At 38.9% G+C, this 72,089-nt stretch overlaps 2 long non-coding RNA genes across 2 annotated transcripts; one reads left to right on the plus strand and one right to left on the minus strand.

The window, feature by feature from the left end:
- Positions 1-17,966: 17,966 nt before the first annotated feature.
- On the minus strand, positions 17,967-20,699 carry LOC128095963 (uncharacterized). The gene is made up of 3 exons (XR_008213495.1): positions 20,463-20,699; positions 19,625-19,678; positions 17,967-18,122 (listed from the first exon to the last, which is right to left on the minus strand). It is a non-coding gene; the product is annotated as an uncharacterized LOC128095963 (long non-coding RNA).
- Positions 20,700-24,607: 3,908 nt separating this feature from the next.
- LOC128097338 (uncharacterized) lies at positions 24,608-45,215 on the plus strand. Its single transcript, XR_008213840.1, has 5 exons — positions 24,608-24,907; positions 26,950-27,133; positions 28,039-28,197; positions 28,320-28,476; positions 43,435-45,215. It is a non-coding gene; the product is annotated as an uncharacterized LOC128097338 (long non-coding RNA).
- Positions 45,216-72,089: the final 26,874 nt, after the last annotated feature.

The raw sequence follows: 72,089 nt of genomic DNA on the forward strand, positions 1-72,089 counted from the left end.
GTGCATGCAAATAAAGAAACAGTGCCCTGTGCCCAGCACTACAGCAAGAATCCTGTGAAGGATGAGAAGTAGCAGTGCCTGTGTTCATACAGAGCTCGAACCCTGGCTGTTCTTATGGGCCAAATGCAAGACTTCAGGATTTGCAGGACCCTTGTCAGAGAACTGAAGCATCACATCACAGAAGTATGGAACCACTGGCCCTAAACTTGGCTCTGCTCCAGCTTATTAAAACTTTGAAGAATACACAAACACAGAAGCAAAAAACAGAGAGGGAGGGATAGAGGGAGGAGAGAGATTTGATATTTTTTGAGTAACTTAACTACATATTAGGAAAAATAATTCTGAAATATTCCAAAATTTCTAACACAAAACAAGCTAAAATCCACAAGTGAAATTTAATTAATAACTTCTAAGTGTGCAAAGAAAATAGAATGTGTGGTCAATAATTAGTGGATAAATCAATCACTTGAAAAGGACTCAGGATCTTTCTAGGAGGAGGAAATAGAATAGATTTTATGGGTGGAAAAGGGTGGGGGAAGGGAACAGGAGGGTCAGGTGAAGAGGGGGAGGGGAGAGTGGGTTAAGGCAGTGAATGCAAGGAGAGACAAATAGAATTGAGGGATACTTGAAGGATGGTATGGAAACTTAGTGCAGTGGAAACTTCCTAAAATACATGAAGATGATTCTAATGAGGTCACCTAATAATGGGGAAGGTGGAGTCCCAATTGGCCATCTCTTGTAGCCAGGCACGGCTTCCAGTTGAGTTGTTGGCCAAGGGGGTCCCATGGAAATCCCCAGACAACTCAGGCTGTTCTGAGACAACGGAAACTGACATTTCCATTGTCCAACTGTCTTTGCGAACTGACAGTGGGGCCCCACTTGCTGAAGACAGCACCCATGCAACATATTGAACATGAAGTCCAGCTAATTCCTACGTGGAGCCCTCACTCTTCCCTTCTAGTGTCTTTGATGAGGGAAGGTACTCTGTAGACTACCAGAAAAGGAACATAAACATCAACTCAGCCACAAAACATTTGACCTACAATCTGTCCTGCCTGCAAAATACACTAGGGCAATGATGGCACAGATCTTGTGGGAGTAGCCAAACAAAGTATGACTTGACTTAAGGCCCACTCCATGAAATGGAACCTATACCTACACTGCTTGGGTGTCCAAGAACCAGAGACTAGCTAGCCCAGAGACCTAGGGTAAAACCAAACACCACTTGTCTAAAATGATTAAAATAAAAGTATCAATAAAATGACTCCTGACAATATTCTGCTGTACTCAGATTAGTGCCTTATTCAGTCATCATCAGAGAAGTTTCTTCCCGCAGTAGAAGGGAACAAACATAGAGACCTACAGCCAGATATTATGGAGAGAGAGAGAGAGAGAGAGAGAGAGAGAGAGAGAGAGAGAGAGAGAGAGAGAGAGAGAGAGAGAGAGAGAGAGTCAGTCCTTGGAATGCACAGCTCTAAATTGGATGTCTCCATCAAATCCATCCCCTCAGAGCTCAGTGACCCCAGCAGAAGAGGGGGTGAAAAGAGTGTAGGAGACAGAGGAGATGGAGGCCACCAGGAGAACAAGGCCCTTGTTCAATTGAAAAAGGCTCCTGTGAACTCACAGAGACTGAAGCAGCAAGAACAGGGCCTACATGGTCTGCACCAGGCCCTCTGTGTATATGTTATAGCTTTCAGCTTAGTATTTTTATGGGACTCCTAGTGTGTAAACAGTTAGGTCTCTGATTTTTGTGCCTGCTCATGCCACTCCTTTTCTTCTGTTGGTTTGCCTTGTCCAGCCTTGGTGTGTTGGTTTTAAATATAATATAATATAATACAATACAATATAATATAATAATATAGTATAATATCTTATATTTTATTTTGTGTTTTTGTTTTGTAATATTATATTTATGTTTGGTTGTTATCTCTTAAAAGCCTGTTCTTTTCTTTCTTTTTTTTTTTTTTTTTTTGGTTTTTTCGAGACAGGGTTTCTCTGTGTAGCTTTGCGCCTTTCCTGGGACTCACTTGGTAGCCCAGGCTGGCCTCGAACTCAGAGATCTGCCTGGCTCTGCCTCCCGAGTGCTGGGATTAAAGGCGTGCGCCACCACCGCCCGGCTTAGCCTGTTCTTTTCTTTCTTTTTTTTTTTTTTTTTTTTTTTTTTTTTTTGGTTTTTCGAGACAGGGTTTCTCTGTGTAGCTTTGCGCCTTTCCTGGAACTCACTTGGTAGCCCAGGCTGGCCTCGAACTCACAGCGATCCGCCTGGCTCTGCCTCCCGAGTGCTGGGATTAAAGGCGTGCGCCACCACCGCCCGGCACCTGTTCTTTTCTAATGAGAGACAGAAAGGGAGTGGATCTGGAAGGGAAGGGAGGTTGGAAGGAAATGGGAGGAGTAGCTAACAAGCTGACAAAAGAGAGATTAAATAATAAAGACAACAGCTTCTTCCTCACAAGAGCCAGTAACGAAGCTAGTGAATGTCTTCACTAGCCTGTTCTGTGGAGACAACCACGTGACTATGGGAATAGACCTGCATCAGAGTAAAAATGAAGGGTATTTCGAAAACTGGACACGGTGTTCTACTACAACTGGAAGGCTTTTATTTTCTTTTTCTATAAAGGCCCATAAAATAAATTCTTTCAGCTTCTCAGGCTGCATGATCTCTCTGTTTCACTTACTACTTATAGTTCCTTCAAAGTATAGAAACCATACTTGTCCCAGCACATGCATGCTACAAATCATATGTGCTCCACTGTCTGGCCACATTACAACTTCAAAGGCAATGACTCGATTGTTGAAATATATGAAAAGGGAGACAAAAATAAGCACAATGCATTCATAAGAAATACAAAGCAAGGTAAGGAAAGAGGGAGACAGCAATTGGACAAACAAAAACAAATAACATAATCAATGGTAAGCTCAAAACTACTGATCCAGATGGATTTTATATGAAGCCATTTCCATGCACCCGTATAAAAAGCTATCCTCCTCCCCACAATGTTACCTGGAGGAAATATACTTAAAAGGAACCAAAAAGGCATAATGTACTGTAATCAAAGGGGAGTATAGATTTAATGCAATCCTGATCAAAATGGGAGAAAACTATATTTCTTTCTAACAACTAGCTAAATCTAATTTTTTTTTTTACCCAAGACAAAGGCTCTAGAATGGCTGGCAGGACACCAAAGAGAGGATAAAGTCAGAGCACCCACACTAACAGAATCTAAGACATGCACAATGCTACACTAATTATGACGACTCGGGGCTGTGAAGGATCAATACAATGATCAATGGAACAGGATGGGGCCTCAGAAACACACTCTGGCTTTTTATATAGGAAGAAAGGAATTCAAACAGGGGAAGGCTAGTTAGTATTTTAGGTTTAAATTTAAAATGCAAAACTAGCTGGGTGCAGTGGTTAGTGCCTGTAACTCCAGCACAGAGGAGGCTAAAGCAGAAGAAACGCTGTGAGTACCGGGCCAGCCAGGGCTGTGCAGTGAGTACCAGGGCAGCCGGGGCTGCACAGTGAGAACCAGTGCAGCCGGGGTTGTGCAGTGAGTATCAGGCCAGTCAGGGCTGTGCAGTGAGTACCAGGCCAGTCAGGGCTGTGCAGTGAGTACCAGGCCAGTCAGGGCTGTGCAGTGAGAACCAGGGCAGCCGGGGCTGTGCAGTGAGTACCAGGCCAGTCAAGGTTGTGCAGTGAGAACAGGCCAGCCAGGGCTACATAGTAATACCTTGTTGAAAAACAAAAAGAAAACAGCAAAGCCCAAGGAATGTTCAGGAAAAGGTCTACATGCCTTTTACACACACAATCCCCAAGGTACAGTAGACAAAATGGAAAATGACAAAGCACACTGTGAAATGAAAAAGTGTTCTATGAAAGACGTTGGTAGAGGATGAAAAGACAAGACAAGCTGGGAGAAAATATTTGCAAGCATGCATCTAAAAATAGACTTGGGTCTTATATGTATAGAAAATACTTAGAACTCAGCAATACAAAATAAAGTATCCAATTAAACGTGAGCAAAAGAACTGAGCAGACCCCTTATCAAAAAAAGTATCATATGCAAATAAAAATACAAAAAGTGCTTATCGTCATAGATGATTAGAGTACTAAAAATTAAAACAATGAAATATCCTACCTACATATAAGAATGGCTAACATACAAACCAGAAGATATTCATGGGCCTGGAGGAATGGCTCAGTGGTTACTCCTCTTGGAGAGGACCCAGGTTCAGTTCCCAGCACCCACATGATAGCACACAACCATTTGTAACTCCAGTTCCAGAGAATCCAATACACTTTTCTGGCTCTGAGGGCACCAGGCATGAATGTGATGCACTTAAATTGATATAGGGAAGTTCTCATACACTAAGCAAAAATAAGTAAATCTTTATAAAAACATCAATTACTGACATGAATAAAATATAGGCACAGTTGGGTTGGTGGATGGTTCAGTAGGTAAAACTCAGTGAAGATAACCTGCATCATACAAGGAAGGAAGGTTAGAGCAGACACCAGAATGCATTTTCCATCCTCTACTGGTGAGCACCCCGCAAACACAAAAACAAGCTCTCTGTCTCTGTCTCTGTCTCTGTCTCTGTCTCTCTCTTTCTCTCTCTCTCTCTCTCTCTCTCTCTCTCTCTCTCTCTCTCTCTCTCTCTCTCTCTCTCTCTGTCTCTCCCAAAGAAGGCTTGGATACTTTACTTTGGGAAATCTTATAAAAATAGACATGGCTTTAACATTCTGTCCAATAACAACTTACTCAAATATTTACCCAAATTGTTTGAAAACATATCCATATAAAACCCATATGCAAATATATATAGAAGATTTATTAATATTTGCCAGAATTAGAGGCAATCAAGATATTTTCAATAGATGAATGACTAAACAGAATGTGAAGCATACAATGGGTTATGTTTTTCAGTATAAGAGGAAACAAACAACCAAGCCATAGCAAAACTGCAGTTTTAAATGCATATTGCTGTGAAAAGCTCCAGTCTAAGAAGACTGTACTATGAGTCCATCTAAATTATGTTTTCCAAACAGCAAAACCACAAGAACAACTAAACAGTGCCTTGGGGGTTGTGGAGACAGCTCTGTTGGTGAAGCAGTTACTATGCAAGCATGGGGACTTGGCTTCAGATGTTTAGAACACATGCTTTTAAAAAAAAAGCAGGTATTAATGATCTTATGTAGCAGCAAACCTTATTATCCTGGCTAGGTTTCTATCCACATGATATGAGCTAGAGTCATTTGAAAAGAAGAAATTTCAATTGAGAAAATGCCTCACCATATTGACCTGTCGACAAGCCTGTGACAGTATTTTCTTGATTTGTGATTTATGGGGGAAGGTCCAGCCCATGGCGAGTGGTGCCATCCCTGGGCAGGGGGTCCTTGGGTGTTTAGCAAAGGAGGCTGAGCAAGCTATAAAGATATATATATATATATATAAACATAAAACATGGTTGGCCAGCAAACCAATAAGCAGCAGTCCTTGGTTGTTTCTTCTTCAGTCCCTGACTGTAAGTTCCCCTCTTGTGTTCTTGACCTGATTTCCCTACATGATGGACTACAAACTGAAGAGGAAGTAAACCCTTCCTCCCCAATTTGTGTTTGGTCATCATGTTTTGGCACAAGAGACACCCTAAGATACCTATGAACTACAGTGTAGCCTTCCAAGCATAGTGTGTTCACTGGTGCAATATTGGCAAGAGTGTTGTGGGACTAATCAACAATTCTCTGCTTGGATTTCTGGACTGCTCCACTGGAGGGATTCTTGCCTGGTACTAGTAGCTCAGTCAAAAATCCATGGCTAAGGAAGTCTTGGGCCCTAGGGAGGAATTTATTACTGTTGCATAGCTAAATCGACACAGTGCCTTCTACATACTGTGTTTATACATTAATTAAAAATTAGAGTAGACAAATGCTACTCTCAGCCTTAAACAGGGAAGTTCCCCTTGCAGCAAATGGAGGTGAGTACAAAGACTCACAGCTGGCCCAGATACTGAGAATAAATGACAACTGAGTTCATAATTCTAAATAGGACATTTATAATTCTCCTCTAAGGTTCTGGGAATATCAGAAAAGAAGAGGCAGAGAGAATGTAAAAGTTAGAAGACAGGGAGACAGGATGTGACAAGCCATTTTCCGGGCCTGACACAGACCTGGAGTGGCCAACTTACTGCAGCTTTGCTTGTCTGTCTGCACTGAACTGAGCAAGACCAGGCCTGTTATCAGTCGGTCGCAGATCGTGGAAGAGCTCATGGGGCCCTACCGCTTTCTACTGAATTATTGGCTACGGATAAAGTGCAGGGAAGGACAGTTATTATGTCTTCAGTTGTGTAGCAACTGATGAGCCCACCAGGATGCAATAAATCCAAAACCATGATCACATAGACATCTTGTGTTAGGCTCAGTGGATCACAGAACAAAAACAAAAACAAACAAACAAACAAAAAGACATGAATGTGTCAATGGACTTGAAGGGAGAGGAGATGTTTGCAGGGTAGAAAGGGAGATAAGAAGTAGTTGGTAAGAGTAATCAGAATGCACCATAAATTATCAGATAATAAATATAATAAAAGCTATTTTTAAAAAACAAAAGCAAAATGGAATTAGTCTATTTAATAACAATATCTGACAGTTACTGTACCGAGTGCTTTACATACCTTATTATAATTAATCTTTAAAACATCTTATTTTACAAATAAGGGAAACAAAGACTTGGATGCTTAGATAAAAACATAAAAAATGCCAGGCACAACAGCTCGCATCTATAACCACAATGTTGGAGAGGTGGAGACAGGTAGATTTCCCTCTAGTGAGCTCCAGGTTCAGCGAAAAAAAACTTATCTCAAAAACAACATGAAAAGCAATTGAGTAAGACAACCAGAATTGACCTCTGACCTACACATGCACACATATGCATGTACACACATCCATATGAAGATATATATATATATATATATATATATATATATATATATATATATATATATATATATATCCACTGCCACAACCACAGTCACACATACACACACACACACACACACACACACACAAACATACGCACACACACAAACACACGCATCATGCATGCACACACACATGTTAATGGTTCCCATCGGATTAAGGATAAAGAGAAGAGAGATGAAAGGGATGGAGGACAGGAGAATCTTAGGACAGCTAATTGACAGCAGTCTGTATAAAAACGACAAAGAACATGTCATTATATACTTGACAAAATCCTTAGAAGTGTAAAACACAAGTGGCCAACAATCATGTAAACTGTGGGAGAAAGTTTTAAAATAGTGCAATAATAATAATTCTTCAGTTTTAACAAATCTGCCATGCTAAGGAAAGATGTTAACTGTACAAGAGGATAGTGTAAAGATGATCATGAAGCTCTGGTACTGCAATTCAGATGTATTTATTTTTCTTACAAGGGAGAAGTGTGGATACACATTTATGTTCCTATAGCAGGAACTGTTCCCAACATGCAGAGTTGAGCTCTGGAAACCCAGTGTGGGCTGGGAACGTACTTCTCACGATAAATCTTTATTGAGTAATTTATCTTTTTAAAAAAATCCCATCTCTTTTTTTTCCAATTAAAAGGGAATTTATCAGGATATTTTCCACTAATAAAGAGATTGACCAAAACCATTGGGGGAAATGGGAGTGTTTTATAACTCAGCAAATTTGAGAAAAGAGAACCAATACTCTGTACTTAACAAAGCATGCAAGTGAGTGCCAAGCAGTTCAGAACTCCAGTTAGCATTTGAGCTCCCCTTAGGGGCAGTTAGGTGCACAGCTACTTAGCCCTAGAATCAAGCAATAGCACCCTCCCCTTAGGGGCTTGTAGGTACAAGTCTGGGTAGACATAGATTTAGGCTATAGAGCCTTCACGGCAGAGCCATGCATGTATCTTTCCCAGCCTTCCTACCATGGCACTGTACTCAACTATATAAGGTTGCTTGTGGTCAGTACACTCTCAGCACGTGGCTGTGCACCCCAGCAATGCTCTAAAAAAAACTTGATGGTTCCTGAAAACAATTGCAACACTGTCATCAATTCTGAACCTGCTGAGCTTTTAAGATCCCAAACAAAAGAATGAATGAATCAGAAATGATGGATGCCTATAAAGCTTCCTGGCTCAAGAGAAATCTAAGAAGCTGAGTTGATTGAACCTGAAGAAACAAGATGACTCAGTGCTTATTTTAGAATCCCAGAGTTAATACATGTTCTGTATTTGGATCCATTTGGTAAGGGTGAAAAGATCAGAACAGGATGAAAAATGGACTTCTTTGGTTCTGTAAAATGCTTGCTCCATACAAGAACATGATGTTTCTTGACAGTCCATGCCCTTTTGGTCTCAGTGTTATGAATATTGTCCTCTGAGTACATCCTATTCACCACGATTCTAGTTGGTAGAGCTCAGGGTTTGAATAATAACATATTAATCCTAAAAGATTCTCCTCTGCTTACATTATTAAGCCTGCATGTTTATGGTTTCCGGTGACTTTCAGTTCAGTATATTTGTTGTTAAAATCCTGCCAAGAATATTTTCTCAACTGAAAAAAATATATTCTCTTGATTTTATAAAAAGCAGAAAACTTTATCACCCCAAGTAATTTTCTGTTTCTCTTTTAATTAACTAGAACAATGTATAATCATCTAAAAATTTGTAAAAAAAAAAAAAAGGGGTGTGTGTGTGTGTGTGTGTGTGTGTGTGTGTGTGTGTGTGTGTGTGCAGATTATGCCGAGTGCATGTTTAGCATGTGCTTGGCCCTGGCTTCAATCTCCCCAATACCCAAATTAAAACAATAGTTCTGACTTTTCTATAGGTCATCAACAATATGTCTAGGTTATTCCTATTTTAACATCATAGCATAGTATGTCTAGGTTATTCCTATTTTAACATCATAGCATAGTATTTTAAGTCCTCTCATGAATTGTTTTTTAGCTTTACTAGTAATAAAAACATTGTAAACAACAGTCGAAGGTTTTAATAAAATAAATGCCTTTCCTTCTTCACCCATAGATTACCTGATCCTGATTCTTAGGAATTTTTCATAGGATCCTGAGTCTATGCAGTCACAGATTCCATCCCAGAACACAGGTTTTCTTACAGTTCTTCAAAGTGTGCAAGTTCCCCCGTGAGGCACCTCCTTTGTTCTTTAAATATCCCTTTCTCACTTATTGCCACGTATTCAAGGATCATGCCCCAGATTTTCCCTGGCTAGCTCTTTCTCAAAGTATGAATTCTATTTCATTTATTTCCTTCATAACTGTTTGCTATCTTGCCATCTTCACTAATTGCATGCACCGTGCACATCCACCCCAGAAAGTCTGTCTCTGGGGAGAGGCCCCCCCCCAGCTTTCTCAAAGGTGCTCTGGTAAGCAGGGACTGCCCCCCACTCCCCTGAAGACATTTGCAGTCACAGAGGTCACAGATGAGCACTGCTCCTTCTGTCTCATTCTTTCCACATACCCCCCCATCCCCATCTTGATTTGCTCTAACCTAGTTTAAACGACCCACTTATTTCTAGATTGTAAATGAGAACACTGTTGTCTAGCAGTTAATAGTCCACTTGGAGCAAACCTGGCTTTATGAATGTTTTCAATATGTGCTGATGCTTTTGCATGGTGCCTAAATCTGTCTTCTGAGGTTTCCACACCATAACCTCTGAAGATATATACAGGGATCCCACATCAGGAGCACATGATCCCCCAATCATAAAGTTTCATTTCTGAGATTAAAAGTGGACTTTTATTAGATTCAGTGCTAACTCAGCCAAAATTGCAACAGGTAAGGGAAGATTGCATTCCCCTGCAAAAAAAAAAAAAATGAGAACACACACACAGAGACACAAACACACACATATATGTTCTTTGTTCTGCATATAAGTAAATCTATATTTGATGCAATTCAAATTCTATGATAAATCAATACCTTACATTTTTAGAGTAAATCCTAGGACAGGACAAGAGTAATTTAACTAGGTTAAATGAAATTTCATGTTATAATCAAAGTACTTAAAATATTGGGCCAACTATGGAGATTCCTTAAGCTTTTCAGGTATACCCATTGTAAAAGAAAGCATGGGAATTGTAGACAAATGTTTTCATATGTAGTCTTGGCAAAAGAACTTCTTAGAACTGGGACTATAGCTCAGTTATTGAATGTATTTGCTTACAACGCATGAGGCCCTAGTTCAATCACCAGCCCTGCCAAAAATGAAAATAGAATTTAATGCTAAAGTCATAGTTCATAAAAATTAGAAAAGTATAAGAGTATGAAACTATTCTCTGTAACCTATGTGATGGTCCAGGCTTCTGAGCTTAAATGTAATTCTTACTGAAGAGTTCAGGGGGAAGATTACTATTGGGGGCTCTCCTCAATATCTCCCCCCCAGGGGACTAAGCTGATACTGGTGGAACACTCTGCTCTCCTACCCCCTGTGAACACTCTCAGCCACCCCTCCCAGCCTATCCCTTTTCCTAAATGTCAGATCCCCATACCTAGAAATACATTTTACCAGGAAACACACAGACATCACACTCTCCTAACAAAGAGGGCATCAGAAACAAGGAACAAAACACCCACACAACTAAGAAAAGACCAGATATGAGCACCTAGAATTATAATCTTCCCAAACTAGATGCCTAAATGTCAGCATAAAACCACAAACAATGACGAACAAGACAGTATGTCTCCACTAGGACCCAGCAGCCCTGAGTAATGCAAAATAGCTGAAGCACAAGACAAAGACTGGAAAGCAGCCTTTGTGACTGTGATAGAGGTCCTCAAAGAGGAACGAAGGAACCCCTACAAGGAATCTATAAAAGAACAAACTAATAGTGGAAAGAATGAGTAAAACAGTTCAAGACACAAAAGTGAAAATAGACTCAATAAAGAAAACCAAAACTGAGAGAATCTGAAAATGAAAAATTTAGGACCTCATAGGCAAGATGCACCAATAGAATATCAGAGATGGAAGACAGATTCTCAGATATTGAAGATATGATAGAAGGAATGGACATCTCAGTCAAAGAAAATGTTGACTCTAAAAAACTTGTGACACAAAACATGCAGGATTTCTGAGACACTATACAAAGAACAAATTTAAGAATATTTTAAATAGAGGAAGGAGAATAAATCCAGGTCAAACACATAAAAAAATCTTTTCAACAAAATAATAGAAGAAAATTACCCTAACCTAAAGAAGGAGATGCCTATCAAAATATATGAAGCATACATATTCCCAAATATAATGGACCAGAAAAGAAAGTTCCCTTGGTGCATAATAATCAAAATATTAAATGTGCAAAACAAAGAAAGAACATTAAAAAGCTTCAAGGAAAATAGATCAAGTAACATATATTGGCAGATCTATTAGAATACCAGTTGACTTCTCAATGATAGACTATAAAAGCCAGAATGACCTGAATAGATATCCTACAGATTCTAAGAGACCACAGATGTCAGCACAGAGTACTATATCTAGCAAAACTTTCAATGGCAATAGATGGAGAAAATACAATATTCCATGAAAAAACAATTGTAAGAAATTATCTACTTACAAACTATCCCTAAAGAAGTTACTAAAAGGAAAACTCCAATGTACATAGATTAACTACATACAAGAAAACATAATGAATAAATAATCCCAGACAATCCAAAGAGAGGCAACACACACACACACACACACACACACACACACACACACACACACACACATACACACACACACACACACACACACACACACACACACACACACACACACACCAAACAACAAAATAACAAGAATCATTAAACACTGTTCATTGATATTTCTCATCATCATAGTCTGAAATTGGAAACAACCTAGACATCCCTCGAAAGAAAAATGGATAAAGAAAATGTGGTACATTTACACAATGGAGTATTACTCAGGTGTTAAAAAACTGAAGTTCACAGGTAAATGAATGGAAATAGAAAAAAATCATTCTGAGTGATGTATCCCAGACCCAGAAAGACAAATACGGTATGTAACTACTTACATGTGGATATTAACTGTTAAGTAATGATAGCCAAGCTACAATCCATAGAATCACATAGGTTATGTATAGAGTAAGGGACAAGAAGGGAAAGATAAATCTCATTGCAAAGAGGAAACAGTACACATAGTATGGACAGATGGGGGTTTGTGGGAATGGGAAGATCAAGTGGAGAGAAGGGAGAATGGGACAAGGGAAGGACGACAAGGAGGGATAACTAAAATTAAGTGCCATTTGAGGGATAGTATGGAAACCTAATACAGTAGAGCTTCATAAAATTACATATATGAAAGTGATCTAAGTGAAATTACCTAATAATGGGTGAAACAGAGCCCCACTTGGTAATCACTTGTCACCAATTGAAGTTTCTAGTACCAGGACTGGGTTACATCTAATTGGGTTGTTGGACAAAGGGGTTCCATGGGAATCTCCAATTTTGGCTGTTTTCAAGACTATAGCTTGCACTCCACCAACCAGTGGCAAGGCTCCATTGCTGAAAATAACACCTACACAACTCATTGGATATGAGAGGTCAAACCAGTGCCTACACAGAGCCTTCACTCCTACATTCTAGTGTCCTCGATTTAGGAACGTACCCCACATATTACCAAAGGAGAAATATAAACACCAACCCCAAATACAAAACCTTTGATGCACAATATAATGTCCTGCTTATAAGATATACTAGTGTAATAGTGGCACAAAGTTTGTGGGAATAACCATCTAAATATCTAATTTGACTGCAGGCCCACTCCATGAGATAAAACCCATACTCCATAGTGGTTAGGTAACCAAGAACCTGAGACTAGATAGCCTAGGGACCTAGGAGAAAACAAAATACTACTGTTCCAAACAAAACCCAACCTAGGAATAAAATGGCTCCCAATGACATTCTGCTACACTCACTGATCAATGCCTTGCTCATTGTCAGAGAAACTTCCTCCTGCAAGAGATGGGAACAAATATAGAGATGCACAGCCAGATGTTAGGCAGAGAATGAGATTAGAACACTCGGCTCTAAACAGAATGTCTCTATAATATGCCTCCCAGAGTATAAGAGCCAGAGGGGATAGAGGACAGCAAGAAAACAAGGCTCTCTAAATCAACATGATTGACATACATATGAACTCACAGATATTGCAGTAGCGTGCACAGGTCTGCACCAGTTGGGGTCCTAGAACTGAAGGAAAAGCAGACACATGCCCCTATTCTTAACAGAGAAATAATCTCCAGTTGATAGTCACTTGCAAATTAAAATTTAGTTTTCTTCAAGGGTGTCTCACTTGAGAGACAAACTACTCTTAAGAGTAGGCCATCTCCCTTATATTTGTAGATGATCAGCAGAATGTGAACTCAAAGGTATCTTTCGAGGTTCCTTGTCTCATAATGTCATGTCAGGGCTCTTCCTTTTTTGTAAATTTTATCTTACTATTTTTTTATTTTCATGTTATCTTATTTATATATTTTTCTTCCTCTTTTTCCTGCAGGTTCTTTGCATATATACTATGTCTTGCAGTTTACTGTTTTTATGGGATTCCTGAGTATGCGAACAAGTGGATCTCTGATTCTTGTGCCTTGTCCTGGGCTCTTCTCCTTCTTTTGTTTTGTCCAGTTCTGATGTGTTAGCTTTTGATTTATCTTACTATACCATATTTTATTTTATTATTATCCCATCGAAGTCAGAAAGAGAATGGCTCTGGATTGGAGGGAAGGAGTAACGGGAAGGGAAACCGTAATCAGGATATATTATGTAAGAAAAACATGTTTTCAATGAAAGGGAAAAGAAGTTCAGGGAACCAGAGAGATGGCTCAGCAGTTACCACTGGCTGTTCTTTCAGAGGGTCTGGGTTTGATTCCCAGCACCCACATGGCAGCTTACAATTGAGTGTATCTCAAGTCCTAGGAGATCCAATACCCTCTTTTGGCCTCTGTGAATATCAGGCATTCACATGGTACACAGATATACATGCCAGAAAAATACCCATACACAACAAAAATAAATATTGTTTTAGACAAAAAAGTTCAGTTTAAATTAACATTATTAATATTGGTCTTGTTACTTGGAATCATAATAAATACAAATGGAGTTGCTTCCTCCCTCCTTCTGTAGGGAAAATGAGATAGGGGAGCCTCTTTAGGGCGGGTGGAGAGGGCAAATAAAGAAGAAGGGAGGTGGGTGAAACAGCAACAAGGATGTCTGAAAAGGCCACAAGGAATCCTACTAACTATCTAAGAAACAAAATACACATTATGTAGGGTGTGTGTGTGCGTGTGTGTGCGTGTGTGCGTGCGTGCGTGCGTGCGTGCGTGTGTGTGTGTGTGTGTGTGTGTGTGTGTGTGTGTGTGTTGTGTGTACACATATATAGCTTTAATGAACTTTTCTCACCTGGGTTGGATGGGTGCTCCATCCAAAATACAAAGACCACCTAACAAAAACAGCTATTCTAGACACAGAAAGTCCCCCTTTGAGTTGTTGGCTAGGGCTGTTCTAGAGACTCACAAAACATACAGAGTGATTTATCAATGAAAAATTATATTGTCTTTCTTCATCAAAACATTAGAGCACATGGTAATTGTGTATGTCATAATAGATGCAACCAGTTCACAGCCCTTATAGTGCAAAGGACGCCTCCTAAGAACCAAGAGATTTTAAGAGCTGCTTGAGGAAAAGGGACATCATCCAAGAGCCAATTTGTAAATAACTTTGGAATCAGAAAAATCTGCTGTAAATCCTGAGCCCACCTCAATTAGTAGCATAGCTTTAGGAAACAGTTTTAGTCCTTAATTGTCTTTCTATGCAAAACTGAAATTATACTACCTACCAATAAAAGTGTGCATATTAAATTAGAGAAAAAATTAAATTAGGTAACATATGTTACCTAATTTAATTTTTAATTGTTTATCATTTCTAGCACATAGTAAATGTTGAGTAGGGGAAAGCTATATATCATTATGTTTTTCCTACAGGGTTTGATGTGTGATTTTGAAGAACATACTCTGAAGTGTATAGACATTGACTACACTTCAATGCCAAGTAGACACTAGATATTCAGTATCAGGAAGTTCCTGATCAGCAGAAAACACTCCTGCTGCTACCATCAAGCCTATTGCAGATTTCATTACATGAGCATGATGATCTTTCCCATCAAGTCTTAAAAGCTTGCCAGCCAATGCTTTTGAGAAAAATGGATCAGTTTCCTGGGGTTGAAGTCCTAGGTATCAGAAAATGGGACTGAAAGCTGATTTGGGGGTGGCTCATACCTGTATTCCTAGCACTTAGGAAGAGTCGGGAGGATCTCAAGTTAGAGGTTAGCCTGGGCTAAGTAAGTTTAAGCTAGCCTCTCTGAACTGCCAACCTGACTGGACTAAGATGCCGAGGATTGTTGAAGTGTGGCTGTGTGTGGTGGGTGCATGTCCAGAGGGGAATGGCATCTGGGACCTTGACTAGAGGGAAAAGACATACCCCGAATACAAGGAAGCACACTGCATGGATGAAGAAGAGAAGAAGAAGGGAAAGCCGCTGCTGGTGAGTAGCTGTCTTCACTGGGTGATTATGTCTATCACTGCTGCTGCCCACAGGCATAGATTCCAGTTTCCTCAGTCTTCAACGTGATCTCACTCACAGTCACTCTCCAGAATCTTCAATCTTTCGGTGTTGGATTTGAACTGTTGAGTCATTTCATTTTCTGGATTGGAAACTTCATTCTATGCCTCTCCAGTGTGTAGTTGACCATTGTTTAATGACCCAGCTCTATCATGTAAGATAAGCCAATAAATAAATTCCCCTTTAATAAGCCTCTCTCTCTCTCTCTCTCTCTCTCTCTCTCTCTCTCTCTCTCTCTCTCTCTCTCTCATGCTATTAGTTCTGTTCCTCTAGAGAACTCTGCCTAATAAACCTGGACCACATAGTGAAACCCTGTCTTAAAAACAATTAATGGAGGGGGCTAGAGAGATGGTTCAGCAGGTAAGAGCACTTGCTGCTCTTCCAAAGGACCCAGGTTTCATTCCCAGCACCCACATAGCAGCTCATAACTAGTTCTGACTGCAGGTGTAGGGGCTCTGACACCTTTTAGCCTCAGGAACCACTAGTACTCAAATGTTACACAAACATAAATGCAAGCAAAGCGTCTGTACACATAAGGTAAAGTAATTTAAAAAACAAATAAACAAAAAAGAGAGCCTAAACTCTGAAACTAGAAAAGTTCATTAAAAATACGTGATAGTCTCTAAAGGAGAATAGCAGTAAAATCATTTTTATAAGAGACATGACTGCAGTTTGGGACCAGGAAAGCATTGTGAAGGGCATCAATCTTTCATGATTTAGAGTGGGAAGAAAGTTAAATGCCTGAAAATGTAAAAACAACTCCATGAAATATAAGATGCAATATTACACAGATTTTTTTCTTGGTTAATGTTATAGGATAAATTTATTTCCTAAGGAAAAAAAATAAAGTTTGAAGTCCTAATCCCACAAACCCTAGAATGACCTTATTCATTATAGAGTGTACTTCATTAAGATAGGTCATACTGGAGCAGAATGGGCTTCAAATCCAGTGTAACAGGCATTCTGGAAAACATACAGCTTATGAGAAGACGCAAAAATACCTACTGAAGAGGAGGGCAGAAGTTAGAATCATATTATCACAATTTAAGAACCCAGGAGGCACCAGATGAAAGTCAAGGAAGAACTGTCTCTGGAGACTGTAAAGAAGGCTCTATCTACTGGCCCTTGATATCTGACTTACAGTCTCCAGGATCACGAGCGAATGAACAGCTGCTGTATTAAGCCACTCAGGTGGTGGCACTTTATTATGTCTTCTCTCAGAACGTGATGGAGGGACTAAGCAAACAAGATTGTTCCACACAGAACCGAAATTAGCAGTTTCCATCCTCGTAATCAATTTCAGAAAATGCAGCCTCAAGTTCACCATCACCTGAGCCCTTTGTTGGGGAACCCAGGAAGGCAAGAGACGCTTCCTCTCACCAAATGGACTTACTGCACTTTCCTGGGAGCTGCAGTGCACCTGTCCTTGGGAGATCGGGGCAGAAGTCCATTGTCCTTTCTCTAGCAGATAAAATATCCAGACAAGGACCTCCCTTCATGCTCACAGAAGTGAAGGTAGGAAGTTTGAAGTGGGTGAGCACTTTCTGGTGGCTCATGCAGGCTGGATAAACCATGCCATCTGTGATGAAAAGAATGACAGTTCCTCAAAATATCCATATCCCAAACCCTAAAACCTGTGCGTGTAACAAAGGGGGCTTTGCAAGTATGACAAAACTCAGGGCCTCGGGAGACAGCAAGGAGAGTGTATGAGCCAGGTGAGCCCAGTCTCTTCACATGTGCTCTCAGAGCAGAGAACTCTTCCCTCCTGTGGTCAGAAGGATGGATGATAGGCAGAAGGTATAAGCGCTGTGGTAACACCGCCTTTGAAACCCAAGGAGTTAGTAAGGAAGCTAGGAACAAGGGCAGCCCCTACGAGCTAGGAGAAGCAAGGGACAGACTCACCTCAAGACTTCAGAAAGAACGCAGCTCTGCCCCCTCCTTGATTTTGGTCCAACCAGCCCTGTACTGGAGTCATGTAAAAATGTGAAGATAGCAAATATGTATTATTCAAGATGCTAAGTTTGTGACGTTTTGGCATCTGGGGAATATCTGTCCATCAACTCTGATCACAGATATCATGTCAGGACCTGGACTTTGTGCCATTCTCATTGACCCCAAGTTTCCTACCTTGTGGCCAGTGATCCAAATTCTCCATCCCTCTCATCTCTAAATTTCCTACCTTGTGGTCAGTGATCCAAATTCTCCATCCCTCTCATCTCTAAATTTCCTACCTTGTGGTCAGTGATCCAAATTCTCCATCCCTCTCATCTCTAAATTTCCTACCTTGTGGTCAGTGATCCAAATTCTCCATCCCTCTCATCTCTAAATTTCCTACCTTGTGGTCAGTGATCCAAATTCCCCATCCCTCTCATCTCTAAATTTCCTACCTTGTGGTCAGGGATCCAAATTCTCCATCCCTCTCATCTCTAAATTTCTGCCTGTTGTGCGTTCTTAGGATATCGCCATATGCACCTGGACAAAGAAAACATTTCCTTCATGGCTGGCTTCTTTCTCCACCCATTTCCATATTGAGAGAGGACATTTTCCTCTCCTGATAGGTAGAAAAAACACTCTTAAAATGAGTTTTTACAACATTCATAAATTCTAACTTTGGAAATAAAGAAGTCCCAATTACTCTTCTCTGGATAGGGTGCCATTTGTGCATCTGATATGTTCATGAAGTTGATGCAGTGAACTGGCTCCTGGGTTCAGTGTTAGAGAAGCAACCCCACTTGTGAGTCCTACTTAAATAAAAAATAACTATTCTGAGGCCCTTCTGCAGCCAGGATCTGAGTTGATGTCCACGGATCTTGTCACTACTGAGGACTATGTGGATGTGAGGGGTCTGGTCAGCCACTTGAGCCCATGTTGGTGTCCAAGGGCCATGCCACTGCTGAGGCCATACTGATCTGAGTGACTTATGCTGCCACCTGGGGCCATGGTGACGCCTGGGCCCAAGCTGCTGCCAAAGGCCATGTCTGGGCCCGTGGTCCTGCTGCAGCTGGGGTCTGTGTAGATATCCATGGCCCATGTTACCACAGGGGGGCATGGGAACCATGTATGTTGAAATCTGGAGACCTGTGCTGAGCTGGCCCAGCTTTTCACTGGTCCTGGGATAGCTGGCCCTACCTCTCCATGGACACTGCAGTGAGAAACCTGGCCTGACTCCCATGGGAGAACTGTGCCACCCCCAACTCCTTGCCACCATTGGGCATAGGAGAGCTGGCTCTGCCCCTCACTTAAATGGGGGCAGTCCCAGTGCCTGGGAATGACCAGATTAGCTACCACCCAGACCCACGTTCTGGGCTTTGGGTTGGCCCACCCTAACAGCTGCCCCATGTATGACCTGTGGGAGCACATGAAGGGACTGGTCCTGTAGAATAATAGCTGCAGTATATCCAAGAGGCATTCTGGTAAGGGTCCAGTGATGATGGTGTGCCAGAGGCCAGAGGCCTTGAACCAGACCAATGACTAATTGCAATTAACGTTTGCAGGAGAGGCTGTTTGGATAAAGGGGTACACTGTGTGACACACTGCATCTCCCAGTGCCGATAGGATAAATGAAGAGGTGTTGGAGAGATGGGTAAGACTCAGGAGTGAGGTGGTTTATTTGTTTCACTTTGTTTTTAATTAATTGGGGAAGTTCTTCTGGTGGGGGAAGGATGTAGGGGTGAGGGGTGGATGTAGAGAGACTGGGAGGTGAGTGGATTAGGGTGTATGATGTGAAATTCTCAAAGAATATATATATATATTGTTCAAAGTATTTAACCTAATAATCTAAGTAGTACAAAAACACATAGATTTTAGGAAATGTTGGAGAAAGCTATCTTCTAACGGGAAAGTGTCAGAGACCATATTATACCATAGAGAAAAAGATGGATAATAATACAGAATTTGAGTGATTTTCTTAACTTTCTAAATACACTGCATTTTCGGCTGGCAGAGACAAAGCACCTTTTCGGTGTTCCTCTTACCTGTTTGGAGTGTGGGCCCCAGAAAGGTGATTCCAATCTTCACTTCCAGGGAATCTGGTGGATTTTAAAGGTGGACACAATTATTTCATTTTCTTTCCAGTTGATCATATACTTGAGACAAGTGGCTCATCTTGGTTAATAATCATGACAGGAAGTCTCCTACAGAAGCTTTGGGGAAGGATTCTGGGTAACAAACAGATGGAAACCATTTCTTCCTGCCATGTATTCCATGTTGTAGTAAGAGCTCATGACATTAGGAACTGTGTCATACTATAATGACCATGAGAGATCATGACCACGTTGTAGTAAAGGCTCATGACATTAGGAACTGCGTCATTCCTCTCATGACTTTGGCAAGCAGAGACTGTCAGAGAAGAAATGTGGAAAAATCCTGGGGCCTTAAAATTTACATTTGAGTCTCTGAAATCCCAATCTGCACCTACAATTGCTATACTTCCAGCTTTGTGAGAGATCAGCTGTAGCCTAAACTGCAATCTGTTTTTTTGTCCCTTGCAGCTAAGAACAACCTCATTAAAATTAGAATTATCAAATCCTAGAATAAACTTCTTAAAGAACTTTCAATTGAACACAAGTTAAGGGATTCTCAAAAACTAATTTCAATGTTAAACATGGAGAATCAATGAAAACTAGTAACTAAAATACAGGCCACAGTATGACACACACTGTAATGAGTCCTTACCTAGTAATACAGACAGGGCTAGTGAGAGATGGAAGTGAAGCATAAACTTTGATAAATCTGTTACACACACATACATATGTATTCATAAATACAGCCTGCTTAGCCGTTGTTATTCATATGTATATTCTCGGGGCTAACCTCTTGGTATTGGATAACCAGTGGGAAGACTTTTTTTCTACCCTCAGAATTCCTTAGCTGCCTTTAGCTCTTTATGTAGGGATGAGGCCTCCTGAGCTTCCCCGTCCACAACAATATGTCCATTGGTGCTGGACTTGTTCTGGTCATGTTTTGGCCGTCATGCTGATGAGACTTTTGGGTATGACTTCTGGCACTCATAAGAAGTGGTCTTACAGCCAATTCCCTGTTCTTTTTGGACTGGAGGAAGAAAAGGAAAGGGAAAAAATATGTAATTATATTATAATCTCAAAAAATAAAATTGAGAAATTGATAAATTTGGGTGAATTCTTTTTTAGGCATATCTACCTCATACATAGATATATGCTTCCATAAAAGTGTAGAGAACATTAAAATATCTTTGCACACATTGAAAACAAATATCTCTTGGAATATTAGTAAGCAAAAGAAAACATTTTGAATGAACTTTACAGAATTTATCCTGACCCAAAAAATGAAAAATACTTCCTGCTATTGAAAAAAAAAACCCTATTGTTTCAGGAGCTGATGAACCATGGGTTATTATGAGGTTCTGTCCTATTGAAACCTAAAATGTTAAGGGAAGAAATCAATAGTCTGTAACTACTGAATTACATTTTTTTAAAAAAAGAATGTCTCAGGCTAAGAAACTTCACCATATTTCAATTATAATTTCACTTAAATTCCCATACTTCATCACCAGAGACTCACACTACTTTTTCTGTTTGATCCTATGTGAGGTGTTACCTTTGACATCTGATGAGCACAGGAATATTATCTGTCATATGGAGCAAATATAAAAAAACTAATGGAAAAATAAATTAGGTTAAATATGAAAAATTAGTAAAGAATGAAAATCCAGTGGCAGAGAAAGATGCAAATCCTATTCAACTCATGTCTCTTCCAAGATGCATTTTTCTGAAATGGCTCCACCTTGATCATTTAACACCATTAGTGTACCATATAAGTTAAAATTCAATCAAACTAAATCCTATGAACTTTGTGTATTAGACAAATAACTCATGTACGAGTTGGCATTGACATATGTTAATTTGACACAATCTAGAGTCACCTGAAAAGTAGGTCCGTATTGATTAGTTGCCTTTGTCACTGTGGTCCTTGGGCATGTCTGTGACAGTCTTGATTGTCTATTGATGGAGGAGGGCCTAGCCCACTGTGGGAGGCACCATTCCCTGCACAGGTGGTCCAGGGCTTTATAAGAAGGCTAGTTAAGCATTAGCTTACAAGTGACTGTGACAGCAAACAGTGTTTCCTCATGTTTCTGTCTTCGAGTTCCTACTTGAATTCTTGTCTGACTTCCTTCAATGATGGATTGTAATGTAAAGAGAAATAAATCCTTTCCTCTGCTAAGTAGCTTTTGGTCCAAATATATTATCAGCAACAGAAAGGAATCTGTAACATCTCACATGTAATCATTCCTATATATAGAAAATGATTAGTGTCATAATAGTTAGGAATATCTTAAATATTCTCCATATACAGAATTCTTGGCTTACTAAATAGGCTAGGGATTCACAGGGAAAGGATAATTTTGAAAATTTATTTTTGTTAAATCATGTGTGGTGGCACATGCCTTTAATCCTAGCATGTAGGAGGCAGAAGCAAGCATCTCTCTGTAAATCCAAGGCCAAGATTCCTTAATGAAACCTTGTCTAAAAATTATATTCAACTTCTTTTCCTTTCCAGCAACCTAGTGTTAGATGCATGAAGTATCTAAATAAATACTTTACCATTGGCTTCCATAGTGGTAAGGACATAATCTTAGAAACTTGCCAAACAAAATTCTAAATGTGCTTCTGGCACTTATTTCTACTAAAAGATGACCCATTGAACTTTTCTAGGCATCATGTTCCTTATTGCAAGTGATAAACAAAATTTTATAAAGCTGCTAGCAGGAGTAAGTAATCTTCCCCAAAAGCTTGTTTTTATTATTAATATAATAAAAGGAAGACATAAGCAATTAAACAAGGCAAAAGAGGTCAAAGTTAATACAGAGCAACAAAAAACAACATCTATGAAACGAGTTAAAAATGTAGCCTCATAGTAAATAATTATGGAAAACTAATGCTCTATGATCATTACTACTTCAAAGATGGTACCCTGCTCTTAGAGTTCATACCACAGAAGTGGAGGCAAGTGTAGGGCCTGTAAAAGTTTGGCTAGATCTAAAGAAGATCTTTCAAAAGGTTGTTATAATATTAAAGTGAAATTTGGATAAAGCATAAGATACCTTGAGATAAGTTGAACATATTTGTGAAGAATAAGACTAGAGAAAGAAAACAGGTTTGTGCCAACTTTTATGTTTAAATGAAGCGATTAAAAGTGAAAATGTAAAAAAATGAGATTCATCAAATATGATACTATAGTTAGAAATAATGTCACAGTTGAGAAAAAGAAATAAGATCTAGTTAAAGCAACTCACTGTCAGTTGTGATGAAGAAAATGTGACTGTGGCATATACAAGAAGAGTGATGGCTTAAATATAGAGCTCATTAAGGCACAATCGACACCGCATCATCCCTAAACTGCTGCTATTTCAGTAAGCTTCAGCGCTAGGCTGGGGGAAGCTACCATCCACTGGTTTTTTTTAATATTTTTTTGATTTAGTTAGACTATAATTCAAGCATGTCACTTGAACACTTACCCTTAACAAGTTGAATTACTAAACTTGGTTATGTGTGTGTCTTTCTGTCTTGGACTGTATGGTTTTGTCTGGGTAAGTAATCTACACTTTTTTAACCCACCTCAAGGTCTCTCTCCTTGGGGAAATATTCCTTACCTTTCAGGAACAGTGGACAATTCCATTGCTTCATGTATCTGACTCATAAAGAGATCTTTTTAACTGCTTGCAGTCCAACATTTTAAAATGAAGGTCAATAATTTAGGACAAAACCATTAAGGTGACTCTGTTGATTATAGGACAGAAATACCTAAAAGGATGACTCTTGGGTTCCATTTGTCAATAAACAAAATGAATTATCATCCAAATTTTGTTCTGAAACATTTCATAATGTGGGGTAATGATCTTTTCAAGCAGAAAGACTCTTATTATGTAGAAACCCTGAAGAATTCTCTTGACAGAAGCTTGCATTCATCCCTAGTCAGTAAAATTTCAATGAGCCCAAGTCATGACAAGTACTATCAACACCCTCCCTGCACATATATTGCAGTGAAGTAGCAATACTTGAAACCATAAAGGAAGCTTATTCTGTGACTCAAACAGGAAACTAATAATTGCCTTTTTCTATCTAAAAAATTCTAATTACAGACTCATTGGCATCATGATACAACAATAATTTCTGTCTTAGTATTTCTAATGAACAGAAGGAAGTAATAAAAGTTATGGCAGTGCTGAAATTTTTAGTGCCTCAAAGGCAGTTTCAAGTCCAAAGCAACCAGAAAAATGACTTCTTAGAAGAAAATTTTGTAGAAAAAGCTGTGCAGTTCTACTTTAACTTTTGAAAGCTAGAAATCATTTGAAAAGGGAATTTGATAGAAAATTAAGAATACAGGTATCTCAGAACGAGAACGACAGTAGACAGGCTAAAGTGGACAAGGGAGAGCCCAGGAAGCCTCAGCCCTTCACTGAGAACTACAGGAAACGAAGGAATGCTGAGAAACAGTCTTCCCTAGGGAAGAGCTCACCAATTGACTGATATCAAATGGTCAGCCCTGAATCATGTATACGATTAACACATATAGACTGAGCTAATTATATTTAGGAATATATATCTATATATATACACATATATATGTGTGAAATATATATAAATGAAATTTATATCATTATAAATGTGTAAGAAATATATACATATAATTTACATATGTATGTATACTTATATACATGTACATATATGAGAAAAGGCAATGAAATTGAAAGATAGGAGGAGAGGTGTATGGGAGGGTTTTGAAAGATGAAAGAGAAATAATGCAATTATATTGTAATCTCAAAAAAAAGAATTTATATAAAACAAAGAAAAGTACAAGTAGTTGGAAAGAATTATTTTAATTATGCTTTAGATATTTGGTTATATTAGTTATGAATCCTAACATCTAAGGAGGAGAGAGTTATTTTTGTCCCTACATGAGCCTTTTTATTTTTCTGCAGTTTAAGACTTTTGTTATTCAATTGATATCACACCCTCTCCTCCTAAGACTCATTACTATTTCAGAAGAGGAGCTGAAAAGACTGTAAGAGCCAGAAGCAGCAGAGGACAAGGAAAGAGAGTTCACTGAACACAGCAAGGGGCTGCTCATGTGAGCTGGCAGCAGTTGAGAGACCCAGGGAGAACTGTGCAGGCCCAAGCCAGACAAGGGTCCGGCATGGAGAAGGAAGGTGGCCACGAAGTCCCAGTCCTGTCTAGGAGTTATTGGTGACTGACAGCTGCTGGGAGGAGATGTGGCCTCTGGTAGGTCAATCATGCTGCAGCAGAAGGTGACATATTCAAAAATATATGGGTGGCACAAACTGAATTTGATGGGTTTTCTTTTCTTTTCTTTTTTTTTTTTTTTTTTTTTTTTTGGTTTTTCGAGACAGGGTTTCTCTGTGTAGTTTTGATGCCTGTCCTGGATCTCGCTCTGTAGCCCAGGTTGGCCTCGAACTCACATAGATCCGCCTGGCTCTGCCTCCTCAGTGCTGGGATTAAAAGCGTGTGCCACCACCACGGCTTGATGGATTTTTCTTTTTAAAGAGGACAGAATTGGGTGGGCAAGAGGTAGATCTGGGAAGAGTTGGGGAGGAGGGTGAATATGATTAAAACATATTCTATGAAATTCTCAAAGAATTAATAAAAATGAGAAAAAAGAAACCAGTACAAGAAAAAATATTTAAAATTGATAAACATTTCTGATTGTGAAAATTTTGGTAGAATAAAAGGAACTTATTTGAAACTTATTTTAAAGAAAAATACCTCTTCACATTTCCTATCTTATATTGGGGTCACATAATGTGATAAATGCATAGCTCTACTGTAGGTAAAATGCTGATTGATAAACTACATTAAAATTAAGAAGGGTGTCTTAGCTACTGTTCTATTGTTGTGATGAAGTGCATGATCAAGGTAACAGAGAAGGAAGCATTTAATTGGGGATTTGCTTACAGTTCCACAAAAGTAATCCATGAGCATCGCAGTGGGAATAAGGCAGCAAACAGACGGGCAGGCCTGATGTCGGAGCAGGAGCTGAGAGCTCATATCTGAACTATAAGTTGCAGACAGAAGGAGAGACTGGGCCTGGCATGGATGTGTGAAACCTTGAAGCCCACCCCCCAGTGACATACCTTCTCCAACAAGAACACCCCTTCTAATCCTTCCTAAACAATCCACCAAATAGGAACTAAGCATCTAAACATACGGCCTAGAGGGGCCATTCTTGAATAAACTATCACAAAGACCAGTAAAAGTAGACTATAATTAGGTAAAATACTTATATTCTTGCCCTGAAAATGGAAAAACTGCAGTGTTTCCCCAAGTCACTACAGAAAACAGACAATTCAGTAGGAAAAGGGGCAAAAAGACATGAACTGATATTCTACACAAAACATATGGGTCTAAATATATAGAAAGCTGCTAAGCCCCATTAAGTATCAGAGAAATTAAATGATGCACAGAGCTATAAATCTACAAGAGTAGCTCAGTTAAAGCACTGAAGACTGGAGCTGAAGAGAGATGGTTCAGCTATTAGGATTGTGCACTGCTCTTGCGGAGGACCTGAGTTCTGTTCCTAGTACCAATCTCATGAGGCTCACAGCAGCACCTGTGGCTGCAGCTCCAGGGGATCCTGCTGCCTCTTGTGGCCTCCTTTGGTTCCTGCACTCACATATTCACATGCACAGAACTACACACACACACACACACACACACACACACACGCGCACACACACACACACACACACACACACAACACCAAAGACTTCTAACATCAGGTAGCAATATTAACAGAACATCTAGAATGCCCATTTATTATTGGAATATAAATTTGTATAGCCACTTTGGGAAACCCATTGGTAATATTGGGTGTAGCTGTAGTTTTCTTTTTATAATTTCTTAAATTCTTTATTTTTATGGTTACGGGTGTTTTGCCTGCACATGTGTCTATACACCTTGTGTATGTAGTGCCCCCAGAAGCCAGAAGAGGGCTATGAGGGCATGAGTGCTGAGAATCAAACTCTGGTTCTCTGGATGAGCAGATAGTGTTCGTAACAGCTGAGCTGTTTCTCCAGTCCATAGTTTTCTTTTTAAGCACTTCGGTGTCGATAAAGGTGAATCATCTATAGCCCAGGTGTGGTTAATCGTTATTTCAAGGTTTCCAACCAGGAGCTTACACTAAAACAGCAGTAAGTTCAAGTTTGAAAGGTACTCACTGGAATTCTCCTCTCCAAAGGCAGCAAGCACTTCAAAAAGTGAAACGCTTCCTGACAAAAAGGAATAGTGGAATTATTTTTCATTGACAGGATGGGTGATGGTTGAGAAACGTGGCTGCCTGGATGTGTTCCTTAGCCACCTCCCCTCATCACTGTGGCACGGAATAGATGAGTCCGGCAGCTCAACAGCATGAAGCACTGCCTTAGAAGAAGAGCGGGGGTCCCATTTCTCTTCCTGATGGAGAACGTTAGAACGTTAGAATGGATCCAGGAGGTCAGTTTTTATGTCACTGTACTTCATTTTTGAGGTATTGTAGATGCCCAAAATGACAGAGAAAGATATCTCAGTATCCAGCAGAGTGGGTTTTACCATTTGTAGCACAGACTGACAAGCCCTGCTTTCACTGTAGTGTGCTACCCACCACTGCTCTGTACTTCAGAATATAATGTGAAGTGTGGTTAGCTCCAATCCCCATGAGCTCAGAAAGTGAGACAGACACCTTGATTACAATCAGTTACAGCCAACACAGGGATTGCCATGCAATGAAATTGGCCCACAAAGAAGGAGACTGTTGATCTGAGCCACAGTGTAGGTCCAAGAATATACGAGGACTAGCACTGCTTATGAACAAGGAGAGTGACATCTTGTTCAAACCAAGAATGCAGGATGTCAGGAGCATCCCAGCTCTGAAATGTATAAAGGAGTTCTGCAGTCATCACAAACTGTATTCAATCCTGTCACAGCTACAAATCACAGTCCCTCCAGTTTCTAGCTATTCTATTCAATAACATTAACTAGCTTGTCCATACTGGAGCCTGTTCACCCACACAACAGAGGTATAAATAGTACCCTTTTGCAGCTATTCTAAAGATTAAATAAGTTAAATATATACAAACCACATAGAACAAAGTGTGATACATGGTAATAAATCAAAACATCATACCAGGCAGTGTTTATAGATTGTATGAATTTGCTAGAACTGCTGTGATGAAGCGCTGTGCACTCAGTGGTTATCACCATAGAAACCTATGTCCTTACACTGCCAGAGTCAGAGATTAATGTATTGGCATGCTTAGCTTCTTCTTGGACTCTCCTCTCTTGTTCTGGTTGGAAGACAGCCTCTTTCTCTCTTAGTCCTCATGTAATTATCCTTCTGTCTAATTTTCTCTTCCTATAAGGATTCATCCTGTTGATCTCATTCTCCTTGAATCCCCTCATCAGAGACCCCAGCTCCAAACATAGTCACATTCAGAGACTTGAGAGAATAGAATTTCTGCATGTGAATTTTGACAGAACATGATTCAGCTGATCCAAAACACACTGGAGACATTGGCAGGGTACGTTGCTTGGCAGTATGAAAGGTTTATATTTTTTGCTTTATTTTGGTTAGATTTGTTTTAAGCAATCCATCTAAAATCAGAACCTGATGACTTGTTCCTCCTGGCATGCTCTCTTGCAGCACCACTCCTTCAAGGCTGAATCCAAGAAGAGGGAGTAGATGGCGGCAGTGTGGGGGTGTAAGAATTGGATCAGCCCAGGATGATGAAGAGGGCAAAAAGAAAGAGCTTTCAAATAAAAGATACTGTCTTCTTCAGCTGCAGTCTGCACTTTCAAAGGTGACTTGCTGATTTTGACTCTGTAAATGGGGTTTCTGGATTACTCAGGTGTGTCAGCAGGACATAGATAAAGCCACAATAATTTCATTTTAATTAAATACTATAGTTTTGGGAGATGGATCATCAGTAACATGTATGCTGTGAAAGCATGAGGATCTGAATACAGACCTCCAGCACCTACATCAAAATCCAGGCACGGCAACATATACCTGTAATCATAGCAGTGAGATGGATCTGTGGGGTTTGCTGACCAGCCAAATCAGTGATCTCCTTTGATTTTGGTTCAAAGAGAGACTCAAAACAATAAGGTAACCAATGATTGAGGAAGACATCCAACACCAACCTCTAGCCTCCACAGATGCACTGTATGCACACAAAGTACACCCACACACCCGTGTGTATACACACACCATTCTACGTACGAATATATTATATTGCTATATTTGTAAAAAGCTTTCCAATTGCTTCAAGTTTGGGTTTTTGTCTTGGAAATGATAGAGAGATGGCAGATGTTTCTAAATTAAACTCTAACTTTTGAGAATTATAGTCTTAGAAATACAGGGCCAGAAGTAACAGGCAAAGAAAACGATGACAAAAAAAGCATAGCATGGCCCAGTACACTCACAGTAGAGCAAAGAAACATGGAAGATAAAAGAACAGCTCGATTAAGGGTTGAGGCAGGGTTGAGGGTTGTTGCTCATGGAATGAAAGTTAGGAAATGACATCATTGTCCAAGATGGAGAACTTGGGCAGAGAAGCACACTTGTAAACACAGCCTATCTAACAGACCTGGAGTCATTTTTAGACAAGATCGTCTTTAGTGACCTATGAGACAACCCCGTGCTGACAGTCAAGGCTTCATTGGACATGGGATTGGAGCTCAATGCATGTGGGGGGGCATATTTGGAAGATCATTACCTTTTTATTATTAATCTAGGAAGTGGTCATTCAAACCAGGAGAATTAAAAAAAAAAAAACAAAAAGGACAAGACCAGAAACTCAAACTGAAGTAAAGCGGTGAGTAAAGCAGGGGGCAGGGCAGTGATGGCGCATGGTGAGGGGAAAGGCTGTGGATGTTGTCAAGGTGACAGACGAGGCGCAGCTTAGACCCATCAAGAGAAGCTAGGTGACTCCTACCAGGCACACCTGTTGTCCTTCCTTGTCGATTTCTGAATGAGCACCAAGGATTATTTTCTTTCAGGCTTTTGATGCAGTTTTGGTGTTTTGGTGGTGGTACTTAAGCCATGTGGGATCTGCAGCCTGACTACTGAACTTCAATATCCATCCTACTACCTACTAGACAAGTTACCTTGTACTAATAATGAAACTCCCACTTGCTTCCATTTTCACATTCATGAAATGGGAATGATAGTGCCAGGAAGATGAGTTTGTTTGTAGAAAACAAAAGACGACATGTACACCACCCAGTAAGTTAGTTGTCACTAATATGGAACTGAGGCACTGTTTTAGTCTAAAGTATACCTCACAAGGAGGGCCCAGGGAGACTCCACTGAATTATTATAATCAACTGAGTAGATGTATCTTATTTCTTTTTTAAGTGTTTTCTATATGAAATCTATCTCAAGAGTTTTATTTGGCATCATCTATCTCTCAAGAGTTTTATTTGGCATCATCTATCATATTTCTATCACTCAATTAAGCCAGTAGAGAAAGATAACTAAATAAAAATAAAACCAAGGAAGAATAATCTAATACAAAAGTCTCTGCATATATATCTCTTAATAATTAGGAGCAAAGGGACCTTTCCAGGTACCAGATTAGACATCTTGCATGGCTTCATCTCTGAAGAAACACTAGTATTATAGAAACTTGTTTCTGTATTACTGTGGAATGTTCTCATTATAAATCAATCACTGATGTCCAAAGCAAACATTGTAAATTATTTATTTCACATGAATTTCCCGCTCCTACAAAATAAAAAGTAAGAATCTCAGTCCACATGGAAACAGTGGCTCATTGATGCACCTAAGAGACCCTGCATTCATCCACATCCAGCTTTTTGACTGGATTTCAGCATTGCCAAACAGACATATCAGGTGAAATAAAGGACTTGTATATTTTGTCCCCTTCTACATATACAAAGCAAGAGCATGGATAGTTGGGGATGATCGAATCAGGACACAGGAGGGTGAGAATAGAACCCAGCTGGCTTTAACCCTCATTCTTCTCCCCTGAGCATGGTTGACCAGGATGTCATTGCAGAGTGAGAAGATCCTGTGTTCTTTTAGCAGCTTATTTCCTCAGTCTTTCGGCAGTGGGAATTGGTAGTTTTAACCCTCTGCCTGCACCTGTCACTTAACCCACCTTTCATGTTTGCTTTGTATCCTCTTTACATTTTCTCTTGCTGATAATTACGGTTTATTTGACGAGTAACTGGAATATGGAATTGTTTGTAGGAACAAACAACATTAAACTCTCATACTAATAGATCACATTTCTCAAATTTTATCTGAATTCTACAAGAAATTCAACCTGCTCCAGAGTTCTAGAGAACGGGATGAAGCAAAGCAGGCTGAATATGGATCCAACAACCTTTAAGGAGTTGACTGCTGTCACATATCTGAGTCAGTTCCAAGTAGGGATAATGATGATCCCTGATCAGGAAGGATGAAAGGTGCATATAAGAATGAGTGAAATTATCTGAGTCTGGTAAATGTCAGGACAAGACTGAGTCATAACATTCTCACAGAAGCCATTGTGTCAGCTCGGCAGGGCTCAGGTGCAAAGAATATTTCAGCTAACTGGCAGCAGCTGTTTGTCTCAAGCTCCTCTTTCCTAACCAGTTTAAGCATCTTTTAGAGAGGATTAAAATTCATGAACTGAATCTATGGGATCATATTGCTAATGACATTAAATTCAGAGGTCATTATTTATTTCAGATTCTTGGTGTTGGTGATGGGCCAGCCTGACACCATCTTAAGATTAGAAGCCATCGCCGGGCGGTGGTGGCGCACGCCTTTAATCCCAGCACTCGGGAGGCAGAGCCAGGCAGATTTCTGTGAGTTCGAGGCCAGCCTGGGCTACCAAGTGAGTCCCAGGAAAGGCGCAAAGCTACACAGAGAAACCCTGTCTCGAAAAACCAAAAAAAAAAAAAAAAAAAAAAAAAAAAAGATTAGAAGCCATCATATTACAAGGTCAAAATAGTTCATTCCTGTTTTCTGCAAAATTCAGGTTTGACCATGTCTTGGCCCATTTTCTGGAATTTGACATGTTCCACATCCTATACTCTGATGACACCCTGACTTCTGCCCTGATAAAATGTTCTGCCAAATAATTTTGAGATGTACAACCCAGTTCCTAGGTAACCAAAAATCCCCCAACCCTTGGAAATTCCCTATTCTTGTGGGTGTTTTTTAAAGCTATATAAACCTCACGTTTCCTGTGTTTATGGCTGTTGTCTCAAACCCTGCTTTAAGGAGACAGCACTGTCTGACAAACACCAATGCTTGCTTAATTTGTCTAAAAATTTGAATGATATTCTTTACCCTCATTTGGTGGAATTAACAGTTGGATGTAAAGCTATTCAAGTCTTCTGTGGTCTATAGTTTAATGATGATCTTTAATTCATAAGACAATCTGATTAAAAAGTCACATTTTTTCAATTAAAACCGTGAAAGCATTAATTTAGCAAAGATTATATATTTTTTGTTTCATCTAGTGGTTTTAGGAAAGATTTATTTTTGAGAAGTATTTTTATTGAAAAATTAATAGTTTGCCCTTTACATCTAAAAGATGAGAAAAGACAATCAAACCCTATAATAAACATCTGAGTTTTTTCTCTGCCTAGTCTTATTATTTGTTATAACTAAATATGGCAAAAAAATTCTTAGAATTAAGAAACATGTGTTTATAATCCTCCCTGTACTACAAATAGGTAAATCCATAAAAGTAGAACATTGATAGAGCAAATAATTATCATTGCTGGGATGGATCAAACATAGAAGATATACAAGTAAAAAGGCTGTAAAAAAATTACTCATTAATTTGAGTGTGTGTAAGACAGGGAAGGCACATGAGAACAGAATGAATGGGAGAGTCGGTAAGCCCTTCCCTTGTTGTTAAAGATAGAACATTTAGTTAGTCCCTACAATGTTACCTGAGTCCAACTAAGACCGTATGAACTAAATTATATTGTTAGCCAGCCTGGCTTGTGTAGAATGATTCATAGTTGACAAAACCAATTTAGAATGGGAGAGCAACAAATGAGCCATAAATGCCAGATGAAGGAGACCTAGCTTTGAGCTTCCTTGCATACAAGTCTCATGGAAGCCAAGCCTAACAGTAGTTTTGTAACATTCTAGGGTCCTGTGAGACAGATGGCATCTCACATGCAGGAACAGCAGCTGGATTTGCCTAATTGTGGGTAGCACCATGCACTGGACTGTACTTTCATGAGATATTGTCTCCTGCAAGCTGTGTAGGTTGCAGCATCAACTGCTGTGTGGGTTTTTTTATATATAACACATCACTTGGTGGTGCCCTCCCACAAAACTGTGGCTTGTAGATGATTTGAGAGTAAACTGATTCCCACTGGAGTGTTGGGCAGCCTTTTATGTATGGATATTTGGTAAAACTTCAGAAGACACTTTGTCTCTCCCTGTGTCCCCTCCCACAACCTGCTCCTACCTTCCCCTCCCAACTTAATGCTCCCATTAGAGCTCACTCCTTCCAACCATATCTGTCTATTCTATTTCCCTTTCCTAACATGAACTCTCTATTTCCCCTAGTGCCCTAGTCTGTACCTACCCTCTGTGGTTCTATGGATTGTAGCTTGCTTATTGTTGACTTAACAGCTAATATCTACAAATAAGAGATTACATACCATATTTGCCTTTCTGGATCTGAGATACCTCACTCTTTTCTAGTTCTATTCATTTACCTGTTGTGGTGGTTTGAGAAAGTGGCTCCCAATGTGGCACTATTGGAGATGTGATCTTGTGGAGTAGGTGTGGGCTTGTTGTAGGAAGTGTGTCACTGTGGAGGCTGGCTTTGAAGTCTCATATACGCTCACGCCATCCCAGAGTCTCAGTTAACTTTTGTTGCCTTTGGATCAAATTGTAAGGACTCCTAGCTCTAGCACCATGTCTGCCTACATACTGCTTTGCTTCCCACCATGATGGTAATGAACTAAAGGTCTGAATTGAAAGTGAGCCACCACACTTGAATGTTTTCCTTTATAAGAGTTGCCATGGTCATGGTGTCTCTTCACAGCAATAGAAACCCACACTAAGACAAAAGTTGGTACCAGGAGTTGGGCATTGCTATGAGAGTCCTGACCATGCTTTTGTTTAGAGGAGTTTGGACTTTCAGGGTTTGGGTTAGGAAAGCAGTGGAACGATCTAAGCACTGCTTAGGGGGACATCCTAGTAGAAGCATACAGGACGGTGGTGCTATGAGTGATTCGAACTGTGGAAGGGCTGGCTCAAGAGGTTTCAGAGGAGAACTGTAGTTTGTTGTCTAGAAATCATTCTTGTGATGTTTTAGTGAAGAAAGTGGCTGTGTTTTGTCAGTGTCTGAAAAGTGTGCCTAAGGCTAAAGTAAAGAGTTTTGGATTAATTTCATTGGCAGAGGAAATCTCAAAACAGCCTAGTACAGACTCTGCTGTGTGGTTACTGGTGTTCACTCTAATGAAGACATATAATAAAAAGGAGCAAGCTGAGCAAGGAAAAATATTTGAGGAGAAAAAGAGTACCAGGAAGTGGAATGGAGCTAAGACTTCTGTTCAAGAAGATAAACAGATTAAGAATTGGAATAAAAGGAGTGATGACCAGAGGGCAAGATCCTACCCAGCTAAGTTTCCAACTTGTGGAAAGGAATTTAAAAAATCTTAGAGCCAGGTGTGGTGGTACACCCCTTTCATCTCAGCACTCCAGAGGCAGAGGATGGTGGACCTCTGAGTTTGAGGCCAGCCTTGTCTACAGAGCAAATCCAGAATAGCCAAGCTCACGCAGTTAAGGAAATCATAGAAAACAGAAAGCTAGTGAAGATGTAATTGAACAATGGAGTCATGTTTCAGCTCCAGAAAGCAGCAGAATTTGGCAGCTTTGGCCACATGGTTCTAGCTTTAGAATCAAGGATAGAAAAAGAAGGGGCTATGAAATTTGCCTCCTCAACTAGGGAAAGCCACTGAGATCAGGCATATGTCAGGGGTGTCCCTCAATGGAGGCCTAGAGAGGACATTGTGTGAAGCTGTGAAGTTGAAGCCCAGATTGCCTTGGAGAACCCAAGATGTTGGAGATGCCAGAGTCATGGGATACCAGCTGAGGAAAGCTGCTAACAAGGAGAAAGAGAAAGAAGTTTGTTGCAGTCAACAAAGCTGAATGGAATTGGAAATCTGAAGAGTGTTTTGATATCAGACATGGAGATACAGAGTTTGAAATTCACCCAGCTGCTTTTCAGTCTTGCTTTGTTCCAGTATTTCCTCACTATCCTCCCTTCCCTACTTTTTGGAATGGTAATATATATCCTGTATTGGAATATATATGTTGGAAGTATTTGATCTGCCTTTTTATTTTGATTTTATAAGAGATTACAGCTAAGAGACTGCATAAGTCTCAGAAGAGACTTTGACCTTTAGACATTTAAATAAATTTGAGACTGTTATAGACTATGGAGACTTTTGAAGTTGGACTGAATGCATTTTTTTCCTTATGATATGGCTACAAACCTTTGAAGTCCAGGGAATGGAATGTGATAATTTGAATGAAAATGGCCCCCAAAGGATGTGGCACTATTGGAGGTGTGAACTTGTTTTAGTAGGTGTGGGCTTGTAGGAACTATGTCACTGTGGAGGTGGGCTTTGAGGTCTCATACATGCTCAAATCATGCCTTGAGTCTCAGTTCACTTTCTATTGCCTTTGGATCAAGATGTAAGAACTCTCAGGTCTAGCACCATGTCTGCCTGTATGCTGCCTTGCTTCTTGCCATAGCAGTAATGGACTGAACTTCTGAACTGAAAGTGAGCCATCACAATTGAATGTTTTCCTTTATAAGAGTTGCAAGGGTCATGGTATCTTTTCACAGCAATAGAAACCTAACTAAGACACTTGCAAATTTCATTGGATCATTTTTAAAAAGATTCAGTAATACTCCATTGTATAAATGTACCATATTTTATTTATCCATTTTTCTGTTGAGGGACATCTAAGTTGTTTCCAATTTCTAGCTATTATGAATAGAGCAGCAGTGAACACGGTTGAGCAAGTGTCTATGTCCTAGGATGAAGTGGCCCTTAGGAATAAGCCCAAGGGTGGTATAGCTGGATGTTTATGTAGATTGATTCCCATCTTCCCGCGGAAATGCCACACTGATTTTATAGTGGTTGTGTATGTTTATACTTCCCCCAGCAATGGATGAATGTTCCTCTTACTCCACATCCTTGCCAGCATGAACTGTCACTTGTTTTATTGATTTTGGCCATTCTGACTTGTATAATATAGAATCCCAAAGTAGTTTTAATATGAAGTTCCCTGGTGGCTAAGGATATTGAACATTTCTGTAAGTGCTTCTCGGCCATTTCAGAGTCCTCTGTTGAGAATTCTCTGTTTAGATCTGTACCCCATATTTTAATTGGATTATTTGTTTTCTTGATGTCTAGTTTCTTTATATATTTTGGATATTAATCTCTATCAGGTGTGTAGTTGGTGAAAATCTTTTTCCATTCTGTAGGCTACCACTTTGTCTGAATAACAGTGTACTTGCCTTGCAAAAGCTTTTCAGTTTCATGAGATCCCATTTGTTATGTGTTGATCTTAGTGCCTATGCTAACAATTCAGAAAGTCTTCTCCTGTGCCCATGAGTTCAAGGCTATTCCCATTTCCTCTTCTATTGTGTTCAGTGTATCTGGTTTGATGTTGATGTCTTTGATCCATTTGGAACGGAATTTTGTCCAGGGAGACAAGTAAAGATCTTATATTCTTCTACATGCAGCTATCTAGTTTGACCAGCACCATTTGTTAAAGATGCTATCCTTTTTCCAGTGTGTACTTCTGACCTCTTCATCAAAAACCAGGTTTCCCTAGGTGTGTGGATTTGTGTCTTAGTCTTCAATTTGATTCCATTGACCAATTCCATTGATCAACATGTCTGTTTTTGTGCCAGTACCATGTTTTTTTTTATTACTATAGCTTTGTAATATAACATGAAATTAGGGATGATGATATTTCCAGCAGTTCTTTTATTATACAGAATTGTTTCATTATACAGAATTGTTTCACACACACACACACTTCCATAAGAAAATTGTTTTTTCAAGATCTGTGAAGAATTGTGTTGGAATTTTTAAGAGAAATGCATTGAATCTGTAGATTGATTTTGGTATGTTGGCCATTTTTACTATTTCAGTCTTACTGATCTATGAGCATAGGAGATTTTTCCATCTTCTGATATTTTCTTCAATGTCTTTCTTCAATGACTCTAAGTTTTTAGTCATACAACTTTTCACTTGCTTGATTAGAGTTACACAAAGATATTGTGTATTATTTTAAGCTATTGTAAAAGGTGCTGTTTCCCTGATTTCATTCTCAGTCCTTGTGCCATTTGTATATGGGAAAGCTACTAATTTTTGTAAGATAATTTTTTTATACAGCTACTTTGCAGAACATGTTTATCAGATGTAGGAGTTTCCTGGTGGAATTACTCAGGTGTTTGATGTATAACATAATATCACTTATAAATAAAACGCATTGACTCCTCCCTTTCCAATTTATATTCCTTTGATCTCCTTCAAATGTCTTATTGCTTTAACTAAGACTTCAAGTACTATATTGAATAGATATGGAGAGAGTAGACAAGCTTGTCTTGTTCCTGATTTTAGTGGAATTGCTTTGAGTTTCTCTCCACTTGAGTTGATGATGGCTATGGGCTTGTGGTGAACTTCTTTATTGTGTTGAGATAAAAACTCATATGAGCTTACAGAAACAGCATACCCAGGGCCTTCATGAGTCTGCACCAGGTCCTCTGCACTTACATAGCTTACAGTTTAGTGGATTTTTGTGGAATTCCTGATGTGCAAATAAGTGGGTCTGTGATTCTTGTGCCTTCTCTTGGGTACTTGTCCCTCCGTTGGTTTGTCTTGTCCCCCACCAATGTGATAGTTTTTGTTTTATCTTACTATATTTTATTTTGTTTTATTAAAAAAAAAACAAAACAAATGAATGAATGAATTACAACTTAACCACTAGGTAAAAGGTTCACAACTGAACTGTCATTTGTACTTGCTGGAAGAGGGAAAATCAGTTTTCTCTAATTAATGATACTGGGTATGTCAGTCCCCCAGGGCAGGCCTCATGTTCAAGAGTAGTTGACTCTATGGTATTGGTATGCTTTTATTTAGTGAGAATTTGGTGGAGTTTTTTTGTGATGTTTTATTTTGATTTCTTGTTTGGGGGTGTTGTATTGCTGTATTGGGTTTTTGTTTGTGTTTTAAGAACCTTAAAGTTGGGTAGGAAGGGAGGGGAAGAGGATAAGAAAGGACTTGCATGACCAAGCAGATGGAAATAGAGAATCTACCTCAGGAAAAGCAGTTACATCTGGTTTAGGCTTGAGGTTTTTGGGGTTTTTTTTGGTTTTATTTTTATGTACCTGGCTATAAGGGTATTATTTGTATGGTTTTTGCTAGTGTGCTAACTGCTGCTTTAATGGCTTGTCAGGAAGGTTTGTCAGAATTTGCTACTTATTAAGTTTTTAGACTCGAGTTTTATTTATTTATTTTTTTAGGATCGACAAATAACAAGCAAAACAACAAAAAGAGCTATGTGATTCATGCAGGGTAAAACAATGTAGAATGTTTTTTTAATTTTTGATTTAGAAAATTATCAATTAACTTTACCTGGCAATCAATAAATAGAACAATTTTTCTCCAAAAATGCTTACTTTCTACTTCTGGTCTGTATATTTTCTATTATGGAATTTCTTGTAATGTTTACTCAGTTTGAACATCAATGCAAAAGACTAAATAAAGATGTAGGTGTTAAAAGATTTGGGGGTGGCCTAGTAGGGAGGAAGGTTTAAAAGTTATTTTGCTTTTAGACAAGCAATTGGTTCCACATTTGTTAAAGCTTTTTGGATGGAGTCCTGCAACAGCTTTCCTGCAATAGATTTGTTCCTGTAAAGTTGTGTATAAATCAATTTTTATAAATTGATTCATATTTTGAATGCACTGAAAGCTTGCTATTTAGAGAAACCCTGCACTAAGTCCTCTTGTAACATAAAGAATTTATTTTGTGAAATGGAAGAGAGAAGTTTATTTAAAGATATGTCTATATAACCAGCTATCTAAAGAAACTCTATCTAGATGTTTGACTTATTTTTAAAGCAGCCTAGCACTGGGGTCAACAGAAATTCTAATGGCTGAGGGCTTTGTGATCAAATTGCTTTTTTCTAGACCATGTAAAGCAGTCTTTACACTAAGTACAGGTCCAGAGGATTCTTGTTCTCATTTTTGCTTTAATTTGAGCATCTCACACTGGTGGGTGGATAGGGAATCAATGAGATCACTTTATGTTCCCTAGCAGCAGGCATGAAGATGCCCAGAAAGTTAGGAACATTGATGGAGATCCAGCACTAAACTAATGTCAGCCATCAAAACAAACCTATGATCTAATAGAGGGTGTTATATATGTTTAGAGAGTGAAGAAACTGAAGCAGTGAAGGATTAAGTGTATTCCAAGGATACTTCATTAGTAATGGACTGAATTGAGGCTTGATCAGCAGCAGTTTGACTCCAGGTCCTTTAATAACCTTACCCCATAGCCTTGTAGACATGGATGGATAGACAGATGGGTAGATGGTTGGTTAGATATAAGAGTGAATGGATAGAGATAAGAATATAAAATGTTTAAGTGCTCATGAATAGCATGAAATTCTATGAATCATTGCAGCTAATGTTTTTATGTTAAGATGCTGCTAAGATAAATTTGGGACATGTATCATTGGTTTTCATTTTCAAGAGGCCAAATATTTGCCACACATAATTGAATGCAAGTTTAGAAGGAATATTAATAGTAATCTTAAAGTCTAGAAGCCCTCATTAGTTATCCTTTGTAGTGCACAAGGGGTCTTCTTCTGGGAAATTTTATATCAGGCTTCACCATTATCTTCCCTTGTAAAAATCAAACATTTAACAATACCTCTCCACATTTTTATAGGAAAACAGTCAGTTTTGGAATAGCTATGTTTTTCAGTTTTCCACAGTTGGTACAATATCTATGTAATAGCTTTTCTAGCATACTCATTTCATCTCTTCACCTCTCTAGCTAGAGGAGTGTTGGAGTTTTAGACAAAATAAAAGTAAAAATAACAGATTTCAGCACCAAGTAGTCCTAATACTGTATATAAGCCTAATACTGTTTATAAGGAACCTTATCTACTGTGTGGAAATACACACATATTGGTTCTGCTATTCAGAACAGAGTCTCAACACTCCCCACAAACGATTGGTACTTACCATTTTTATGATAGTTGTTCCTTTAATTAATATTTCAATTTTCCACTGTAAGGCAGCATTTGGTGTTCCATCCTGCCGTGTTTGCTCTAAGAGTTGATTACTCAGCAGATGATTCATGAAGGGGTAAAGACACAGATTATTCTCTAGGAACCCTTAAGTCCAGGAAAGAAGCCTGGGAAACTTAAATAATTTCTGTGTATCTTCCAAGTATGAGAAAAAAAGTCACAGGAAAAAAATCTGTACTATATACACTGTTAGCTCAGAAGCCAATAGAAAAAGAAACTTGTTTCTATATCCTTTAAATTTTTAAACTAAATGCAAATTATTATTTGAATGCAGCTAGGATTCTAATGAATATGTATTTAAAGATTCTATCTTGATTGAAATATTAACTAGCTTAAGCTTCTCATCTTATTTGCTCTTATTCAATTCTATTTCTATTGGATTCTGGTTGTCTCAGCAGGGGATGGAGGCAATATTTGTAGAAATTTCAGAACTTGGAAGGAAGTTCATAAAAATAATCTAGTGTTTTATATTTCTTTTCACAACCCTCTAAACATCATTAATGATTTGAAAGTGTTCTGCTAGCAGAACAGGAATATGAAGACCCACTCATCCTCCTGTGCAGCCTGCACAAACAATGAATGCAAGTTTCCTGACTAAACAAACATGCTTCCGACTTCCTGCTCTTTTGGAAGGAAGATGCCAAACGTAGGAGGCAGCCATGAATTCAGGCCACTGAAGCAGTCTCTTTCAATGTGCTGCTAGTCATATTTCAAAGAACATTTTGTAATCATCGTTGACAGCTGCCTTCCAGAAGGGAAACAATGAAACATTTAAAAACACTAGCCTTTGGAAGCAAACTGCAACAGCTTAACACTAGTGAAGAGGTTCATGGTCCTTGGCTGTCTACCACCATGTGAACAGAGGGGAAGCTGCCACTCTGCTCAGGACCAAATATTTTATAAACTCCTTTACAAAACCTAGGGCTTGTTTCTACTAACATGGGCAGGACCATATGTTTAATGTGTCCTCCTGGCAGCTATTAAATGATTGATAATTACTTCTTCACTCAAGATGAATGCTTTTATCTATAATTTTCTTTTATTTGAATGCATAGAAGTCATTGGTGTTCAGTTTTTATTAAACTTCATGTTACATTTGCTGAAGATGCTCACTTCACTTAAAACTCTGTCTTCTTTACTTACCAACTTATCACCATGTCCAGAAGCAGTATGGCTGACTTCATGATTCGGTGTCTGTGTATTCTTGAACTATCACCTCAATATCTAATGTGCTGATTCATGCATAAATCGCTTAGCCATTCTGCTATTAATATTTATATGACTTCTTTGTTCACCATCATATTAGTTTCATTTATCCTTTTGACAAAATGCCTGACAGAGACCACTTCAGGGAAGGACTGATTCTGGCTGCAGTCAGTCCCAGTGGGAACGATGCACTGAGGGGATAATGTGTAGCTATGGCTTCAGGAATGTGGAGCTGCTTGCTCACATGTTAGCACCTGAGTTAGCAAGAAAGGAGGAATGAAGTTACTTGATTCACATTTTCTTTTTCTTTCTTTTCCTCTGTTCATTCAGTCTCAGATCCCAGTCATGGGATGGTGCTACCCGTATTCAAAATGGATTATATTCCTTCAGTTAATTCTCTCTGGAAATGCCCTCACAGACATGCCCAAAAGTTTACCTCCCTAATACCCTAGGTATTAAATAAATCATTCAAATTAACTATTATATCCTGATTCTAGTTTAGGGGTAAAGACATACATTACACCTCCTGGGATTCTTCGCAATATGTGTAATATGTTTCAAATTTTTAAATGCATTAAGGAAGGCTAACAAGCACAACCCGGTGGCATACACATGCCATGCAAGTCCTCAGGAGGCTGAGGGAGGAGGATCTGTACTGTGAGGCCAGCCCAGGCTACAAAGTGACACATTATCACAAAACAATTAATAAAACAATTTAAAATCCTAAATCCTACTTTTATAGGTAGTACAGGCTTGATACAGAATTTCTAGTAAAATGTTACAAAGCTCTAGTTTCATCAAATAAAGGACTGAAATACCAAATCATAACATGTTGATTTTTTTCTTCTTCACATGTTATATTTGTAAGGCGAAAACAAACAAGATATTGGTACACGGATATAAGTCTAAATTAAATGTAAAAGCTGGGGAAAATACTAATAGTTATATTGATAAATATTTTTAGTGGTTAAGCCCAATTGCCCACCTAATGAGAATAGAGTCATCGGGAGATGGGCCCCTGAACACGCCTGTTAGGGATTATCTTGATTAAAGTAATTATGGTGGGAAACCTTTCCTACTGCAGGTAGCACCAGGCCCTGGGGTGGGAACCTGGACTGTATCAAAAGAAAGACGTCATGGGCAAAGAACAAACATTCACAGCTCTATGCTTCTTGTCTGTGGATGCAACATAATCCTGCGCCCCTGATGCTGGGAGTCCCTCAGCATGACAGATTGTAGCCTAAAACCTAAAATACAACCAAACAACAAAACAAACAAACAAACAAAAATGCTTTCTCCCTTAAACTGCTTTACTGTTTAGTATTTTAGTACTTAATAGTTTATCACAGAACCAGGAAAGTGCCTAAGACAGAAAGTTGACGCAAAACAGTGGCGTTATTGCTCTGGTAAAGCCGGTCGCGTGTGTCTCAGGGCTTTAGAACAGATTTGAGGGGAATGTGGAAGAGTTTGGATCTTGAGGCAATAAAAGCCTTGAGTGCTATAAGCAGAGAGCAGTGGGTTGTTCTTCTAGGAGCATAGAGATGAAAGCGCAACAGAAACTGGGCCTGCGCAGACCTGACCCATGAGGTTCCAGAAGGGAGCACCGACTGGCTGCGGAACTGCACTGGGGCACATTTAGGTGACATTATAGCAAAAGGTCTGGCCTTATTCTACCCATGTCCTGAGAACCCTGGTGAAGTTGAATTGAAGATAATGGACAAATTTGTTTGACAGAGGAAAATTTCAAGACAGGAAAGTATTTAATATGTTTAATGGCAACTGGTTAATTCACTTTCCAGGTCCATGGTGAAAAAAGAGCAAAACATGGGCAAAAAGATTTTAAGAAAATGTGCAGTTTTGTAAGAAAAGTGGTGTGCTCAAGTTTAAAATTGCAGAAAGGGTGTGCATATGGCAAAGCATTTGTAATTGCTAAAGAGAAAATTCAGTTTCTCCACTGGAACAATAGAAAAATTGCCCGAAAGACAAGTTACACCCCCCCCCCAAAAGCTCCAACTGATAAAAGCACATTCATATTAAATGAGAAACTGTGGGCTAAGACTATTTCAAAAGATATTTCCTGCCATGAAATAACTTCCTATTAAAGTAATTTGTGTATTCAGCCATCAAGGCATATAAAAGCTACCACTATGATCCAAAGATGTATGTCTCCATCCCAAAACACTTGACAGCATTGTCCATTTTGTACTGTTTTTTTTTCAGGCATAAAAAATATAAGATCAGGGGAGTCACAGAGTCTTGACCCATGGTTTAGAAGAGTCACCAAGGCCAGGCAATGAGCAGCAGGGCCAGTGTTCCTGAAAGGAGGCCCTGAGAGGCAACTGCATGAAGGTGAGTATGAAGCCTAGGTTGCAATGGAGACCTCAGGATGTTAAAGATGTCAGGACCGTGGTACATTCACCAAAGATATTCCCAGGCATTGAATGGAGCTAGTCCAAGAGAGAGTCTACATATGCTGCGGACAGAAAAGCTGTAGGAAAAAGGCTAGAAGCTTTTTGCTACCCAGGCAATTTCATCATGAGACTCAGATGCAAGTTATGAAGATGCAGGATTTGGTGTTAGCTCTATTAGATTTTGGTCTTGCTTTGGTCTGATCTGTGATAATGTATTTTCTGAAAAATATCTTCCTTCAAAGAGACTGAAATTTTGCCAGACTTTGCAACCATAATAGTGACATGCCTTGAGATGACTGATGACTATACTCTTAATCTGTTCTGCTGTCCTGCTGTGTACTTGGCCTCTTTAAATTTAACCTGCATTAGAGAGAACAATGCAATCAACCCTACTATGCCTTGGATTTCCAATATTTTACAACCTAAGCTAAATGCATAGAGTTCACCTTAAACTGTGTATTTTTTTGTGTGTCCATAACCCAGAATAATTGCATTTTTGTATTATGAGATGAAGATGAGATTTTTGCAGGGGAGGATAGAAGATTATATGATTTAAAGTGATATAAGTGGGTATCAAGTTGATAAGGAGTGGAGTTGAGATAGTTAATCTCAAGCGTCAACTCCCTGAGGTATAGAATCACCTGGGAGACTGTCTCCAGTCATGCCTGGAGTTGGAAAGTCTGCCTGCTGTGGGTGGTACCATATGGGACTCTGGAATGTGTAAAAAGCAGAAAGTGACCTAAACACAAGCATCAATCTCTGCTTCTTGACCATTGATTTAATGTGACTAAATGCCTCAAGCTTCTACTTTTTTTGCTGTCTCACCATGTGGATGGAGCTTGGAACTGTGAACTAAAATAAACTTTCTCCCTTATGTTGCTTTTTTATCACAGGAGCAGGAGAAATAATTAAGACAGGAGCTAGCTGTCTCAGTTAGGGTTTCTATTGCTATGAAGAGACACCATAACCATGGCAACATTTAAAAACATTTAATTGGGATGGCTCACTTAATGGTTCAGTCCATTATCATCATGAAGAGGAGCATGGTGGTGTGCAGGCAGATGTGGTGCTGGAGATGAGAGTGCTATATCTTGTAGAGAATAGGAAGTTGACTGACTGTCACACTAAGGGAAGCTTGAGCAAAAGAGACCACAAAGCCCACCCCCACAGTTACACACTTCCTCCAACAAGTTCACACCTTCTAATAGTGCCTTTCCTTTTGGGGGCATTTTCTTTCAAACCACCACACTATGTTACAATTAAAAGAATTCTGAGGACAAATTCCACCAAACTAATAACCATTTATTAACAAAACGACCCCCATGTGAGCACGTAACTGATGCATCACTTAGAGAAATCCTATCTTTGCATAAATACACTGATCACCACCTTTCAGGATAAGCTTACCCATGTGCTGAGGTTCTGAGTAACATTAATTCAACTCTAGAGGAGAATGCTTTTTTCATTTGTCCAGGAGATACAGAAACATAGGACCAAGGGGACCCTGGACTTTTTTCATTACTCCATCCATAATTCCATCATTATTCCATGTAAATTTCATCATTTCTACCCATAAATAATAAATCCTCTTGGATATATTTCAATAAGTATATTTTAAGAGTTACTTAACTACTCTAAAAATGTTGGTTCCGGGCTAGGAATGTTGCTCACTAATGGAATACTTGCCTAGTATACACGAAACCTGAATTGATTCCTAATTAAAAAATTGTAAATACCAAAAATGGTACCCAGGATAAGCTAGAGCTTATTTATACACATGTGTGAGTGCATGTGCGTGCGCGCACACACACACACACAGAGGCTACAAAGAGCAGCAAACAGAACACCAAGTATGAAAGGAAGAATGGGTCAAGTAAGAATTGCCATCAACCAATACTCAGAACGTGTAAACCCAAGACTACCAGGAGATCATCTGATATAATATTTCTTTTGCATATAATTATATCTTCATTTTCAGTCAGATAAGAAAAGCATAAATTTCTTGTAACTTCCCTGACCTTTAGTTGTTTAGTATTTATTTACATGAACACTACCAGAATGACTTGTACATATTAGAAACAGTATTTTAGAATGATGTTGTATCTTTAGGTAAATGTATTTAAATAAGATTTTGATGCTTGTGATATTGTATGAGTTTGATAAAAGCAAAAGAATTGTGAGGATGAGTAACAATTCAAAAATCCATCAATCATTAATGTGGTTAGTGATGGAGATTGTTTCCTGTGGTTAAATAAAATAAAAATTGAAACTACTTATCTGGACAGTATGAGAATACTTATAACAATCCATCCCAATGTGTAGATTAAAGCCTGTCACTGTCTCAGTAATCCCATCTAAAACAAATATAGCCTAGGAACTTATCTAGTTAACACTGGATACATGAATTAAAATCATTTTGTACAAACTTATTTTTATAAAGAATACATCTAGATTCAAATGAAATTAGTTCACATTAACCTGCCATCCTCATCCAATTTCATTAGACGCCTTGAGAGCTGCAAAAGTTTTATTGAACATATAAGTCATCCTTTCTTCCAAGACTCTATGTCTTCAGGCAAGTAGTATTTTTCAATATTCAAGTCCCATTTTCGATCTGGTTATTTGTACATTACAAATAAATTATTCTCATTTTTTACTTGGTTATTATGTAACATGGGTGCTATGGTCTCTGTAATTTAGTTTAAATTGAACAGACATTCTTTATTTTTGCATTAATGGTTTTGGAATTCTAAACAGATGATGAATTCACTAGACGATTCACAATACAAAGGTGGTACACCAAGCAAGTTACTCTGATGATTTGCCTAATTAAAATTACAGAGGCATTTAGCCAACTGGCTTATTACAGAATCAAAACTACTATAAATTTTGACAGGATGAATCTTGGAAATAATTTTCCATTTTAAAGTATAAATGTTTTTATAAATTATAAAAAGTGAAACTCTTTGAGCATAATACAGGTTGCTCTATGCTGGCATCACAAGGATAAATAGTTTTCCGTTTATACAGTTCAGAGGAACTGACGACATATGAAACATTTCAATTTTTTTTTTCACAACCTGTATGGTGTTTCACTGGATCACCTTTACCACATGACAATTAAGAGATATAAAGATCCAATAAAGACTTTTCATGACATGTCAGCCCATTATTCAAATAAGTAACGCTGCATGTGGGTATGTTAGTATAGAGGGCACTGGGCAAGCCCTAGATTTAAAGCCTGTCTCTGAGATGCACTTGATGAATCCTTGGGTGAGTCACTCAGTGCCGCCAAGCTTTTGGTTTCTTAGCTGTCCAGTGCAACCCTCACACAGCTTTGGAAGTGGACTATTTCATCACTGGAAGAGTTCTGTGACCCACTAAATATGTATGAGATCGCTGTATTGGTTGTCTATTGCTGTTGTAGTGTACTTAAACTACCTGAGCTTATTTAGAGGTCGAGCACCAGTCAATCTAGGCTAAGACCCATTCTGTGTTCCTCTGTTCTCTTCCATTTCTACCTTCTCATCCTTTGTCCAGCAGTGCTTCCATCCATCTCCAAAATCAGCAAAAATGATCCTTTTTCTCTACTTTGCCCGTCCCACTAACCTCTCAAATATCTCTCCTCCTTCTCTTCCTAGAAGACATTTCTGCTTTTCAGTGCTCATCTCATTAGTTTGGCTCCACCCAGGTAATCTAGGATGGTTTTTCCATCTCAAGTCCTTCAACATTAATCATAACTGCAAGTTTCTATTAAAGTATTATGTTCGCTGGCTTTAGAATAAGGACACAGGTATATGGGGGACTACTATGATTTAGTTTACTGTTGGAGCCTATTTTTAGATTTCCTAGTGGCTTTACCCAGCAGGTCTGCAGAGAGGATGGGCCTCAGTGCAGGTAGGCACTTGACTGCCAGGGGAAGGACTTCTGCTCTGCCCCTTGGCATTCCTTTAAATACCCTAGAGCAGAGACAGTAGGTGCCTGGTAGATAAGGATCCAGGTCCTCTCCAGGCTATCCTGCATATCCTGTGTATTCTATCTGTTTCTCTCCCTTCTATCCTAATATTTTCTGTGGCTTCTACTCAAGAGTACTCTGGGGAAATGTGGAGGTGATGGATGGTCCCCCATAGTCTACTATTTAGATATTACTGTTATTGAGCCCAGGCTCATCTGAATTTTCTCTTGTAATTCCCTCTCAGTCCTGTAAGATTTTTCCTTTTAAAAAATATATTTTAATTAATTTTTAAACGCCTTTAATCCCAGCACTTGGGAGGCAGAGCCAGGCGGATCTCTGTGAGTTCGAGGCCAGCCTGGGCTACCAAGTGAGTCCCAGGAAAGGCGCAAAGCTACACAGAGAAACCCTGTCTCGAAAAACCAAAAAAACAAAAAAACAAAATAATAAATTATCATAATTTTAAAATTACTTATAATTAAAATATTTATAAATTATTTTTAAATAATTAAAATTAATTTTAAAATATTTTATAATTTACTTAAATAGGTATTTAGAGGTAAATATGTATGTGGGCAATGAAGGCTTTATGCTGGCTTATATTACCATGAGATATATCTCCAAACTTGATATTTAATAGGTTTCTTTAAAATTGGACTGAATCTGCATTACCCATTTGTTTCTTTTTTTTTTTTTTCCCCTGAGATAGGGTTTCTCTGTGTAGCTTTGGTGCCTGTCCTGGAACTCACTCTGTAGCCCAGGCTGGCCTCGAACTCACAAAGATCTGCCTGACTCTGCCTCCCAAGTGCTGGGATTAAAGGCGTGCGCCACCACCGCCCGGCACCCGTTTGTTTCTTATCTCTATTTGCAATCAAGTTCTTTGAGCACAGACATTTATTTTAAAGATTCTTGACAAATACCCGTTAGTCAATGCATGTGAGTGGATGACAGGAAACATCTCGAGACTGAAGGCTTGTTAAGATCCGTGTATCGGGTATGTCCTATGAAGAGAACAGAACACTAAATTGGATAACAGTGCTTGGCATTAGACTGTCTTATAGCTGTGTGGTTATAATCTAGATGTTTAATCTCCTTATGTCTACATTCTCTTTTCTAAAAATGGTAGCTGTATCAGTTACCTTTGTGATACGGTGGCCGTGATAGCTGGTAGAATGGTTTATTAGATGGAAGGTTTATTTTAATTCATGGTTTCAGACTGTCACAACAGGGAGGCCTGCAGAAGCTGGCAGTAGTGGAGAACTGTGGCAGCAGAAGTTCCCATCCCAGCAGACCAGGAAGTGGCGATTGACCGAAAGTGGCTGGATATAACACACCCACATAGACTGGCCTGCAGTGACCTATTTCCCTCAGCCAGGCCCCAAATCCCAAAGGTCACAGAGCCTCCTAAATTAGTGCTCCAGCTGTGAAACAAATATTCAAAACAGGAATTTGGGGGAATATTTAAGATTCCTACCATAAGAATTACAGTGCAGTCAAGTAACTTTGGGAATTTTGTGAAGACATAAGAAATACAAGCAAGAATGTCATAGTCTTCATCCTAGACATGGTGGGTAAGGTGCCCAGCAAGCTTAACATGAACAACAGAGCAGGCTTCAGCAGCCCCAAAAGTCACTCAGAATTATTTCTGTAACTTTATCTTATATTTTCAGTTCTCTACAGTATTTTAACATGTTTAACATATTTTATAGAAAAAGTTCATGAGAATTTTCTTTTTGGATCACAACAATATTTAATTATTTTCCAAAGGAAAATGATTCAGAGATTTTCAGTTTCTGCTTGTGAATTATCTGGCCCTTTTTCCTTCCTGCTATTACTCTGACTTTGGAGCAATACTTTGCTATTACAAGACTGGGTATAAATGAGAGGGAGAGAAAAATAAACCTAAACCAGTCTGTATCTGTGCTTACCGAGCCATTTAGTTGAAACCCATCAGGGAGTTTTGTGATTATCTGTTAATGTCATACTTCTGTATATTTCTTATCATTAAAGTATAAGAGTAGGTGATATTTCAGATTTTATCCTCTTCTCTCATTTAGTAACATAAAAACCTAGGCATCTCCAACATACTCATGCTTCTGAGACAGCCTGAAACTTTTAATTGTGTGAGTCTAAAAGAGACCACTCCACATCTATCTACACAACAAACTAAACCTCAGGCTCTGGGGACTTGAAGCAGAAGTCATCCTCTTGAAAAGGGAGACTTTGTAATGCTTTTTCAGATCCATTTATGTCTAAGGGCTCTACAGACAAGAACACTGTAGGTTCTCAACAGGGCCACAGTTATTGCAGTGATCTTCATCCTTTATGAGCAGGCTATTAATTATCTTCCTTTCTGGGGGAACACTTTGCAAAGCCAGAGAGCCCTTAGTAATATCTATTCTTCTGATCCATCAACACCTTGCAGTGAAGAGTCAGTTAGACTCTGTTAGGGTCTCCATCATAAATTCTGGTTTTCAGCAGTTTATAAAAGTCATTTATAAATATTCTCTTGCAGCAGGAAGAGATTTGACAGGATTTTCACAGTGATCACTTAAGGAATTAGGGAAAAGAAATTGTACCATATGGTTGACATGTTAAAGGAAGACAGAAAGAGAGAAATCAAAACAAACTATTGGAAATTCATAGGTTCAGCCTGTATTTTCACATGCGTATTAACTGCATAGGACCTTATTACAGTCAAAGCAAATTCAAAGATATTTTAAGAGAAAAATTGCAAAAATAATGTCATAAATTTCTCTGTATGTTATCTCTTCCATTTGAGGAAGGCACACCTTGCTCATCTCAGTATTTAAAATCCATCTGCAAGAAGATGGAAGGAGGGTAAAGCAGAAGATCAGGATACAAGGAATCTGATAGAGAAATGGGAGAGGGGCTTTTTAGGTAAGGAGGAGGTAAATACAGAAGAAGTCGAGTTAACAATAAAGGAGAAGAGCAGGAGATGAGTGGTCTGATAGGGGAAATGAGAAAAGACACTCCTTAGGGAGAGGTAGGAAAATACAGAAAGTGGAAGATGGTAAAAGGGGAATGGTAAGAGATCTGATAGAAATGAAAAAAGTGTGGCTCTTTAGGGAGGGAAGGGAGATAAATACAGGAGGGAGGTGGGTAAAATAACAATAAAGATGTCTTTAAAAGTCACATGGAATCATACTATTAGCTATTTACCTTTAAAAAACCTATAGTACCCATAATTCTATGTATAAATATATGTATGTAATTTTAATAAACTTGATTAATCTGGGCTGATGATGCTCCCTCCAAAGTCAAAGATTACCTAACAAGAACCCTACACCAGTCACAGGAAGCCACTTTTGAGTTACTTGCCAGAGCTGTCCAAGAGATGCCCAAAGCCTACAGCCTACTGTTGCCCTTGACTTGGTGCCAAAAAGAACCATGCAAGCTTCCAAAAGAGGAAGGCAACCAACAAACCTACCAGCCACAATGCCTATAAACCACAACAATGACCAACAGGGAGCAATACCCCTATGAGTGCAGCAGTGTCATAAATAACTTAGCAGTAACCAACAGCTCTCTAATTGGACTTAAGGTCCACTCAACAAATACTGAAAGTCTGGCTAACTACTCAGTGCTAGTGGAGTCATGATTACTGGAGGTTTATCTATAACCACTAATTTACTAAACCAGCATAATCCCTAATAACAACAGGTAACTTTTTGTCTTTATACCCATAGAAAAGTCTAGTCTTCACCATCACCCCCATCAAGGAAACCTCTTCTCAACAAACAGAGACTACTGTACAAAACCACAATCAATCAAAATACAGACTTGTGGAACCCAGTCCGACACATACATCTAAAGCACTTAAGCACCTAAGTAAGGCTCAGGGTACATTGTAGAAGAGGGGCAAAATGATTGTAAGGGCCAGAGGATCAAGGAGTTTGCTGTGAGACTGTGTGTTCAGGTGATGTCAGAACCTACACCTACAAAGTGTCACCAACATAACTTCCCAAATACGAGTTGAATATGGACAACTCAATGGACATTCAATAGTGGGTAAGGAAAAGCCCACAAGGCCTCAGACCTGCATAAAGAACTGTAAGCCACTGAGGAAAGCTAGAAATAGGAAAGATGGTCTTATCCAGAGAGGAACATAAAATTCATTTGTCCAGTGCCAAACAGTCAGCCCTGACAACATAAATTAACATTATATGGACTGAACAGGTTATATTTAGGAATATATATATATATATATATATATATATATATATAAACATATATGCATACAATAATAATTAGTAAAAAATGAGGCCATGAATTTGAAGGAGATTGGGGAAGGGTATAGAGGTGTAAGGGTTATGATTAAAGAGAGAAAAGGGAAGAAAGGAATGTTGTAATTATAATCACAAAAATATTCTGTAAGTGGAAGAGGGGGGTCGTCAGCTGTAGACTGGCTATTAATCAGTTTCCTCAAAATATCTTGGTAAGATTTGTCAGAGCATATGCTCAAAGAAACCAAAGTATGCAGTAGAAGGAAAAGGGGAGATTAAATAAAACACTGAACTTGCTAGAACTGAGAAAACAACAATCCCAGAGAACATCAGTGTGGTTCTTTGTTCACTGAAAACACAGTCTATTCTTGTAACACCCTGACACTGTGATTACTTTCTTTTTGGTTTTGGATTTGGCTTTTTTCAAAAAAGAATATGCTGGCAAAACTCTTTGAATAAGTTTCTTTTGAAGAAGAATGAGGAGAAACAAGAGGAAGGAAAAAAGGAAATAGAAGACTAACTAGAAAGGCCTGTGTCATTGCTAATTTTGTTGGGAGGGAAGGTTTTCCCGCAGCAGAATGCACTTTCCTTAATTAACTGAACAGAAGGGACAAGAGAAGAAAAGCAAGCGATGTTCAAAGAAACTCAGATAAAGCAATGCACTTCAAAAGGCAAGGCCTCTCCAAATGCGAGGAGGGCATATGAAAGATGATAGAAGACATGGATTTCTGAATGGATTGAAAATTAAATGGTGTAAAATCCCATTAAAATAAAATAAGCCTTTTAAAATGAAAACACAACAGTACCTCTTAGCAACTTTTAATGTTAGATTCCAGAATACTAAAGAGACATAATCATCACTCCTTGTCAAGGGGATTATAGACAAATGGGGAAGTTTGATAAAGCTAAAATTGCAATGCTGTTTCCATTTACTGACATAGATGTCAAAGACATCTATTCTTCTTTTATTATATTAAGGAAGTCATTCTCAAATTTTAACATTCACAAAAATTATATCAGGAGTTCATTAAAAGATAAAAGGTTGCACTCCAGTCAGAGAATCAGGCTAACTGCAGATCTGCATCTCTCATACCTCTCCTCCAAATCTTATCCCCAGTTCTGTAACAGACCACCTGCTGCATCCTACCTCCTCCCCCATCACTCATCTCCAGCAGAACACACAGATCTTCGCCTTGAAATCCATCCCCCGCCCCTCAACACATTGCTTTTTTCCAGCTTACAATCTACCAAGCATTCCCTGGGAACCTGCAGGCCACTTAGCCAAGCAAAGCAGGAAGGCTAATTGCAGATTATCACATCTCCCTCCATTCCTCCATGTCTAACCCCCTAGTCTCATCCCAGCTCTGTAGCAGACTACCTGATGTGGCCTCTTCTCACCCTACCCCCATTCACATGGACTGAGCAGATCCTGGCCAAACAGCGGCCTTTCTTCCCTCTTACGGATGCCTTTGGCCCTTTCTTCCAGCCCATCTCTGTCCTAACTGACAGCTCCCCATATCTAGAAACACATTTTAGCTGGAACTACAGTGGCCACACGTATCAGAATCCCAGGGAAATCTCCTAGCAGGCAACACACAACCACACTCTCCAGGCAGCAGAAACCAAGGAATAAAGCGCTCATCCAACAAAGACAAAACAAGATATCAGCACCCAGAATTACAATCTTCCAAAATTCAGGTGCCTGGATGCCAGCATAAAAACCCAAACAATAAAGGAGCCCAATAAAATATGTCTCCACTAGAGCCCAGCAACTGAACCACAACAGACTCTGAGTATTGCAACATATCTGAAGCAACAAAAGACCTTAAAATAGCCTTTACAAATATGACAGAGGTACTTAAAGAGGAAATTAATAAAGCCCTTAAGAAAATACACTAAAGCACAGAAAAATAGTGGAAGGACATTAATAAAAGAGTTCTAGACCTGAACGTGGAAATAAACTATGTAAGAAAACTCAAACTAGGGAAATCTGAAAATGAAAAGTTAAGCAACTCAAACAAGAACCACAGAGGCAAGCTTCATCAACAGAAAAGAAAATTCTCAGGCATTGAAGATATGCTAGAAGAAATTGATAACTGCTAAAGAAAATGTTAAATCTAAAAACATCATGTCATAAAATATCCAGGAAATCTGGGGCATTATGAAAAGAACAAATTTGAGAATAATTGGAATAGAAGAAGGAGAAGAAATCCAGGTCAAAGGCAAAGAAAATATTTTCAACAAAATATTAGAAGAAAATTTCCCTAACCTAAAGAAGGAAATGCTTATCAAGGTATAAGAAACATACAGAATACCAAATAAATTGAAACAGAAAAGAAAATCAACTTGTCACATAATAATCAAAACACTAAACACAGAGAACAAGGAAAGAATATTAAAAGTTGCAAGGGAAAAAGACCAAGTAACAGATAAAAGTACACCATTTGAATAACACCTGTCTCTCAATGGAAACTGAAAGCCAGAAGAGTCTAAACAAATGTTCTACATACTCTAATGAACCTCAGAGGTCAGTCTAGACTACTAAACCCAGCAAAGTTTCAATTATAGTAGATGTAAAAATAAGACATTCCATGATAAAACTAAATTTAAGCAATATCTATTTAAAAATCCAGCACTACAGAAGGTACTAGGAAGAAAACTCCAACCTAAAGAGGTTAACCACACCCAAGAAAATACAAGAATTAAATAATCCCATACAAGCAAATCAAAAGAAGGGATACACACACACACACACACACACACACACACACACACACACACACACACACATGCACACACACACCAAAACTCAAGTCCAAATGGATCAAAAACTTCAACATAAAACCAGTCTGATCCAGATACGGTGAATTGGATAGAAGAGAATGGAAAATAGCCTTGAACTCATTAACAGAGGAAAAGACTTTCAGAACAGAATACCATTAACACAGGCCCTAACATCAACAATTAGTAAATGGAACCTCATGAAACATTGGAAAGAACATTGTTATTCAGACAAAGTGGCAGCCTACAGAATGGAAAAAGGTTTTTCTTTTGTTTGTTTGTTTGTTTGTTTTTACCAACTATGCATCTAATAGAGGACTGACATCCAAAATACATAAAGAACTCAAAAATTAGATGTTGAGAAAACAGATAGCCCTATTAAAAATAGGGTACAGAGACTTCTCAAAGGAGGAAACACAAATGGCTGAGAAATACTTAAATGTTCAACATCCTTACCCATCAGAGAAATGCAAAACTCCTTTGAGATTTCATCTTACACCAGTCAGAATGGCTAAGATCAATTAAGTGACAACTCATGCTGGCAAGGTGTGGAGTAAGAAGAACATGCATATATTGCTGGGGGGAGTGCAAATGAATACAGCCTCTATGGAAATCAGTGTGGCATTTCTTCAAGATGACAATCAATCTACTTTAAATTCCACCTATACCATTCTAGGGCATATGTCAAAAGGACACTTTTTCTACCACAGAGACACTTGCTCAACCATGTTCATTGTTGCTCTATTCATAATAACCGGATATTGGAAACAACCTAGACATTCCTCAATGAAAGAATGGATAAAGAAAATGTGGTACATTTACACAATGAAGTAGTACTCAGCTGTTAAAAATTAAATTATGAAACTCACAGGCAAATGGATGGAATTATAAAAAAAAAATCCTGAGTGAGGTAATGTGGGAGCTCACAGTGACTCCATCTTGTGGCTTGATTCCATCTACACTCAAGGTCAGAGAGTTCAAGCTTGTTTTTTTCTCCTGAAGGCTAAGTAACAGGATGTTTGGCCAAAGGCCTGCTTATCAGATGTCTTGAGAATTAAGGAGGTGTTTGTGCTGTTTGTTCCTTGAACCATGGTATCCTTGAGAGGGGGAGGTCTTTTGCCCCCCTTGCTTTGGGTATAAAAAGGCTATAAGAAATAAACTCAGGGGTGCTACAGTATTCACTGAGAACCTTCTGACTGTTTTTCTGTCTCTGTCAACTCTTTTGTCTCTGTTTTTTCTCAACCCTCACTCCCCTATTCAGGACTGTTTGACAGGTCGGACAGGACCAGACAAGGTAACTCAGACCCAGAAAGACAAATATGGTCTGTATTTTGTTGTGTGTGGATATTAGCTGTTAAGTCAATGATTTTCAAGCTACAATCAGTAGAACCAGAGGTAAGATACAGAGTAAGGGACAGATAGATCTCCCTAGGAAAGGGAAATAGAATAAATAGTTATGGGTGGATGGATGGATGGATGAACAGATGGATGATGGAGTGTGGGTGTGGTTGAATGGAGGATCATGTGGGGAAAGAGAAGAATGAGACTAGGAAGAAAATACAGGGAGAGGGCTAAAATTAAGTGTCATTTGATGGGTAGTATGGAAATCTAAAATAGTCAAAGCTTCCTAAAATACGTACATATATGAAGGTGATCCAAATGAAACTGTCAATGGAGAGATAGAGCCCCAACTGGCCATCTCTTGTCACCAAATGAAGTTTCCAGTACCAAATTGGGTTAAATATAATTGAGTTGTTGGCTAAAGGGGTTTCATGGGAATCTCCAAAAAACCTAGGGTTTTGCCAAGACTATAGCTTGCTCTCTGCAAAATGATGACAAAGTCCTATTGCTGAAGACACCACCTACGGAACTCACTGAATGTGGAGAAGTCAAGTGGATACCTACATAGAGTCTTCATACCTATGTCCTAGCATCTTTGGTACGTAAAGACCTCAGAAGGCTACCAAAAGAGAAACCTAAACATCAACCCAGCCACAGATCATTTGATATAAAGGTAAAACATGCTAGTGCCATCAATGGCGGCACAATCGTTGTGGGAATAACCAATCAATATCTGATTTGACTTAAGGCCCAGTCCATGAGATGGAACCCATACTCAACATTGCTTGGGTGACTGAGAACCTGAAACTAGATTGTCCAGGGATGTAGGGTAAAACCAAATGCTGCTGTTCTAAATAAATAATCAATGTAGCAATAGAATGACTCCTAATGACATTTTACAATACTCATAGATCAGTGCCATCATTAGAGAAGCCCCTCCTGCAGTAGATGGAAACAAATACAGAGACCCAGAGGAAAACATTATGCAGAGTGTGAGACCTTGGAACACCCACCCCTAAATGGGATGCTCCATCAAATCCACCCTTCAGGGATCAGAGAACCCTAATGAAGAGAGGTAGAAATAGTGTAAGAGCCAGAGTAGATGGAGGGCACCAACAAAACAAGGCCCTCTAAATCAGAATGTTCAACACGCATATGAATTCACAGAGACTGAGGCGGTGTGCACAGGGATGGCACAGGTCTGCACTGGGTGGGGTTCTAGAGCTGAAAGGAGAAGAGGACACATGCCCCTACCCCTAACTCAGAAACAATTTCCAATTGATAACGAGTTGCAAATGAAAATTTAGTTTCCTCCAAGGGAGTTTCACTGGGGAAACAAACTGCTCTGAAGTGTAGGCTTCACACCCAGCAGCAGATGGCTAACAGAAAGTGAATCAATGGCATCTTTGGCGGTTCCTTGTCTCACAATGTCATGTCAGGGCTTTTCCTTAGCTTTTGGTTTTTGTTCTTGCTTTTTAATTTTTATTTATATTTTTTCTTCCCTCTTTTTGTACTACAAGTCCTTTGTATATATATTATGGCTTCCAATTTACTGTTTTTATCAGATTCCTTAGTGTACAAATGTGTAATCTCTGTTTCATGTGCCTTCTCTTGGGTTCTTTTCTTTCTGCTTGTTTTGTCCAATTCTGGTATGTTAGCTTTTGTTTTATGATATTACATTACATTATATTAATTTTATTATTATCCCTAGAAGCATGCTGGTTTTCTAATGAAAGATAGAAAGCTGATGGATCCAGATGGGTGGGGAGGAATTTGGAGGAATGGGTTGCGATATATTATGTGAGTAAAAAAAAAAAAATCTATCTTTAATAAAAGAAAAAAAGATAAAAGGTTAAAACCTGCACCCACAGCTTCATGTTCAGTGGCCATGTCAAGGTGATGTGTAGTCAGAGAGACCACTTTGATAGAAAATTATATGTACTAAGCACCATTGAGCCAAGCGCAGATGAGATCCAGAGAAAGTCTGAGTGGTGTGAATTGAATAGGGACAAAGTAGAGAGATCTACAGGCTGGTATTTAAGCAAGGTTACACCAAGTAAGACATGAATCTCTTTTAAAATAACCTTTTTAGATTTATTTTATTTTTTAACACTGTATATGTGTATGTTTGAGCATAGATATGTACACATGAGTGTAGGTGCCTCTGGAAGCCAGAAGTACTGAATCTAACTGGGGCTTGAATTACAGCTTCATTTATTTTTTATTCATATGTGTGTGTGTGTGTGTATGTATGTATGTATGTATGTATGTATGTATGTATGTATGTGACCACGGTTACTCCCAAGGGCTTGAAAGTTTCAAGAGGTTGAAAGCTGCCTGATGTAGGTCCAAGCAGCAAATTCAGGTCGTCTGCAAGAGCAGAAAGTGCTCTTACACAGATAACCATCTCTCCAGCTCCCACACTTAATATCAATCTCCTTTAATGCATATTCATCGTGGACTGAAGCTTCTAACGTTTCTTTTTACATTAAGTTCAACAGAATATTTCTACTATGTGGAAAAAGCTTGGGAAGAAAGTGTTGATCAAAAGGACTTTTGAGAGACTGTAGCCAGAACACAGGGATAGTAATGTGAACTTTAGGGAACTGCATTATCCTACAATTCATCATCTCTTTCTGTTCATTTTACTCTTTACATCTCACTTTCGACCATCTTTCAACGCTTCTACACCTCTTTTCTTATCCACCTCCAGTCATCCCCTCTTCATTTTATTTGAGCTCCACAATTTCTTGTGGAGAGGGCTTTACAATTTTATACGTTACAGGCATAAGACACAGCAAGCTTTGGGTACATTTGTAATTACGCAGTGCTCACCACAATCTGTAGAATATTTCATCAGTTGTTCTTTAGCGACTACCTCTCTTCCTCTAAGCTCCTCACTCCTATGCCTAAGCAACCACAAATCCTCCAATTGCCTGTATTTGTCTTTTCAAGATAGCTCAGAGAAACAGAATTATGGAATATGTAGACACTTGTATCTGGCTTCTTCTACTTAAAAGTTCATCTAATTGTGACCCAATTGGTGTTTCATTTCTTCATATTGCTGAATTATGGTTGAAATTCTATGTGTATGGACCTATTCTACTTAGTCATCCATCAGTTAATGGATATTTGAGTTGTTCCTATTCTTCACTCTTAATTGAGCTTAGAATCTCCAGATTAAAAGGGAGCGTGTATCTACTCTTCTGAATCTATAAGCAGAGAACTCAGGGAAACCATATTTATAGTCACAGAGCTAGAAGATCACAAATGTGTATTTCTTCATTGGTGGCAAGCATGCATGTTTCCACAGGCACTTGTGAGTTGCACAGAGTATGTGGATGTCAGAGGTCAGCCTTCAGGTTGTGGTCTTTGTCTTCTCACCTTTTCCCAACCAGGATAGCTAGCTAGTGGGCTTCTGGAGATTGTCCTGTCTCCCCCTTTAATCTCCTGGAGGTGCACACTGAAATCACAGCCCAATATGCCACTGTGTTTGTCCTTTATGTGGCTTCTAGGCATAGGAACTTAGGTTGCTGGGCTTACACAGCAAGTAACTTTATCTATTGAGATGTATCCCCAGACTCAAATTTGTATTTATTTAAATTATTAAATTCTTTGTGACTTTTGTACATAGTATTAAAAACCAATACAATGATGTCTAGGGGATCAATGTCTCCTGCAATGTGATCCTATGAAATAGTATGCGTGAGGTTCATCCACTAAATGAATTCATCCCTCAACATATCATTGGTGTTCCAGAAATCACTGTTTTTCATAAGTGAATGAATGGTCATGATATCTGGGAACTATTATTGTAACAGATGATATCAGTAAACTTGTAAATATGATGAAACTGTAATATAACATCGTTCTATACATAATTTTGGAATGTTATATATGAAAATGTCATATTTATATCTATTCTACCAATAGTTAGTCTACATATGCATATATTGGGTATGCATATATATTCACTTCCTTTATAGGTAGCATGCTGTATCTACCATACAGTCTTCTGAGTATAAACATTACACATATATTTAAGGACCTCAAAAATTAAGTTAGAAACATAAAAATGAGAATGGATGATAAAGAGTAGACAGTGAATTCTCACAAGTAAAAATTGGTTCAGACAGTATAGTCAGAGGATTCATGAGTGGAAGAAGCCATCTTAATATACAATTATCAGGAAACAAACAATGGAAAAGGAACCTCAGCTCGGAGGCAGAGGTGGAACATGTGTGGAAGACAGGATTGGAAAGCTAATGCCAGAATTAGTCACTGTTATCAATAGATATACAGAATAAAAAATAGCAAAGTCCAGAAACCTGTCTTCTTTGCATCAAACAACTATGACATACTTAGTAATGTAAGTTTTCCAGAAGACAGAGGGTGTCTCCATCCCCCAGAGGATAAAATGAAAGTTAAGAAGCTTACCAATCTTCAGTAAAAAGCCTTAACTTAGAGTGGACAAGAATGACCAGTTTTCAGTGGGGAAAGTATCAAAGAATTAGTTTCTCCTCCCCAGAAACTTTTAAAAATAGAACAATCTTCTGATCTTTGTACAGCAGTAGAGACAGCATTGTGTCAACAAAAGAAAGATAGGTGGTTATAATGAACTTTCACCATCTGTCTTATTTTCTGACCCAGTAATTCAAATGTTATGCTTCTATGGAGAAATAATAGCAAACAGCATTGATTTTTTATTCTTTCAAATGCCATCTGAGTGTGTTTGCACGCTGACAAACTTCTAACAGTATTAAAGGCTCTATTTGGTCTGCAATGAACAAGGAAAGAATTGCTCGCTACCTCCTTAAGCTGTCTCTTGGTTGATGTGCTCACACAAGCCTTCATTTGTACTATTAAATATTCTGAAACCAACAACCATTGCAACATTTACAGAACACACAATGGTGACTTTTCCTTTACATTAACTAAGGCTATCTTAAGGCAGTGATGAGGTCTGTATATTAAAATTAATAATTTAAATATTCACATTAAAAATATTCACCAATACTTAATACATCAATGATAACCATTAAAAGTATAAATTTTGTCCAGAAAACCCAGTAAGCTACCTGCAGACTTTCTCCTCTCCCTCTGTTACCCCAGACCTAACACCCCAGTCTTGTCCCTAGTGTTGCAACAGAACAGCAGTTGCAGCCTTCCTTTCCCTGCTGACCACATCTCCTATGGATCCCACTGACTATCCACTCTAAATATCCCCTTCACATTCGTTCATTCATCGTCGTATCCTACCCACCAACTCCAGAAGGCACCCCCTGCTAGCCCAAAGGCCACTCCTACCAGGGCAAAAAGTGGGCTGAAGGCAGACCCATAACTATCCTACTGCTCCTGAGATCCAATCCCTCCAGTCTCATCGCAAGCTCTGTAACAGGAAACCTGCTGTGGTGTTGATTCTCCTCTCTGATCCCATCCTCAACAGATCGCAAAGACCTTCTCCTCCAACCTTCCTTCATCTAACTCATCCCAGTATCCCAGCCTCTAACACCAGCAGGCATTCTCTGTGAACACACCACCTAAACAGGCCAGGAAAACAGACAACACATAGGCATCACACTCTCTTAAATCCAGAGAGGAAACAGAAACCAAGGAACAAAACACCCATCCAACAAAGACAAATCCAGAAATCAGCACCTATAACTATAATCTTCTGAACCCCAGATGCTTAGACACCAGTGTAAAATACAATCAATAATAACCAGGACAATAAGCCTCCACTAGAGCCCAGTTATCCTACTACAGTGGGTCCTGAATATTCCAACATAGCTGAAACATAAGAGAAACACCTTAAAGCAGCCTTTATGAATATGATAGAGGTCCTTAGAGAGGAAATGAATAAATTTCTTAAAGAAATCCATAACAACACAACAAACAATGGAAGGAAAGAAATAAAACAGATCAAGGCTAGAAATTGGAAATAGAATCAATAAAGAAAACCCAAACTAGGGGAATTCTGGAAATGAAAAATTTAGGAATTTGAACAGGAACTACAGAGGCAAGCTTCACCAATAGAATAAAAGAGATGGAAGAGAGAATCTTCAGTGTTGAAGAAACAGTAGAAGAAATGAATAATTAGTCAAAGAAAATGTTAAATGTGAAGAACCTCTGACACAAAACATCTGGGACACTATGAAAAAAACAACTCTAAGAATAATAGTGAGACAGTTGATTAGCTTGATCTGTTTGGGAGGCATCCAGGCAGTGGGACCGGGTCTTGTACTCAGTGCATGAGTTGGCTGTTTGAAACCTGGGGCTTATACAGGGACTCTTGGCTCAGCCTGGGAGGAGGGGACTGGACCTGCCTGGACTGAATCTACCAGGTTGAACTCAATCCTCAGGGGAGTCTTTGCCCTGGAGGAGATGGGAATGGGGGGGATGCGGGGGGGGGGGGGGGGGGGGGGGGGGGGGAGAACAAGGGAATCTGTGGCTGATATGCAAAATCAAAATTAAATTATAAAATAAAAAAGAATAATAGGTATAGAGGAAGGAGAAAAAACCCAAGTCAAAGGCCCAGAAAATGTTTTCAATAAAATTGTAGAAGAAAATTTCTCTGACCTAAAGAAGGGCATGCCTATAAAGTTACAAGAAGTTTACAGAACATCAAATAGATTTGACCAGAAAAGAAAGTTCTTTTACCACATAATAATGAAAATACTAAACACATAGAACAGAAAAGAAGAAATTAAAAGCTGAAAGAGAAAAAAGATCAAATAACATATGAAGGCAGTCCTATTAGAATTTCACCTGACTTCTCAATGGAGATTCTAAAAGTCAGAAGGGCTTGAACAGATGTGCCACAAACTCTAAGTGACCACAGATACCAGCCTAGACTCCTATTCCCAGCAAGAATTTCAATAAGCATAGATGGAGAAAATAAGCTATTCTGTGATAAAGTCAAATTTAAATGATGTCTATCTATAAATCCAGCCCTACAGAAGGTACTAGGAGGAAAAATCCAACCTTAGGAGGTAAATTACACTCGAGAAAACACAGGAAATGGATAATATCACACTAGCCAAACCAAAAGAAAGGGAAGCTCTCTCTCTCTCTCTCTCTCTCTCCTCTCTCTCTCTCTCTCTCTCTCACTCACACACACACACACACACACACACACACACACACACACACACACACACCACAACAACAACCACCACCACCAAAAAATAACAAGAATCAACAATCATTGTTCATTTATATCTTTCAAGATCAAAGGTCTCAGTTTCCCAATAAAAAGAACAGACAAACAGAATAGATGTGAAAATAGGATCCACCTTTCTAACCTGCATACAATAAACACACATCAACATCAAAGATAGACATTACCTCAGGGTAAAGGGTTGGTATACCCAAGCAAATGGACATAACAGGCAAGCTTGTATATAAGTCTAATATCTAACAAAATAGACTTCAAGCCAAAATTAATCAAAAGAGATAGGGAAGGACACTACATACCCATCAAAGAAAAAAATTCACTAAGAAGACATTTCAATTCTTAATATCTGTGCCCCAATACAAGGGCATGCAAGTGTGTAAAAGAAACAATACCACAGCTTAAATCACATATTGACCCCTCACCACACTGATAGTGGCAGACTTCAATACCCAACTCTCACCAAGGACAGGTCATCCAGACAAAAACTAAAGGGAGAAATAGTACAACTAACATGTTATAAACCAAAAGGACCTAACAGATATCTACAGAACATTTCACCCAAACACAAAAGACTATACCTTCTACTCTACATCTCATGGAAGTTTCTCCAAAACTGACCACATACTCAATCACAAAGAAAGTATCAACAGATACAAGAAAATTCAAATATCTCCCTACATCTTATCAGACTAAGATGGATTAAATCTGAATATCAACAACAAAAGAAACCAAAGAAAGTTTATAAACTCATACTGAACAACTCTCTACTGAATGAAAAATGTGTCAAGATAGAAATTAGGAATGAAATTAAAGCCTTTCAAGAATTGAATGAAAATGAATACACAGCATACCAAACTTATGGAACACAATGAAAGTGGTTCTAAGAGAAAAGTTCATAGCACTAAGTATATACATAAAAAAAAATTGGCAAGATCTTATACTAGCAACTTAATAGAACACCTGAAAGCTCTAGAAGAAAAAGAAGTAATCACACACAAGAGAAGAAGGTAAGAAATAATCAAACTCAGTGAAAAATCAATAAAATAGAAAGAAAGAAAACAACACAAAGAATCAATGAGGCAAAGAGTTGGTTCTTTGAGACAATCAACAAGATAGACAAACCTTTATCCAAACTAACTCAAAGAGCAGAGAGAGACTATCCAAATTAACAAAATTAGGAACAAAATGGGAACATAACAACAGACATTGAACAATGCCCGAGAATCATTAAGTCATACTTTAAAAACCTGTGTGCCATTAAATTGGAAAGACTAAAAGAAATGGATAATTTTCTTGATAGGTATCACTTACTCAAATTAAATCAAGATCTGATAAACAATGTAAATAGATCTATAACCCTTAGTAAAATAGAAGCAATCATTAAAAGTTTCCCAACAAAAACAAAAAAAAAGCCCAGGGTCAGACAGTTTTACTGTAGAATTCTACCAAACTTTCAAAGCAGAGTTAATACCAATTCTTCTTCAAATTATTCCACAAAATAGAAACAGAAGGAACACAGTTGCCCTGATACCCAAATCACATGAAGACTCAACAAAGAAAGAGAATTTCAGACTAATTTTCCTCATAAACATTAATGCAAAAAATATTCAATAAAATACTTGCAAACTGAACCCAAGAACCTAACAAAAAGATCATCCACTATGATCAAATAGGCTTTATTCCAGACATGCAGGGATGGTTCAACATGAAAATCAGTCAATGTAATCCACCATATAAACAAACTAAAAGAAAAAAAAAAACACACTTGATTATCTCACAAGATGCAGAAAGGTCTTTGACAAAATTCAACACCCCTTCATAATAAAAGTCCTGGAGAGATTAGGGATACAAGGGACATACCTAAACACAATAAAGGCAGTATACAGCAAGCCTACAGCCAACATCAAATTAAATGGGGAGAAATTCAAAGCAATTCCAGTAAGATCAGGAACAAAACAAGGTTGTCCACTCTCTCTATCAAATATATTATTTGTAGTTTTTACCTAGAGCAATAAGATAATTAAAGGATATCAAAGGAAGTGGTCAACATATAATACACATAAATGACTTTAAAAATTCCACCAGGGAACTCCTATAATTGATAAACGCTTTCAGCAAAGTGGCTGGGTACAGTAATTCAAAACAATGCCTATATACAAAAGGCAAACAGAACGAAAAAGAAATCAGGGAAACAATACCTTTTGAAATCGTCTCAAATAATATAAAATATCTTGGGGGTAACTCTAACCAAGAAAGTGAAACACACGTATAATAAAAACTTAAAGTTTTTTAAGAAATAAATTGAAGAATATATCGAATATGGAAAGATCTCCCATGCTCATGGATCAGTAGGAACAACATAGGAAAAATAGCCATCCTACAAAAACCAGTCTACAGATTCAATGTGGTCCCCATCAAAATTCCAACACAGTTCTTTACAGATCCTGAAAGGATAATGCTCAACTTCTTATGGAAAACCAAAAAAATCCAGGAGAGTCAAAACAATTTTGAACAATAAAAAAAACTGCTGGATGTCCCACCATTACTGATTTCAAGTTGTGCTACACAGCTATAGTAATAAAAAAAACACATGGTGTTAGCATAAAAACAGACAGGTTGATTAATGGAATCAAACTGAAGACCCCAGACATAAATTAACTCACCTATAGACACCTGATTTTTGATAAAGAAGCCAGAAATACACACTGGAAAAAGGCATCATCTTCAACAAATGGTGCTCAACAAAGTGGATGTCATCAAGTAAAATAATGCTGAAAGATAGGGTTCATATTTATGACCCAGTACAAAACTCAAATCCAAGTGTTTCAAAGACCTCAACACAAAATCTGACAGAAGAGAAAGTGGAGAGTAGCCTGGAATGCATTGGCACAGGAGAAAACTTCCTGAAAAGTACACCAATAGTATAGGAACTAAGATCAAAAACTAATAAATGGGACTTCATGAAACCAAAACTTCTGCAAGACAATGAATATTATCAATAGGACAAAATGGCAGCCTACAGAATGGGAAAATATTTTTATCAACTCCATATCTGATAGAGGACTAATATCCTAAATATATAAAGAACTCAAGAAACTAGATATATATAAAAAAAGAAGTGAATAATCCAACTTAAAATGGGGTACAGATCTAAATAGGGAATTCTCAATAGAGGAATCTCAAATGTCTGAGAAACACTTAAATGTTTAACATCCTTAGCCATCAGGGAAATGCAAATCAAAACTACTCTGATATTCCATCTTACACCTGTCAGAATGGCTAAGATCAATAACACAAGTGACAGCTGGTGATGGAAAGGATGTGGATCAAGGAGAACATTTCTCCATTGCTGATGAAAGTGCAAACTTGTATAGGCACTGTGGAAGTCAATATGGTGATTCCTTAGAAAATTGGGAATTGATCTACCTCAAGATCCAGGTACACCCAATGAATAATCCATCATACCACAAGTACATTTGCTCAACCATGTTCATTGCAGCTTTAGTCATAATAACCAGAAACTGGAAATAACCTAGATGTGCCTCAACCAAAGAATGGGTAAAGAAAAGGTGATACCTTCAGACAACAGAGTATTACTCAACTTAAAAAAAATGACATCATCTTGCTCCGGACTTCCCTTTTGGAAAACTGGTGAGTACCCTTCCTTGCCCCAGACCCCATCCCTGGGCACCAGCCACTCCAGGGAAGACCTACCCAACTTGGCCCCAGGTTCTGGCCACCGGGCAGGTTCCCTGCTAGCCCCACCGGGAAGGATCCCCTTCTCCAAGACCCCTGGCAGACCCTGCAGTCTCCACGCCCTGCCCCCACTCCCATCCCCCCTGAGCCCCAAGCCTCTTCCTGAGACTTAGAGGCTGGCCCCCAGCTCCCATCTTGCTCCGGACTTCCCTTTTGGAAAACTGGTGAGTGCCCTTCCTTGCCCCGGACCCCATCCCTGGGCACCAGCCACTCCAGGGAAGACCTGCCCAACTTGGCCCCAGGTTCTGGCCACCGGGCAGGTTCCCTGCTAGCCCCACCGGGAAGGATCCCCTTCTCCAAGACCCCTGGCAGACCCTGCAGTCTCCACGCCCTGCCCCCACGCCCATCCCCCTGAGCCCCAAGCCTCTTCCTGAGACTTAGAGGCCGGCCCCCAGCTCCCATCTTGCTCCGGACTTCCCTTTTGGAAAACTGGTGAGTACCCTTCCTTGCCCCAGACCCCATCCCTGGGCACCAGCCACTCCAGGGAAGACCTACCCAACTTGGCCCCAGGTTCTGGCCACCGGGCAGGTTCCCTGCTAGCCCCACCGGGAAGGATCCCCTTCTCCAAGACCCCTGGCAGGCCCTGCAGTCTCCACGCCCTGCCCCCACGCCCATCCGCCTGAGCCCCAAGCCTCTTCCTGAGACTTAGAGGCCGGCCCCCAGCTCCCATCTTGCTCCGGACTTCCCTTTTGGAACACTGGTCTGGCTGAACCAAGTGTGCGGATAAGGCCAGTAACGAAGCACAAGGAGATGGGCAGACGTCAAGGCAGAAACATATACAACAAAATGAATAGCAATACAGCATCACCAGGCCCTAGCCCTCCTCCAACACCTAGACCTGAACATCAGAAATTGGAAGAAGCAGAAGAAAACAGCCTTATGAATGACATCATGAAGAAGCTAGAGGCTTGTGTAGAGCAAAAGACAAAAAAATGTGAAGAACGCTGTAAACAACTAGAGGAAAGGGCAAACAAATTAGAAGAAATCAATAAAGTCCTGGAAGAAAACAATAAAATACTGAGAGAAAATCAAGAAAAATCAATGAAACAAATGAAGGAAACAGTCCAAGACCTGAAAAGGGAAATAGAAAAAATGAAGAAGACACAAACAGAGGGAATGCTGGAAATAGAAAATCTGAGAAAACGATTGGGAACTTCAGATGCAAGTATAATCAACAGAATGCAAGAGATGGAAGAGAGGATCTCTAGCGTTGAAGATACAGTAGAAGAAATACATTCATCAGTCAAAGAAAACACTAAAGCCAACAAAGTCATGAACCAAAATGTCCAAGAAATTTGGGACACCATGAAAAGACCAAACCTAAGAATAATAGGGGTCGAAGAAGGAGAAGAATACCAACTCAAGGGCACAGAAAATATATTCAACAAGATCATAGAAGAAAACTTTCCCAACTTAAAGAAGGAAATGCCTATGAAGATACAAGAAGCTTATAGAACACCAAACAGACTAGACCCCCAAAAAAAGTCCCCTCGCCACATAATAGTTAAACAACTAAACGTACAGAATAAAGAAAGAATATTAAGAGCAGCAAAGGAAAAAGGCCAAGTGACATATAAAGGCAAACCCATCAGAATAACACCCGATTTCTCAATGGAGACTTTGAAAGCCAGAAGAACCTGGACAGATGTAATGCAGACACTAAGAGACCATGGATGTCAGCCTAGACTAATATACCCAGCAAAACTTTCAATCACCATAGATGGAGTGAACAAGACATTCCATGACAAAGCCAGATTTAAACAATACTTATCCACAAACCCAGCCCTACAGAAAGCACTAGAAGGAAAATTCCAACCTAAGGAAGTCAGATACACCCTCGAAAACACAGGCAACAGATAAAGCCACAGCAGTAAACCCCAACGTATAGAAGTACCCACACATCACCACCAAAAAATAACAGGAATGAACAATCACTGGTCATTAATTTCCCTCAATATCAATGGACTTAATTCACCTATAAAAAGACATAGGCTTACAGAATGGATACGAAAGCAGGACCCATCTTTCTGCTGTATACAAGAAACACATCTCAAATTCGAAGATAGACACTACCTAAAAATAAAAGGCTGGGAAAAGACTTTCCAATCAAACGGTCTTAAGAAACAAGCGGGTGTAGCCATCCTGATATCCAGCAAAATAGACTTCAAACTAAAATCAATCAAAAGAGATCAAGAAGGGCATTACATACTCATCACAGGAAAGATCCACCAAGATGAAGTCTCAATTCTGAATATTTATGCCCCAAACACAAGGGCACCCACATATGTAAAAGAAACATTACTAAAGCTTAAATCACATATAAAACCCCACACATTAATAGTGGGAGACCTCAACACCCCACTTTCACCACTGGACAGATCTCCCAAATTGAAACTTAACAGAGAAATAAAGGACTTAACTGATGTCATGACTCAAATGGACTTAATCGATATCTACAGAACATTCCATCCTAACAAAAAAGAATATACCTTCTTCTCAGCACCCCATGGAACCTTCTCTAAAATTGACCACATACTTGGCCACAAAACAAATCTAAACAGATACAAAAGAATTGGAATAACCTCCTGTGTTCTATCAGACCACCATGGTCTAAAGTTGGATTTCAACAACAACAAAAACTACAGAAAACCTGCAATCTCATGGAAACTGAATAATACCCAACTGAATCACCAATGGGTTAAGGAAGAAATAAAGAAAGAAATTAAAGACTTCCTAGAGATCAATGAAAATGAAGACACCACATATCCAAATTTATGGGACACTATGAAAGCAGTACTAAGAGGGAAATTCATAGCACTAAATGCCCACATAAATAAGTTGGAGAAATCTCACACTAGAGACTTAACAGCATACCTGAAAGCTCTAGAACAAGAAGAAGCACAGTCTCCCAGGAAAAATAGACGCCAGGAAATTATCAAAGTGAGAGCTGAAATCAATAAAATAGAAACAAAGAGAACAATACAAAAAATTAATGAAACAAAGAGTTGGTTCTTTGAGAAAATCAACAAGATAGACAAGCCCTTATCCAAACTAACCAAAAGACAGAGAGAGAGCATCCAAATCAACAAAATCAGAAATGAAAAGGGGGACATAACAACAGACATTGAGGAAATCCAGAGAATCATCAGGTCATACTTCAAAAACCTCTATTCGACAAAACTGGAAAACCTAAAAGAAATGGATAACTTTCTGGATAGGTACCACATACCTAAGTTAAATCAAGACCAGATAAACTATTTAAATAGTCCAATAACCCCTAACGAAATAGAAACAGTCATTAAAAGTCTCCCAACCAAAAAAAGCCCAGGACCAGATGGTTTCAGCGCAGAATTCTACCAGATCTTCAAAGAAGAGTTAATACCAATACTCTCTAAATTGTTCCACACAATAGAAACAGAAGGAACATTACCAAACTCCTTCTACGAGGCTACAATTACCCTAATTCCTAAACCAAACAAGGATACAACAAAGAAAGAGAACTACAGACCGATCTCCCTCATGAACATTGATGCAAAAATACTCAATAAAATACTGGCAAACAGACTCCAAGAACACATCAAAACAATTATCCACCATGATCAAGTAGGATTCATTCCAGGGATACAAGGGTGGTTCAACATACGAAAGTCCGTCAATATAATACACCATATAAACAAACTCAAAGAAAAAAACCATATGATCATCTCACTGGATGCAGAAAAGGCATTTGACAAAATCCAACACCCCTTCATGATAAAGGTATTAGAGCGATCAGGAATACAGGGAACATACCTAAACATAATAAAGGCAATTTACAGCAAGCCAACAGCCAACATCAAATTAAATGGAGAGAAACTCAAAGCAATTCCACTAAAATCAGGAACGAGGCAAGGCTGTCCACTCTCCCCATACTTATTCAATATAGTACTTGAAGTTCTAGCCAGAGCAATAAGACAACATAAGGAGATTAAGGGGATACAAATTGGAAAGGAAGAAGTCAAGCTTTCCCTATTTGCAGATGACATGATAGTATACTTGAGCGACCCCAAAGATTCCACCAAGGAACTGATACAGCTTATAAACACCTTCAGCAACATAGCAGGATACAAGATCAACTCAAAAAAATCAGTAGCCCTCCTATATACAATGGACAAAGAAGCGGAGAAGGAAATCAGAGATACATCACCCTTTACTATAGCCACAAATGACATAAAATACCTTGGGGTAACACTAACCAAGCAAGTGAAGGACCTATATGACAAGAACTTTAAGTCCCTGAAAAAAGAAATTGAAGAAGATGTCAGAAAATGGAAAGATCTCCCATGCTCATGGATAGGCAGGACTAACATAGTAAAAATGGCAATCCTACCAAAAGCAATCTACAGATTCAATGCAATCCCCATCAAAATACCAACACAATTCTTCACAGACCTGGAAAGAATAATACTCAAATTCATATGGAAAAACAAAAAACCCAGGATAGCCAAAGGAATCCTGTACAATAACACAACTTCTGGAGGCATCACGATCCCTGACTTCAAGCTCTACTATAGAGCTACAGTAATAAAAACAGCTTGGTACTGGCATAGAAACCGACATGTGGACCAATGGAATCGAATTGAAGACCCTGACATTAATCCGCACACCTATGAACATATAATTTTTGACAAAGAAGCCGAAAGTGCACAATGGAAAAAAGAAAGCATCTTCAACAAATGGTGCTGGCAAAGCTGGATATCAACATGTAGAAGGCTGCAAATAGATCCATATCTATCACCGTGCACAAAACTTAAGTCCAAGTGGATCAAGGACCTCAACATAAATCCAGCTACTCTGAACCTGCTAGAAGAGAAAGTAGGAAGTAGTCTTGAACGCATTGGCATTGGAGACTACTTCCTAAATAGAACACCAGTAGCACAGACTCTGAGAGAAACAATCAATCAATGGGACCTTTTGAAACTGAGAAGCTTTTGTAGAGCAAAGGATACGGTCAACAAGGCAAAGCGACAGCCTACAGAATGGGAAAAGATCTTCACCAACCCCACATCTGACAGAGGACTGATATCCAGAATATATAAGGAACTCAAGAAATTAGACATCAAAATGCCCAACAGTCCAATTAAGAAATGGGCTATAGAACTAAACAGAGAATTCTCAACAGAGGAAACTCAAATGGCCGAAAGACATTTAAGGAATTGCTCATTATCCCT

This window comes from Peromyscus californicus, unplaced genomic scaffold, assembly GCF_007827085.1.
Source record: "Peromyscus californicus insignis strain IS unplaced genomic scaffold, ASM782708v3 Scaffold_5__1_contigs__length_169319896, whole genome shotgun sequence".
Taxonomy (NCBI): Eukaryota; Metazoa; Chordata; class Mammalia; order Rodentia; family Cricetidae; genus Peromyscus; species Peromyscus californicus.